Source organism: Aulonocara stuartgranti, assembly GCF_965226115.1.
Source record: "Aulonocara stuartgranti genome assembly, chromosome: 15".
Classification (NCBI taxonomy): Eukaryota; Metazoa; Chordata; class Actinopteri; order Cichliformes; family Cichlidae; genus Aulonocara; species Aulonocara stuartgranti.
This window is the reverse complement of record NC_138951.1, coordinates 31,826,014-31,898,102: the sequence shown is the minus strand read 5'-3', so window position 1 is coordinate 31,898,102 and position 72,089 is coordinate 31,826,014. Positions and strand designations below refer to the sequence as shown.

The 72,089-nt window shown below is 41.8% G+C and overlaps 2 protein-coding genes and 1 long non-coding RNA gene across 3 annotated transcripts in view; 2 read left to right on the top strand and 1 right to left on the bottom strand.

The window, feature by feature from the left end:
• Positions 1–4,043, bottom strand: part of LOC309689657 — an 11,841-nt gene extending 7,798 nt beyond the window's left edge. Inside the window, exons 1-2 of the long non-coding RNA XR_014271490.1 lie at positions 4,001–4,043; positions 3,168–3,280 (exon numbers count right to left, since the gene is read on the bottom strand). This is a non-coding gene — a long non-coding RNA (uncharacterized lncRNA). The remainder of the gene's footprint in view (positions 1–3,167; positions 3,281–4,000) is intronic.
• Positions 4,044–30,532: 26,489 nt separating this feature from the next.
• On the top strand, positions 30,533–38,774 carry LOC309690168 (uncharacterized protein). Its single transcript, XM_082507089.1, has 2 exons — positions 30,533–32,659; positions 37,917–38,774. Exon 1 carries the CDS (start codon positions 30,887–30,889, stop codon positions 32,345–32,347), a length of 1,461 nt encoding a protein of 486 aa, XP_082363215.1. The 5' UTR covers positions 30,533–30,886; the 3' UTR covers positions 32,348–32,659; positions 37,917–38,774.
• A 24,261-nt stretch (positions 38,775–63,035) lies between these two features.
• The window catches only part of ufl1 (UFM1-specific ligase 1), a 16,855-nt gene continuing 7,801 nt past the window's right edge, over positions 63,036–72,089 (top strand). Inside the window, exons 1-8 of the mRNA XM_082505310.1 lie at positions 63,036–63,297; positions 63,483–63,628; positions 63,740–63,768; positions 63,882–63,979; positions 68,292–68,406; positions 68,585–68,715; positions 70,493–70,551; positions 70,783–70,929. Of these exons, the coding sequence (XP_082361436.1) occupies positions 63,221–63,297; positions 63,483–63,628; positions 63,740–63,768; positions 63,882–63,979; positions 68,292–68,406; positions 68,585–68,715; positions 70,493–70,551; positions 70,783–70,929 (802 nt within the window). The 5' untranslated portion in view covers positions 63,036–63,220. The remainder of the gene's footprint in view (positions 63,298–63,482; positions 63,629–63,739; positions 63,769–63,881; positions 63,980–68,291; positions 68,407–68,584; positions 68,716–70,492; positions 70,552–70,782; positions 70,930–72,089) is intronic.

Sequence of the window (72,089 nt, the reverse complement as noted above, 5' to 3'; positions counted from 1 at the left end):
AAACTCTGTCTCTCCTTCATAGTGTGACTTGTCTCCCTCTCCCCTCACCCCTGATCAGTCGTGGCAGATGGCTGCCCCTGCCTGAGCCTGCTGGATTTTTTCCTTCCCACTGTTGGCAAGTGCTTATTCAGAGTAATAACAATAATAATAACTTAGATTTGTATAGTGCCTTTCAAGAAACGTGGGAACGCTTTACAAAAGGCTATTGTTTGATTGGTGGGTCTCATATCATGAGGTCTTTACATTACAATATAAAGCATCTTGAGGCGACTGTTGTTGTGAATTAGTCCTATATAAATCAACTGAACTAAACTGAACTGAATTAAATGAATTCATAAATGCAAACAGATATGATGTGGCAGTATGTTGATGAGTGTGTACTGCTGAGAGCAACAAATAGCAGATGGACTACATCATATTACTGCTGTCTCGCCGTGGCTAGAGGGCTACTGAGTGTGAGTGGTCTCTTGCCTCGTCCCTGTCTTTAAAGCAGCCATTTCAAAAGTAACACGACTGCAAGTTTAATAAAAAATATAATTTCTTCTGTTAAAGAAAGTTTCTTCCATCTGAGGGCCGTTGAGAAGATTAAGAACGTGCTCTCAACTGCTGACTTTGAGAAAGTAATTCATGTCTTCACTTCATCCATACTTGATCATAACTAGCTTTTAATTTGGAATCAGCAAAACTCTGCTTTTTCATCTACAAGACTCCAGCAGCTCGACTCCTGACAGGCTTGCTTTTTTATACTGGTTTCCACTACATTTTGGAATAGATTTTAAGATTTTATTGATTGTTTTTAAGTCACTAAATGGATCTTGGTTTGACTTGACAGGTTCGTTGCACACAATCACAATAATGTTGGTTGTGTCACAGTGTTTTGTCTGGTGTCACTGTAGCATTATGGGAAAGATTTGTACTTTCAGAAAGAAGACATTGTTTACTTTGACTTCACTTTTTCCTCATATTTCCATTTCTTCTGTTAGAAGATTTAAGGTGTTTTTTGTATGTCATGTGGGTGAAAATTCAATATAAAGGTATATGTGAATCAGATTGTAACCCTATACATGGTTCATCCTGCTGCATCAGTGTGGACAGACATAAACTCTTCTGATACAGACAGCTGTCACATTCTTCTAGTTCCCCTCTCACAGATTGGTAGTGTCACTTTCACTTGCTGCTGGCGCTGCCTCTCTGTCTGAGTTGCAGATTGAAATACTGTTAAATTAGGTAGGCGTGAAGTAAAATAGCTGTGTTTATATATGCTGTGACCTTAGCACACCTTTTTATATTGCAATCAGTGAAATCAGCCAAAGGGTAAAAGTACTCTGAAGCTTCTTTTAAATTAAAAAAAAAAAAAAAAAAAAAAAAAAAAAAAAAAAAACCTGACCTAACTAAGGCTCTTAGCTCTGGGGTATCAAACATTTTGCACTGCTGTCTTTTGAAGTGGGCATGAAAGGACTGAACTTTAACTTGACTAACAACTAAGCCTTTCATGAAAACACTTTGAAATGAACACTTAAAATTATTTGTTTTTTCTACTTGTTTCTTTCTGCATCTTTAAAACACAAATGAAAGCAGTTTGAACCTGTTCTGCAACAGATTCACTTTTTGGCCTGAATAAATAAGACTCCCCTGCATGTGGCCACCACAACCAATTGCTATAATCACTGTCGACACCACCCACATCCTTGAGGAATTAGAGAGTCAGACGAGGAGTGAGGTGTCAACGCCACTGGGAGGCAGGGAGAAGTCAGAGAAGGCACCTGGAGCTGTTCGTGTCAGTACCAGACCTCATGCTGGCGTTGCTTCTGTATCTGCTGTATTTTTAGTCTGAAAAGACTGGGCGCAACAGTGAGTCATATTTGGGTTGGCTGAACTTTCAGAACTTGGCTGAACAACAACATTAAATATGTGCATTTAGGTGCACTTTCTAGTTGAGTGTGTAGGATTTAGCGGGCTCTATTAACAGAAATGGAATATAATAGCCAAAATTATGTTTTCATTCGTGTATGAAAACATGATTCGTGTTTTTGTTGCAATGAGCAATTTATATCAAATCCTGCCATCTATAGAAGACATTTTCTTACTAAACTGAAAGGAAAGTCCAAATATCTAAAGTCTAAAGGCTCATACTCTGCACTAAAATTGGTCCTTTGCAACATTAACCACATTAAATAATGAGGTAGTTTCCACATTTGAAAAGAGGTATTCTTTCCTATGGCTAGCTCTACTTATTGGGGAAAAACAAAGAAAAGCATACTTATTTTGTAAATTATGGACTGGAGTCAAAAAGGAAAATACAAAAGTGTATAATTTACTGTATGATTAACAAGTCAGTAGCAAATTAGAATGCAGTGTTGATTTATTCTTCAGTCCAATCCACCCCTTGCTCATTATATTGTTTAAAACACTTGAGGCTTCATATTTTGACTTCACTGAGTAATGACTTAAATAGTAATAGTATTGAGTCATGTTGTGAGCTTCTGGTGTGCCTTCCTTGTGATTGATAAGTCACTACCATGCCTTGTTCTCGTTGTAAGACGCTCTTGTCTAGTTTTAAAGCACCAATAGGCCATGAGTGGAAATGTTCAGCTCAAGGCTTCACAATGGGACAAATCACTGGGAGATTCTAAGGATGCTATGTCTGCCTTTCATAGAAGGTCAGAGCTTTTTCTGCAATACTTGGGTGCCCAATCTAAAGGATTACAATCTCTACATGATTAGTTGCCTGAAAAGCCAAACACAAGCTCTACAGAAGGTTTTTGTGTTGTTTCTTCTATACATTTGTAATAGGATGGTGAGATGGGGCATATTCATCTGGTTGCAATCTGCAAATTATTGCAAGTTGCCACTAACTATCCCATATGGCTTCTTGAAAGAGAAACTATGGTTTATTTAGTGTTGGATAACAACTTGGTTATTATCTTTATGGTTTCTGGCTGAAAAGCAGCCTTTTGTTACCCTCAGTGTCAACATGAAAGCAGCTTCACCCTAAATACCTAGAGTATGGGGACTGATCACTTACCAATATATCCTAATGTAACCACCAAAAAATATGAGGGGAAGTTCTTGAATAGCCAAACCGTATGTGGCTGTGGTTCAGGAGGTAGAACACGCAATCTCACAATTCAGACGCCATCTATAGAAAATAGCAGAGCAGGCTGTACCTGCTGCAGAGACTCAGGTTTATTGGAGTGAAGGGCCACTCCTGAAGGCCTTCTATGACTCGTGGTGGCTTCAGACATCTTTTACGGTGTGGTCTGCTGGGACGGCAGCATGTCTGCTGGGGACAGGAAGAGACTGAATAGGCTGATCCGCAGGGCCAGCTCTGTTCTAGGGTGCACTCTGGACCCAGTGGAGGTGGTGAGTGACAGGAGAATGATGGCTAAGCTGTCATCCCTGTTGGACAACATCTCCCACCCCATGCAGGAGACTCTGACAGCACTGAGCAGCTCCTTCAGTGGAAGGCTGCGGCACCCACAATGAGGGACTGAGAGATTTGCAGGTCTTTCCTCCCCACTGCTGTCAGACTCCACAACATGGTCTCTGCAGATGACCACACACATGCAGACAGAAACACGCACACACATCGCATACACAATTGTAACTTTCGCCCTGATGTGCAGTAGTACCAAGTGCAATTTTTCCTACTATAACAAAGCATTTTATCCTATTTTATCTTATCCTATTCTATTGTGTTTTTCTTAATTTTTTCTGCTCTTAACTTGTACTCACGTGTACAAGTTATAAATGTTTATCTTATCTTATCTTATCTTACCAATCAAAAGGCTGTGGTTTGATCCTGTGTCTTCACAAGTAGAAGGTTGATTTTGTTAATGGACCTGTGTGTAAGGTGTGTAACCCCAACTAATCAAAAACCTCTCAAAGTTAGAAGACCGACAGATGAAAAAGGAAAGGAAAAACCTGAAGCCTTGTGAAGTGTTTGCAGTGGCTCTGTTATGCTGCGGGCAGCACTTTGATAGCATTAATTTGGACCTACTTGTTTCTTTTGAGTGAAGGGTCACTGCACCTGAAATGCACCTGAAATAAGAGAAAGATGACTTTATTTAATGTGATGACTGGGTAGTGTAGTCACCTGGTTATTTTAGCATATGAGATCTTGTCCATGTGGTGAAAAAACTATTTAATATAACACTCACAACTGCATAAGAAGACAAAGAGCGTTAGCGTTAACCAAACATCTCACTTTCCTTCAGGAACATCTTCAAAGCAAATTTTCCACACAATCAGCTGTAGAGTATCTTAAGTTCACCTGTTTAAAGACATAGGAAAGAAATGTTTGCTGCTGTGAGGAAAAGCGTGATTACTCATAGACCCCGGCTTGATTACAATTCAAAGAGGCAGTCTGTGGAAATTTGACCTACATTTTGTCAGGGAAACTCTGCTTTGAAGTTTGAAATGAGATTGGGGAAGCTTCAGTCATTCTTTTAGAAAAAGGCATCGTATACAACGTGTTTTGTTGTTTGTTTGTTTTTTTTATTCTTAATATCAAAGCTTTTGAAGACTCAATTAGCCACATCTCTGGTCTTGTCATAAAGCTGCTTCAGTCTTAGTTTAATAGATAGTCACAGAGAGTAGAAGCGTAGATGGGGCTGTGATATAAGCAGGCTCTTCGAATCTTTTCACACAGCAGCATATTTCAGGTATATGACATGTTTGTAAAGCATTACAGTTCTGTGAGTGAGATCATTCAGAACCCCAGTGCCATTTCACAGCAACACAAACCATGCAGCATCTGGTTACTGGGTGCATGCATAATTTCAGTCTTTTACAGAGAACGCTCCGGTTTCCCTGCTGTATATCAGACAGATACATTTCACAGGATAGCAGAAAGAAAGATTTGTCCAATCAACTGATAAATCTTCAAACTTCAAAGTAAATCAAAAACTCCAATAGATGTGAATCCACATCCACAGACCTAGAAAGGGCCTATTGTGAAATTATAACAGCCAATATTTTCAGAAAAAGCACAACAAGTCTCTACAGTGAAGTCAGTGCTCAACAGGCAAACTCTGAAAAAAGCATTTTAAACTAGGGAAGTTGTTAGTTAATGTTTTTCCAGTTTACATTTGTATTAATGCAAATTGCATTATGTTTAGATACATTTAAATATGACAAAAACAGAGTACCAGTCAAACACTGTAGCTCAGGAGGTCATTTGCTAATTGGAAGGTTGTGGTCCGATCTCTGACTGCTCCAGTCTGTATATCAAAGTATCCTCTGCAAGATATTGTCCATTTAAGTAAATAATGCATTCATCGGAGTGTGAATGTTAGGTGTAGAAAGTGCAGTTTTTTTGGGAAACTGCACAAACTAGTAAAGCAGATTTTATTTGCTTGTGTTAATTTTCATTCAATTCAATTCAATAAAACTTTATTGATACTGAAGGTTGACCCCGAAGGGTTAAGGCAACTGACCTTTTACCAGCGCCATCTTACTCTTCCAACCATACATACATTACAAAACATCACATGGGGAAGACAGGTCAGAGAGGTATAACAATAGAAAATGCACAACATGAGGAAAGACGAGGAGAAAAAAGAACTCCCCCCAGACAGAGCTCCAACAAGGAGATCAGTTTGAGAACAGAAAAAAAACACCTCAGCTCATAGCACATGAATCATCACATCTCACAACATAGAACACATAAGCTTCGAAGGCATTTGGAGGGGCTGGGGGGTGAGTGTGGGTCTGTGTCAGTGTACATGCGTATGTGTGGGTGTGAGTGTGTGTTTGTGTTCCGTGTTCAGCCGAGAGAAAGTGTTCCTTCACTCGGTTAGGCAAAAGTCAACAATCTTCGGTCGACTTTGAGGAGGGAGAAAGTCACAACACAGTCTTGTTATCTAAGGGAGAATTGTTATTCTCGTCAGCTTTTGCCTTGAGCAACCAGCTGGCACCAGGGGGCCGTATGAGATGAAGATGGTAGTTGTTTTGGTTAGTGCAAACAAACTGCATCCAATTTTACAGTAGGTCTAATGTCCGTCACTGGTCACCAGGTCTCTCAATTCCCATTGTTCTTCTTCAAGATGTCATCCATATAGCAGAGCCATGAGCTTCTCCAAGATCTTATCCATATTGCGTTAAAAAAAAAAAACACAGTCTGAGTACTCACAGTCCTGCCCATCATCTATCATATCGGCCAGCCTTGTGGGATTTTGAACAGCTGTAGCCGCTTCTTGTACTTTGATAAGCCAGGTCTGAACCAGCTCCAATCAACCAGAACTCTGTTATCATGGTTCTGAATCGGTAGATCTCATTCAATGCCCTCCATTGAGAGTGTAGCCAGACGCACGATGCAGCCGACCATCGATTGTCCAGCAGCCAACGTCTCTGCATGACAATCAGGCTCTCCCAAGCCCAGGAGTTGTCAGTTTCGTTAAGGGACCAGTTGATCAAATCCATAATTCAAATTTTTAGAGAACAAGTCTGGGAGACTCTCTTAGGGTTAGAGAATAAGTGAGACTATACAAAAGCAGGAAAAATAAAGGAGAGGGAGAAGGAGAAAGTGCGACCGCCTCAAGAGCCAAGAGAGTTTGATAGTTCAAAGGGAACTTATGAGATAATTTCAGTTACAAAATTCTCACTTTGTAGGACTGCTTGTATAAAAGACTCACAAGTTTTATTCATTATTTGCTTCTCACCTGTGTTTTTCTCCCAAGGTTGTACCACCCAGAAGAGTCCCACTCTCTGAGGTTCCAGCTAGCAGCAAGTAATTGAAGAAGGGGTTAAATAGCCATATGAGACTTTACTATTTATTTGAGGTGGTATGCCAAATTGGAAAACATTTTATTTTATAGTTGTAATAATTTCTGCTGTATTGATTTAATGTTAATAAAAATTATTAGATAAGCTGTGTGTTTAGTTAATTAGTTCAGTGTAGCATGAAACCTAAGACTAGCATCAGTCTATAAAAGGCTTCCAGTTAACGTTTGAGGCTATTGCTGGAACCACGTCCCATTGATGTTGGTCAGGGGTGTCCAACTCCAGTCCTCAGGAGTACTGTCCTGCAGTTTTTAGATGCATCCCTACTCCAACACAGCTGAATCAAATGATTGGATTACCTCTTCAGCATGCCATCAAGTTTGGCAAATGCCTACTAACAAGCCATTCATTTGATTCAGGTGTGTCTGAACAAGCATCCATCGAAAAGCTGCAGGACAATAGCTCTAAAGGTGTGGAGTTAGACACCCCTGATTTTGGTGAATATACATATGGTTGCTCTGCACCTCAAACCTCCTGTTGTAAATCAGCCACTATGGGCCATCCTAACGTACACAGTATTAGCAGCAGTCACTGCAGTGTAGCTTGTTTTTTCCTGTGTATTATTGTGAATTTTTCATGTTTTCCACTTTTCCCACTCCAAGGTAAGACATTAATGTCAGATTATAGACTTAACTCAGTTTTTGTAATACTGAAAGTTGGGTTTTGTCTAATTTGGTTACTTTTAGTAAACAGCTTAATAGTTTAATATTAAGCTTTTCTTTGAAATAAGTGTAGAAAAAATTGAGATGCTGGTTGGTTAAAAGTACATTTTTTATTCCACACCACAAGAAAAGTAGGTAAATTTAATTAACTTTCAGTTTCTGACTGCAAGCACCAACTGGTTTTACCTCAGCTTTTTACTTGTTTGTCATTTTTTTAATTTCAGCTTTCATGGCAATATTTTTCATTTATTAATGAATTTAAGTTAGTTGAGGATTTCTGAACAAATGCACAGTCACTACATATTAGAAGGTAAAACAAGCATGATTTCCCTAAGACAATAAGCTATTGTTGCTTAATTAAGCTACAGTATGCAGTGATGCATAATCATGGCACATTTGTTTAGAGATTTCTCACATTTTTAAAGAAGCCCAAACTGCTTGGCAGGAGTTACACTAAATCTCCCACACTCCCGTCAGATGAAAGATGCTGGCCAACGAATTAACGCCAAGAATACATCCACAAACTCATAATGTAAAAATAAGCTTTGTGCCCCCGAGCATCTTTTTTTCCTGTTGCTTTTATTGTAATTATCTGAACACATTCATCTTTTCTGTGTTAGGTCTGCTGCCTCGCTAAAAGACCAGGCCTTTATATGTTTGGAGATTCTTAATCATTTCCTGTGCACGCTCGGTGAAACACACTCACACATATTTGGAATGTACCATTTAAAGGCCCAAACTGAGAAGACTTTAACAAATGCTCTTTGCAAATAATTAAACATTCAGATGGTTCAGGCAAGGACGCTTCTAAGCTGCATTTTATCCATTTCCAAGGAAATGTATCCCCACCCACACACTCCTCTGAATCCTGCTGAAAAAAGATCTAATTTTTCTTTTACTATGACTGGTCATTTAAATCAAAGCTTGAAGGCAGAATTATATGACAGAGGGATCGTATAATATGTCCTAAAGTTTGAACAAATCTAGTTACAACTTTTCTCCTGATTCTAAAACTTAGCTCAAGGCTACTGATGAGTTTCTTCTTTACTCACTTACAAAGTGTGAGTTTCAGCAAACTGGCAGGACCAGACTGTAGTCGCATGGAAGCATTAGAGTTATGAAGAGGGTATTTGAAGTAGTTCTTTGTGGCAGCAGCCTATTAGAGAGCATGTGGCTGTAAGACATAGTTCACTTTTGCCAGACACAAAGGGACAGTTTTCTCATTGAGATTGTGCTTTTTTAATATTAAACTTCCGATTAATTACATATAAGCCTGCAGTGAATATGTGCATGACATATAATTATAGTGCTTCAGTTCTGCCAGGTATTTGCCAGCATGATGGAGTGGTTCATACAATCCAGTACCATCTGTTATGTGCCCAAGAAAGTGTTTAATGGATTGTAGTGTGCTGCTCCCCAGAGGTTACACATCTACACTGCAACTTGTATCTCCCATTACCTTTGATATATTGATAACGGTAGCTTCAATTGATCGAGGTTCAATTAAAAATGCTGAGCATAGATGGTGTATTTCCAGATATACAGATGGGTGACGTATTAAAGTATAATTGTATGGTAAGACTCATTAATTATACTGGCATATCTACAACCAGCAGATTTATCAGATAACTTAAGACTTTCCCTAATAAGTCATCTGTACAAATTCACAATATAATTTCTTATCCTTCTGTCAGTGTGTGTGTGTGTGTGTGTGTGTTGACTTGGACAACATAATTTTCATTGTATATGTTTTTGTTATCATGCCTTCCATCCACTTCCCACACACAGAGAGACTTCCTATTAAGTCCTGTGATATTAAAACTAAGTCAGTCAAATTTAACAGAATACTCAAAATAATCCAGAAAAAAAAAAGTTGTTTTTTGTCTTTTGTTACATAGAGGAAGCAGGTCCAGGCCCGTGACTTGGCTCTCTCCTTCACTTTCTTCGCGTTGCTTCAACGGCACACGACTCCTACCTTGACACTTCAGCAGCGGACGCCACCTGTGGACTCCATGCTGCCTGCGCCTGTACCAGAGGGTTCTCTGTCGCCAGTTCCTGCGTCTAACTTGGTGGTTTACCTCCTCCTTTATCACCAGCACCCTGCTAGACCACCCATTGTCTTCACCCACCTGAATCCCATCATTGTACATCACTGCCGGCCTCTTGCCCATTCATCAGCAGAACTACACCTCACCCGAAACAACCATTCATCCTGCCACATCACCATGGTCCTCCTTTTCATCGTTCTGAGGGGCCCTGTCATTATTACTACAGCTAGTGCCCTGTTCAGCCTCCAGCCAACCAGGGCTGGTTTTGGCCCGAGCCCTGGCAGACCCCCTGAACTGTTGGCCTCCCCCTCATCAGCTGCCTGACCTCAGAACTACTTCACACCATGCTGGAGGCTGCTCTGTAGCCAGGTCAACCTGCTGACTGTATGTCTGTGTGTGTGTGTGTGTGTGTGTGTGTACATACATATTTTTATATGTGTATATCCTAACTGTAAGAAAACACTGGTTTCTAAAATCAGTGCTGTCAAATGTTAGAAACAGAATTTAGTGAAGTATCTTCTTATTCTGTCTTTCTATCATCTTTTTATCATCCCCGTCGCTCTATCCACTCATTCTTTCTGCCATCCCTCTGTCTCTCAGTTATTCATCTCAATGATCCATCCCCTCATTCTGTCTCTCTGTCACACCTGTGTATCTATTATTTCTCTTTCTCTTTATTTTTCTGTGTACCAGATTTCTGGCTGCGGAGGTGGAAGAGCTGTTTATTTGTTCGTTTTGTTTTGTTTTTTCGAAAATACATTTTTATGTCAAACAACTTATCTTTGATATCACTATTATCAAAAGTTCACCTCTTGTGATATGCTGCCCACATGGATCTGCTGCATTTTTTCTGACTTTCAACACTTTTTACCTCCTACTATTAAATTAGGTCAGATTATCATAGTCAGGAACTTCCTCAGAATCCATCAAAAACTCCTGCTCATCAATATTATTATTATTATCATTTTGTTAAACATGTATCTGACCCTACTCACTGCAGAACATACTTCTTCATTTAAGATGTTAACTTTGACCATTTTATATAAAGTCCCCTACAGTAAGCATGAATCTTTCTCCTTTAATGTTTGTTTTAACTCAGTCTTCCTCTCACACTTGTATAAGGCAGAGGCTCTGTTATCTCAGCGTTTTCTTCCTTCTTTGATTTTTTTACCTCTTCTAATATAACAATGATCTCCTTTTTAATTCCCGTTCACCCATTCACACCTACACATAAAAGCACTTTTTTCTGCACCTAGGAGCTTCCTCTCTAACAGAGTTCAAGCCACCCTGAAGACTGATGCATATTATGATGTATTTTTAATGTCTGGATTATTTTGATGTGGGTATTTTTACAGATGACTGAAATAAATAGTTCAATGAAAAATGGTAAATAGTGGGATGGGGCATCTGAGACACTATAACATGATTGAACCTTAAAGGCTGGAGAGCCAGATACCACCGGACAAACTGGGTGTTGGCATCCATTATGCAATAGTTCCACCACAGCAGGCCATGATGTGAACTGAGGATGAAAGGGCAGCCCAGGGGGTAATACAAAAAGAGAGTTGACCACCCATCGGATAACCAGGCAGTCTTTTTCTTTTGTGCTGTACCTGACCCCCTGCTTCAGTAGTTTCGTGCTGATATAAACGATCGGGCATTCAACCCTCCTTACATGCTGGACAGCCCTCTGTTCAAGGCGTCAGTCTCTAAAAGGGAGGAAAACGTTTGGCGTGTAGAGCAGGGGCTCCCCAATGAGAGCTTTCTTCATCTACACGAACACCACCTGGCACTGCTCCATCCACTGGACTAGATCTGGGGCACCCTTTCAGGTGAGATCAGTCAAGGGGCTGGTCAGCTCAAAGTTGCTACTTGCTGCTGCGGGCAAACTTAGAACAGCTGCCTGGGCTCTGCCAGTACATGCCTCTGCCATGATATGAAATACCTACAGGAAGCTCTGAAGGTTATTGCCCTCACCCATGCAGTAGAGGGACCCCACTGGGGCAGGTGAGAGCGGCAACAGTGCGTGGGAGTCTGGGACTTGAAGAAACTTTGTTTTTCATGCTGCAATTGTCTCTCAATGCTGTGGAGCCAGAGGATGAGCTGTTCCCTAGATGTTGTATCCCATGATTTTAACACTGAATCACCATTTTACATGTGAGTTTTGGCTAGCTTTTGTGACCTCTACCTCATCTGCATGATTTTTTTTTTTCCCCAAACATGGTACCAATTAAAACTCATATATGCAAATGCATTTAACTTTTTATTTTTTTTATATATATATATATATATATATATAATATATATATATATATATATATATATATATATATATATATAAATAAAAATAAATAAATAAATGATTTCCTGGTACAAGCTTAAGAATTATTCAAGTGTATTTTTAGTTTCAGAATTCATTTGACTGCATAAGTTTTTAGGTAAAAGAATATATAAACTACTGGTAAAGATCTTAAATAAAGGTAAACTGAATGGTGGTGTTGACACTCCACGGAGACACGCAAGATCTGCACAGGGAGCATTTTACAAACCAAGTTAATGAAAAAGGTTGCAAATCTACAAGGTGGGCTTTACATGGTACAGTAAATGCCACCTGTAAATGCGTTTATTTCTGCTTTGTTGATGAAAAATGTTCATTCTGTTCTCTGAGGGATATTGTTCCAATGTTTCCTGGACTACAGCAGGCTAAAGTCAGTGTTTGGGCTCCTGCTCCATCTTTTTGGGAAGTTTTTTTTTTTTCCCAGCAAAACTTCATCCTGGGGTTTTAGGTACAGGCAGAAAAGCACAGTCAAAAACGTTTTGCTGAATTGCATTCTGGGAAAGGCTAAGTTGGCTGTTTTCATAAAACAAAACACATGCATTCATTTGATTGTCATGTTAAAGCTATTTTGATTAAAATGCTTCAGACTCATCTAAATATTGATTATCAATATCATCATATGATGAATGATAAAAATTGAGAATATATGGTATCACAAACATATCCTGCGTTCCATTATTTTTAAGCGCTTCTCAGCAGGTTAGTGCAGGATAAACAAGTTTGTTTCAGGGATGAGTTCCTCCCCCAAGTGGAGGCCACTGGGAGGCAAACCCAGGACATTCTGGAGAGATTATATCTCTTGGCTGGGCTGGAAATACTTCAGTGTTTCCCCAGATAAGCTGGAAGAGGAGGGAGGTCTGGGCTTTTCTGTTTAGGTTGTTATCCCCACAACCTGACCCCAGATGAGCAGAAGAAAATGTATGTATGTATGGATGCATGGAATATTATTTTAATTAAAGAATCCGCAATACGAACTTATAGCTCTCTAAGATAAAGTGTACAACATCACCTTGATTTTTTCCAAATACAATACCCTCATTACTTTGATCAAGCATTAGAAACTTTGTGTGTATGTGTGTTTATGCAGTCCCTTTTAGCTTCATTTTAAATGTGGAGGTCTGACTGACAGTTAGAAGGTAAACTATATATGGTGCTCTACTACAATTCTTTATCACTCAAGGTGCTTTTTATACAATATGTCTCATTCACACACTCAGGGTTCAGCCCAAGGATACTTTGACATGCAGACTAGAGCAGCCAGGGATCAAACCACAACCCTAGGTTAGAAGATAACCTAACTCTTGCACCACAGCTACTGTACCTCAAAAGGCATCTTCTTCAAGCCAGATTTGAACCAGCAATTAAGGAGAGGTGTTGCATTCCTCTACAGTTTTCCACTCCAACTGAGCTATTGAAGGGGCTTCGAGGAGCCGATGTCTTTCAGCAAGGGTAGAGAACCAGCTTTTTGAGTTGTAGCACTTAGTTGAACGTACTTTTAAATATGCGTACTTGCTCTCAAATTGAAATATCTACAGATAAAACTGGTCCAAAATGCTCTGGGTAATAATTAATGGTGTTTTGGCCTCAGAGGAAGATCAGGAAAGAGTTTCCTTTTTTTTTTTTTTTTTTTTTTTTTTTTTAAATACAAGCCGTCCTCTTTCATTATTTTTTAAAAGGTAACCTGTCCAAAACAAATGACAAGTGCCTAAATGAACTACACAATCTGTCTCAGCTGACAGGGATCATTGTCAGTTGAATTCTTTATCTTGTCTCTAATCACTCTGGTGGGAATCGTAGGAAACACCAGGTGTGAACAGCATGCCCTCCAGGTTTATCACTTCTAGGACTTCTCATATGGATTGTGAGGTACATATTTGCCATGGTACCCTAGCTAATTTATTCTTCTCTTGAGCTCCACATAAGTAACTGTTTCTCAACTTTGACCAGATGGTTTATTCATAAAACTAATTCAAAGGACAACACTATCAAAAAAAGATCACACCTAATGCGTGGATACATCCACTTTATCATTGTTTTAACACCCTTTTACATCTGTCTCAGGAATGCCAAGTAATGCCAAATTTTCAGTCAGTTTACTGATGTCATCTTTCAGGGCAAATCTCTGTATGTTCCACTGCCATTTGAGCCTCAGAAGGAAGGAATTGCCTTCTTCCTTGGCATATACCTGCTCCCTGAACTATTAGTTTCTAATAGTTTTAGTCTTTATGAGTGCTGTATAAATGTGAAGTGAATGTTTGACATGTCTTTTTGCACTGTTTGAAGTTACTGCTGTGCTATCTTTCAAATTCTTTTCCAGATGTGAACAGAAGTCAGTGGTCTGACAACACTGGACCCCTTGCATACTTGTTGGTCTACTTCAGCTATGTCAGTGAGCGCTATCAACATCAAAATTATTTCAAGTCATTTCAAAAGCAAATAAGTTTGGACACTTATTTAAAGTTTTAGGAAATAATATAAATATTAATGACAATAAGTATACACATGAGAGTCACCAACAATAGCTTTAAGGACAAAAATAGACATTAATCTTTCTCTTTATTTTAGTGAGATGTAACCAGTTAGCGCAAATATTAGAGCAAATATCTGTTTCATTGTTGCTGTTTTTTTTAATAGCACTGCACTCTATGATAGTCGTCTCCAGACTTTTGGCAGTAGTAGTCAAGCTTCTGACAGACCGTTGGTGTAGAGATGGGGGGAGGAGCACTGCAATCCTGATAACAATCTACTGCTAATATACACTCACATTTATTCTGACATAAAATTAAACAATATAGATAGCGGTGACTAATATTAACATGGAATATTAATAACTTTACAGTATGTAAAATATGACTATGGATATGCTCATTTGTCAGGGACTCCACATTTTGTATGAATAAAGTAGAGGTGGAAAAAAATATGCACGACATCATTCATATCATTGCACTGGAAGAATAAGCTTTAAAAGACAGCGATATCCTTCTAGGACCAAGTCAGCAGGCAATCATTTTGAAGCATTTCTTAAAATTAACATTGATTCAAATGTTCATGACAAACAACGATAATAAAATAAAAACTGTATTTGAATGAAGTCAGTAGTAAAATCTGAGGGAAAATCCTTAAAAGATTTGTAGATTTTAAACTCCAATAAATTGTTAAAAAGCTGTTTTACTCCTTGAAGTTACAGTCATTTGATAACTAATCTTATGGCACTGCTCTCAACCCTCCAGCTTTCTGCCAGACATAGCTGAGATGAAAATGATTCCTGACAATCATGCATAGAAAAGAGGCTGCTTCCTCAAAGCAATTTAGACTCAGCAGGGATAATGTGAAATGAGGAAATACAATTACATGTTAGTATCTACAGGACATTAAATACTTTAAATACCTTAGCCTTCGTGCAAATCTGTGTTTCTTTTCCAACATGAATGCACAAAAGGCACCAATTGCTCCATAAAGTTTAACCACAATTCAACACTCTGCTTGATGGAATTATATTTATGCCAAAAGTCACATGTGAGAAAAAACCTGCACACAGAACTCCAAACCCATCACATATGCAAGTGTTTGCTTTGTGAGTCCGTCAACAGATTCATGTTCTTGCAGGTAAAAGCACCAGTATACCCTGCACATTGGTCACTCTGTGCACTGCCAAAACATCAGCACACAGTCCCCTCTATTTATGCTCAAAATTAAGACACAGGGAGCCACTGCAGTATTCAGTAGCACACACACAGATTCTAGGTCTGACCAACAGTTTCAGCCATGGGCAAAAGATGGCAGTCAATAAATCCTTAAATATAATTTATTAGTGAAGTTGCTGGGATCAATAGGAAACAATCTCAGCTACATAAGACATCAAATGAAGAAGGAGGGATAAACCAGTCCAGTATCATACTTGCAAAAAGGGTAAAACACGTTCAAGGTCGGGGCCACAAATCAGTCACACTTCACACACTGACAGCTTTGGCAGGAAACAGCAGTCGTCCTCCCAGACCCACCAACCTGCACATAGTAGGCTGGCAATCACCCCGCCTGGATGCAGTATTTAGTTGTTACGTAAGGCCCAAAATGGCCTCCGTACAAGAAAGTAGTAGCTCTAATATTGACCAGTAACGAACCACCACACTCACACTGTAATGGGTTACACAAGATTTATTTGTTCTTTCTCTGGGTAAAACTAGACAACTCTAGCCAGGAATCCAAGGCCCAAAGCCACCGCGGTCAGGGTTGTTAGCCTGGTTACAAACAGGGGAAAGGTGGTCACTTGGAAGAACAAGCAGCCAAAACGTATCAATCCTGCATCTTCCTCAAAAAGGCTTGCCACCCACCTTTTCAGGCCTGACTTCGTTCGAGGCTGGGTCTCCACATCACATCCTGGGAGCTGGAACTTCCCCAAAACTGGTCCAGTTTCCTTGTCAGGGGCACAGAGAGTCTCCAGTCCAGTGTTTGTTTTCCTGCCTTCCAGCACATCCACTCGCATCCCAATAAGAATGAGTCCTCCCTCCAACATCCTCAGTTTATTTTAAAAGCAAAACCAGGCCAGGTTAAAAATCTTTTCCGTTAAAATGTGCACACTTCATCCTGGATCTTCGAGGCTTCCCTGCTACACCAGTGTCCTACTAAAAAAAAAACAACGACAACCCCTACTTCCTGTTTCCTCTCCCCTTTATAGAGAAGGGCTCCAATCCTCCCCAATCAGCTGCTCCCTGTATTCAACTCCAAATAGCTGGCAGCTGGACTAGAGTAGAATCTCCACTCCCACATGGGTGTGGCCCACACCTCACATCAAACACAAAGAAACACCAAAGCATGCAATTAATACAAAACAAAATCTAAAGTAATGCCAACCCAAAAGCTTAGTGGGGGATTCTCTCCATCCTTTTCCACCATGCTATACTCTGTAACATAGTAGGCCCTGGCCTGTAGAGAGAAACAGAAAATATCACATATTCAACTGCATCTTAATTATACAATCTTAATTATAATATGCCAAGACTTAATTATCTTAAGTCTTGGCATATTACACACTGTACTGAGACAAAAAAAAACCCATCACAGCAGTGTACCAGTACCAGTCTTTAATGTTAAAATTCTCATTCAGACAATACCACCATGTCAGTCCTGAAAGAGGAAGACAAAAAGGCAAAGCTGAAAGCAAAGACATTGCTAAGTTTTTTCCCCCATAAAGTTTCATCTTTTCAAACTGTTGCAACATCTAACTCTGTATAATCTGTGAATCTCTGAGTTTCTGTACTGATATATCATTAAAATGGCAATGAAAAGTGGTACACTCATCTTTAACCCACTGTGGCAGCTGTGGCACGGCCGATAACAAAACAGGGCTCACTGCAGTAGATGTGACATCAATTTCATTACACATCTTTGTGTGACAGAAAATAAGGGGTGAGTATAAAAGCTGCTCTCAAAGCTGGAAGCAGAGCTGTTTGCTTGAATCAACTGCCTTCTGACAGTCTGGTGAGCTGCTGATGGCTTTGCAGATAAGGCGGAGGCTGAAAATGTCCATGAGGGAGAGCAGGATGAACACCAATGAACATCTTGTGTTGTGGTAACCTCTTTACCACACAATGATGCCCCCATCTGCACATGATGGGATGGGGGAATCGTACTCTCCTCAATATACAGATGCAGATTTTGCAATGCGGTATTATCAGACTATCAGAGGGAGAGGTCCTCAGAGATGTGTACCTCCAGGAACTTGGTGCTACTCATTCTCTCCACAGCAGCACGGTTGACGGTCAGCTACCAAAATCTCTTTAATTTTCTTCATATTCAGGAAGAAATTGTTTTTTTCACCTCTGACCAGATGGCTCACCTTGTTCTTGGAGTTGGCTTCATGATTGTTAGCATTGGCCTATCACAGTCATCTCATTTGCATACTTAACAATGTGGTTGGTGCTATAGGTTGGTACACAGCTGTGGGTCAGCCGATCAAAGAGATGTGAGCTGACCTGCTCTTCACACTATTGTGGGGCCCCAGTGCTCAGTATGATGACCTTGCAGGTTACTTCCAACCAGCACATTTGTGGACCTCCCGTGAGAAAGTCCAGTGCCCGGGTAAGGAGAGGTTTTGAGAACAAAGTGTCCAAGTTTTTGTATTAGCTGCTGGCTGGAGCTTGTCTGGGAGTGAGGGAGTAGTCTTCTGTGCTGGTGTGTTGTATTGTGTTTCAAAGTGGTCAAAAGAAGTCAAGAAGTTAAGTAATGTGATGTCACTCTCACAGGTCTGTGGTAGAGTCGCTGGTGTTACTGAAGTGTCTAGATATTTTCTTACTCTACTGTTGTTTTGCTTTCCTGATACCACAGGACAGGTTGGCTCTGGTTATTACTAGTCCTGCAGTGTCTTTGGGGTGTGAACCTCCCCTGTCGACCATGACTTCTAGACAGTGATAGTTTTGCAGTGAGTGACATCATCAGTGCATTTTGTGACATACGCTCAGTGTATTCCTCTGTGTCTGTGTAGGTGGCTGCTTGTTTGAGATGCTGAAGCAGTTCTTCAGGGAACAGGAGACACACATGCCTGCTTTTGCGTGTGCCTGATGGCTCTCACTCTAGGTCTGTATGAAGGTCTCAACATGATGGTGGTGTGATCAGAGAGTCCAAAAGTGGTGGAGGTAGGAGGCCTTGTCTGCACCCTTACAGGTTGTGTACACGAAATCATGTCAACTCATGTTATTACAAAGTCCACATGTCAGTGCAGTTTAAGTTATAAAACTTTAAATTTGTGTGACTAAAGTGATGAGGAATCCATTTGGCTGTGATGTCCTGCCACATTTCATTGAGTGCCTCACTCCTATCTTTGACGCTGGACGGTTGGGAGGATGTAAACAGCGATGAGCATAATGGACATAAATTCCCTCAGGAGGGTTGGCACTTACTGGTAATAAACTCAGCATATTCTCTGTGCATAACAGTAGACTTTCATAGGATGTGGTTGGACAGTATAGTCACAACATGCATGTGCAGCTTACAAATCTGCAGCTACAGTGTGATGTTATCATGTCAATAAGGATCAAAATCACTAAGGAAAGTTTCCATGTTTCTTTTTGAATCTATGTCACATTTTTTGTTAATATTTGTTACAATAATATGTTTTAGTTTTTATAAAGTGGTCCTAATGAGAACTGTTCAAATTCTCAAATGCTTATGAAAGGAGCTTCAGTGCTTCCTCTATGGCCTCCTTTAGCAAAGGATACATTGGACCATCTTTTATGAATGGAGAACAGTAAATGCTATTGCATAATTCACAGTGACACCCCACCTGACTATTCACAGCAATAATCATCATAATTGACAAAGAGGTGTAGATCATGTAAATGTTAAGTATAAGTAAATTTTGCATTTCATGCCATATAATATTCATATATTTTGAGGTTTTTAACAGCCTTTTAAACACACAGATGAACTATGAACATCGCACTGCTATAATAAAATCAGATTCTTGTCAATTATTGCCTTGCATGAGGAACATATATTTATATAACTAAATCAAGATCATGGGCTATAAATTAATTTTTACTTCAGTTCAGCTGAAATAAATGATGTATAGAGGGAATTTTACCTGAGTCAGAGCATTCAACAGTTCTGATAAATGAAGGACAATCAAAATATATTTAATATAAGGGATAAATCTTCCGATAGAAATAGCTGGGGAATTCACTTACAAAGTATCAGCAGTCAGGATAAGCAGCCACACAAAGCTGGTTATCAGTTCATTAAGTTAACCTCTTTTTTTCTCCTGTGCATTCATATGAAAGTGGTGTCACAGGTAGACTCTGACCAACCACAAACTAGTTGTGTGCGATATTGTGAAATCTGGTATCGATCTAATACCAAGTAAAAGCAGGGGCAGTATTGCTAATACCAGGAAGTGATGTTTTTAATTTTTAAATGCAGCTTATGTGCGGGAGATCATTGTGTCATGATTTATGAATAATAGTATAATTCAGTAGCAGATATAATTTTTTCTAAGTCTATTGTTATGTACATTACAATCAATTGATAACAGATCAAAGCTGATGCACAAAACCATCACGTAAGCAAACAACAGGAGTATTTTATGTCTTTATGATTCAAACAGTGTGTCTGGCAGCCCTGCTCTAAAACCTGCTATCATGGGTGATAGCAGGTTTTAGATACTCCCACAGCCACCATCACTGTCCTGATTTGGAAATTCAAGAAACAATCTAAAGGATGTTTAGCAACTTTTATTGTACTGCAGATTGTTTGAGGAGGCCATGTCCTTGGAATTTTAAGTACTTAAAGTACAAACGTCTGCAGTGAAAGTCCTAGATTGTGTTCATCATTCCAGGTTTCTTGCTGCTAGGTTGATTTTGTAAAAATCTAAGAGTGACTTTAACAGTGGATTAATAAAGAACTAACAAAATGAGGGAGTTAAGAAGCCAGACAAGTAAGACAGATAGTAAGATAGTAAGTTAAAGTTATTAAACCTGTGTGACTTCCATTAATAACGTTTCCTTTATTTCTATCTATGTGGCTTCTGTCTTTTCTTCATTTCTTCTTGCTCTTTGTTCCTCTTTCTTTTCATTTTGTATAAATAACATTTTTAAATGTTAAGTGTGCTGAAAAACAGTCCAAACCTGTGGGACAGGTCCTCCATACTCAGGCATCAAACTATGAAGAGTATCTGGAGAACACGCTGCAGTTACCCTCGACGAGCTGATTGTGAAAACTGTCTTCTTCTCAGGTTCTTGTTTTAAAACTATCAAGCTGCTTGATCATTGCAGAACTTAGAGTTAGCTTAGTTAGTATTATTACTACATGTAGCACAATTTGGACAGTACTGCTTATGTTATTAAGTAGAATTGCATAATATCTATAAGTAATAGAGTATATTCTCTTAGGAGAAGGACTTTACAAACAAATTTTGATTCCAGGTCTGCGGTCAGCATGAATTCCGTGAGACTGAATTTCTCAGTTTTCTGCAGTTCTTGTAGAAGAGGGTGTTATGCTAGCATGAAGCAGTACAATTTAAAGTCTGTCTGGGTCTTTGGTTAATTAATAAGCTGGTGTGTGCTACTGTTGAGCCAACCATTCCTTTAATGTTAACTAGTAATGATTTCATGAACTTCTTCACAAATAAAATTTTTAACCATTAGAGAAAAAAAAATATTCATAATCATCTCACAGAGGAAACATTATCTAAAGCTACTTTCAGTAGCACTGATATCTATTTAGAGTTTTTTTCTCCAATTCATCTTTCTGAGTTAACTTAAATAATTACTTCCTCCAAACTTCAACATGTCTTTTAGACCCCAATCCTACAAAAGTGCTCAAAGAAGTCCTGCCATTGATTAATGCTTCAATCTTTAATATGATCAACCTATCTCTAATAATCAGTACCACTTGTACCATAGGCCTTCAAGCTGGCAGTAGTTAAACCTTTACTTAAATAGCCATCTCTTAACCCAGCGGTCTTAGCTAATTATAAACCAATCTCTAACCTTCATTTCATATCAAAAATTCTTGAAAGAGTAGTTGTCAAACAGCTAACAGATCACCTGCAGAGCAATGGCTTATTTTAAGAGTTTCAGTCAGGTTTCAGAGCTCATCACAGCACAGAAACAGCTTTAGTGAAGGTTACAAATGATCTTCTTATGGCTTCTGACAGTGGACTCATCTCTGTGCTTGTTCTGCTAGACCTCAGTGCAGCGTTTGATACTGTCGACCATACCCACATAGCAGACAGGTCTGGCCCGGATCTGGTGTCAAGCACTGCTGGCTGACTTCTGGCATGGTAAGTGTTATGTCATCCACATAGGGGCCAGGCCTGGCATAGATGGCACTGTTTATGTGATGGCATGCCACATTTGGCCCGATTGTGGTTTGGTTTATGTGGCCCAGGCTCATAGAAAACAGGTCTGGCCCAGATCCGGCATCAAGCTGGCACTTCTGACTGACTGGTGTCATGGCAGGGTGTATGTCAACCAGATGGGGACCAGGTCTGGCAATGATGACACTGTTTAGAATCAGAATCAGAATCAGAATCAGAATGGGGTTTATTGCCAAATGTTGAGCAGGTTTACAACATTAGGAAATTGCTGCGGTGCTTCAGTGCAAACATAGTGTCATAAATAGCACTTAAATAGACATGGAAAAAAATAAAAGTAGGGATAAGAATTAAAAGTGCTACGTGGGAAGATATGTGCATGAGATATACATGAGATATATACATGAGAATAAGAATTAAGAGTGCTACGTTGAAAGATATATACATGTGTTAGAAAGCCCACTGTTTACACATTATTTGCTTGGTTGAAGTGTAGTGGTTTGTTTATAGATAGTGTTTGCACTGTGGAAATTGATATGTCCTACGTCATTGAACTCACCATGTCTATGCTGACGTTCCTTGAATGCACCACTCTGTGCCGTGTGCTGCTAGTCTGCCTTGTAGCTGCTGATAGCCAGCATTGCTCCTTGTGTCCTCTCATCAGCATTTCGTGGGTTTTGGTTTATTGCTGTGTGTGAATGCCAGAAGGTGGGTTCTGTTTACATGATGTTGTGTATGCCAGATGCTATTGTGTGTATTTGTTCCCTCTTGACTATGCTAATGTTATTTTATGCTAATACGCTAACATGCTATGTAAGCTACTAAGCTAGTTAATGCTAATCATAAATCCGGTGTGATTATTGAAGTTGTTATAGATGTGAGTGTTTAATACAGTTCCTTGTGCTATCTCTGTGCTAGAATAATGTCTGGGCATATTGAATGTTTTATGTGTGCTGTACTGATAGTTGCTTTATGTATCGTTACTACAGACCACAGCTGAATAAATCTCCTAAACTTGGAAGCTGCCTCCGTGTTCTTTAACCGGAACACACCCACCATACCTTGCCGCTCTAAATCAAATCAGCTAAACTCCCGGAGACAACATTCTCTCCATTTTATGGTCCTTCGAGCCGGAGTAGAGTACTGATTAAGGTATGGAACAGACAGATGTCCAGGCTGACTCAGCACCCCCACGTGTTTCGCAGAGAGAGCGACGGCCACCTGCTTACCTGACCGATTATGAGGTTTCAACACTCCCTCCTGAGGGACAAACTCAAACCAAGCAACCGGCTACTGCTTCCCAGTGTTCACATAGTGGTAAAACACGCTCATCCCAGAGGAGCTCCAGCTCCAGATCCACAAGGGCATCACGCTCGTCGATAGGCAGATTCCCTTCCCACGCCTTATCAGACCTGGAAACAGCCCAGCTCGAAGAGCGAGTGAAGCAGATGGAACTTGAGGAATTCCAACAGCACCTAGAAGAGGATCAACAAGTCGAATATGAGTGTCAACGACTTCAAGCTCAAGCCAGAGAGGCCCAGCAGCTACAGGAAGAAGCCATTAGAACCCAAGAGTCATTGAGCAGACAGCTGGAGAGGCGACGACAGCTAAAGAAGAGGGTAAACGAGTTGGAGATTGCCAAGATGGTTACTTCTCTCCTTAAAGAGAAGGCACAAGAACCCAGTGGTTCCAGAGTCTCATCATGCCCATCGGAGAATAGTAATTCTTTTTTTTTTTTTTTCTTCTCTTCTTTCTTTTTTTTCTTATGTTAATGAAATAAAGAAGAGATTTTAAACATGGAAGAATTCCCCTTTAAAAGTTAAAAAGAGCAAAAAAAAAACCTCACAAAAACTCAAACCTTTCTAAATTTTTTATGCAATATTAAACCTCACGTCAGAGTGTATTTTTTTTTTTAAAACAGATTGATAGACACCTTTACTTTTAAATGAATCACACAATGAAAATTAAACGTGGTGATATTCCACCCACGGCTCCACTTTACTGTATGTCAAACCAAGTGTTAGCCCTAAAATGAGGGAATATAGATGGTGTTACTCGTGTGTTTAGAAATGAGTCTATAGAGTTTGTAGATTAGCTCAACAGATGCAAATGCACAACTGTGCAGTGCTAAACGTTAGATGAGATATTCCATAATTTTAATTATATGTCTAGTGTCTCGGTTTAAAAATCCAACATAAATCAAAGGTACATTTTCACATATGATGGAAAACATTAGTTTCTGTGTGCTTCTTAAGTGATTAAATCAAAACAAAGGCTTATTTAACTCAATTGTTTTCGTATAATAATAATAATAGTTTTGTATTTCTTATCGTTGTGTCTGTTTTTCGGTGGTGGATTAACGGTTTTGACTCCGCTTGAATGACAGATTGTGTGCAGGCGTGACCACTGCTTTAGATCAGTGTAAATTTGGGGGTGAAATATGTGGCTGCTATGGTTAAAAATTAGTGAAAGGCACAAATGTCCTCATAAGTATGGTAGCACAGACTTGTTTATGCAGAAGTGCCCGCTTGGCGTGTCTTCGTGCGTATCTGAGAGATGGGTGTGTGGGTGGTGGTGTCGGTGGTGGGGGGGATCGGGTGGGGTTTACAGTCGCCAGACTTCCTGACTCTCCCACTGTCGGACACTTGTGAGCGCAGTGTTGGCTCTTTGTGTCTCAGCACTCTGCTCTGCAACCACAAGGTTCAAATGACCCCACCGGCTGCACGCAGTCTGCCCTGAGCCCTGAGACGAAACCCCACAGCCTTGCCTGTCAGAAGTGAAAAAAAACCCCATTCAAATCTCAAAGTGATCACAAAGAATGACAAAGTTAAGACTCCATATGCACACACTTAAGAGCTATCAATGACTGGCGAGCATTGGCGGGTACTCTAATACATGCGATTGACTAACTGCCAACAGTGGCAACAAAGACTGTTTTTCGATAAAGAAGCAGAGCTGCGAGTTTGGTAGAGTTACCCAGGGCTGATGTGCACCTCAAGGCCTTCTTGAGCTGTCAGCACATTTCTCCAGTGTGACCATCAGTAACCCGCACAGCACATGGTTTCAATTCTGTGCTAAATCTATGAATGCCGAGTGCTATTGTTTGAAATCCTTGATCGTGAATTGCAAGTGATCATGTGGTTCCAGAGGATGATTGTGGTGGGAGTTTCTCTCATGCCATCTAGCATGCAAATCTGGAGATGTGACCCGACTGCTATGGCTTCATTTTACCGTCAGCGCTGTTTTTAAACAAGCCTGTTACATTTGTTAGAGTCATTTTAAATCACATCCAAAGCACAGAAAGAGTAGATGACGACCAAAGTTTGTACAGACTGTGATCATATTAGCACTATCCTTTTCTTCAGTGTGTGTTAGCTGAATGATCATCATCTTTTTCCGCTCTCAGAGAGGATGGCGTGTCGTATCTGGTTTCATCTTTTTTACACAGAGTGGCAACTTTGATTGAAATTTCCATTTCAAACATTTAACATTGTCCTTGTTTGTAACTGGACCCGAATGCCCCAAATAGTTGTTTGATACTGTAGGCCTGGTATTGAGCCATCAGTGGCCTCACTGTGTTGAAAAACAGGCCTCTTGCAGTCAGCATTCTTTGTGCATTCTCAGATGGGGTTTATAATGACTACTAATTATGTTAAAGCTGCCTTAAGATAAACTAGATCTGATGAAACCACTAACTGTGATAGCTGAGTTTAATTTGTAAAATAAATAAATAAATACCATTAGAATCAGCAGAATTCGAGCAACAAGTTCACACAACTGTAGTTCCCCTGAATGCCGACTTTAGGCTGACAGTTACAGCTTCCTTTAATGGCAACTCTACAGAGGTGAATATATAACAAACCTGTTTCAATTTTAAGGGCATAACCACTTATGATTGTTGGGTGAGAGGCTTCTCATCTTGTGCCGCAATCAGTTGTACTAAAATACTCACTGGGGCTCAGTTTCTTAGATATTGCTTTAAGCCTCCTGACCAATGTCAGCATCCACGTTTCACAGTCAATCAAAGCTGGAGGCAGTGATGATCAGGCACAACTTTGTGCACTTCAACATGTGCGTACATGTGTTGTTCGTGACACATGGAGCAAATGAAGATGGAAAAAGTAACATTGCATTTGCAGAGGGGATAGTGAATCTGAAAATCCAAAAGAGTTGAGATTGATAATAAATGTTTTTCAAAAACATAATTATGTATGTGTGTATGTGCAAAAAGACTGGCCAACCTGTTAAGGAGGACACAGGGCACATACACATGTATACATGTATAAATATACAAAGGCTATGATCAGTGTAGTAAGATAAGATATAAATAGGTGCAGTGATATACTGTAACATGGAAATACAGTATATAAGGCAAAAACAGACTTTTGCACAATTCTAATAAGCTTGAAAGTCAATATTTGGTATGAGCAGAGATGGGCAGTAATGTGTTAAAAGTAACGATTTACTGTAATCCCATTACTTTTTTCAAGTAATGAGCGAAATAAGGGATTACTATTGAAAAAAATGTAATTAGATTACTGTTACTTTCCCGTAAGCATGCTGCGTTGATGCGTTTCTAAACCATTACTAAACAATGACGTATGAGCATTCTTTGTTTTCTTTGTTTCAGGTTTGACTTCTCCTCTATACCAGTACCTGTCTATCCAGGAGAGTACTTCACCGAGTACTTCCACTCTCAGTGCTTTGATAAATGGTATAGAGCTGTGGTGATGTTACTGTGCACAACATGTACAATGTGATCGTATAATATGCCTCTTAATGTGCTATTGAAGAAATTGTTACCAGTACTTATATTTATCTATCAAATTAAATCAATCAAATCTTTATTTTGAAAACTTGAGTAACAAATGTTAAAACACACACAAAAAAATAAGCACCAGATCATTGAAAGCCATCATATTTACATGTAAAAGGAACAAAAATGGATATGATCCATTTTTATATATCAGTTATAATCTAATAAAGAGAGGATTTTTTTTTTTTTTATCAAGTTCACCAGCTTCTCATGGAAACTTGGCCAGGACCTTTTGATGTATAATTGAATGCACCAGGTCAGTTTTAAATATGCAATGTAAAAACTGTAAAATTTACAGTTAACAAAGCAGTTTTGGCTTACAGCTTGTTCACGCAAGGGCAAGAACAACAATTATAAAGTGCACGTATGATCTTCCTCAGAGAGTGGTTTGTTCAAAGGACTCAGTGACGTTGCACTTTACAACATAAACAACATCCCATTCATTATGACTTGTAATTTGATAGCGACCTGTGGGATCTGGATCCTCCTCCAGGCTTTCAGAGGGCTTATTGATCCATTAATTTCGTCGACTTTAGTGGTCTGCAGTGACAGAGTGCCTCTGTAAATTGAATGGGGGCTGAGGGATTACAATGACCGTATCTGATGAAAAGGTCTCGCGCGAGTGCCAACGACATAAATAAAGCCAAAGGTCATATCTCTCTCTCTCTCAGGAACTGCTATACTGTGTCAAAGAGCATCTTAAGATCCCCTCTGGTGGCAAATATGTCACAGCAGTGGAGAGCAGCCAGCAAGTGTTGGCATATGCTCTTCACACTTTGGAAATGCTGGACGCACAGTGGGGGGGGGTAGTGGAGTGGAGGTCAAGGCGTTGTAGAGCAAGCTACATTTCTATTTACGTTTGTTGCTTTGATTTAAGATCAATGTCCCGAAACATCTGTTGCTACACGTGAAACTACTGATAGTGTCATTTGTTTTAAATGATTCTGAACATCTTACTCTGCGTCATATTTGGCACGGTTGATGTTACCAGTGAGTCATCTGCACATATTTTTTCTAAGGAATTATTTTTTCTGTAACTTCAGGATTTTAAATAGCTTCTGCAGAGCTGTTCTAGAGCTTTTTATTGTACCTCACAGTCTTCATTGGTAAAAGTTGCCTTTTTCTCCTGAGTACTTAAAAGACAATAAAGACTGTTGATACAAGTAACCCAAGATAGTTTTGTAAACTATTGTTAGATATTGGATGTGCTTATCTGTTTGGGAACTGCTTAAAGAAACTGCTAAAATCTCACAGATTTCTGAGAGATTTCAGAAGATTGGTAAGATTTAAAATGTATCATACTGAATGCAAAATCTTAACCTGAAAGAACGGTAGGTTATTTTATTTTGAAACTCAGAGAAGTATTTAAAAAAGCAAAACCCCAAGTCAAAATTTTAATCAAGTATTGTTCCTGGAAGAGGGAAAAAAGACACATTTTCCACTGTTTTACTGTGTAAAAACTGGTAAAAACGGAATAACAGTTTTTTATTCCTTAATGGTTGTAAAGAAACACGAGTCTGATGCTTGCTCCACCGTGCTTTATAATTGGGATAAATGGGGATATTTTGAGCATCCAGGTGGTCTTTTGCATGCTTGCCATGTGCTGCAATGAAGTACTGCTGATCGTGAAATGCATTTCTGTTACCTGCGTAACTTTACGTATCTCTACAGCTCATTTTCTTTTTTTTTTCTTTTTTTTTTTTTTGGAAGTGACATCAGAAACAGCAGCATGTGACATCACGTGATGGCGGAGCTTCAGTTCATCCTTTGTCATCCTTTTTTTTTTTTTTTTTTTAATAGGACAGGGGGAAAGAATGAAAGAAAACCAAAGGGGAGAAGAGACGGTGAGAAGGGGGGGAAGAGAGAAAAAAAAAAAAAAAAACTCCTGGGACACCTGTATGGAGAGAAAGAAAAACAAAAAAAACAGGGGAGACAGCAAACAACAAAGAGCAACATAATAATAATAAAAAAAAAAAGCACCATCACAATAAACTAGCTAGTCATAGATATCAATAGTTACTAAATAATAAACGATATTGTGCAGCACGCAAGATAGACAGCGCACAGTGTGCTTTGAGGCAGCAGCCAAGAAAGCTGTAGTCCGCATCTGTGAATACCCATGTGTACACCTGTGTGCATACCTGTGTGGATCAGCATGCTTGCATTCCAAAGGTTTCTCCATGTAATGATCTGCTAGAGAGTGTGGGGAGCCACAGCCCTGTCCTCTATGGTATCAAGCAGGTATGGAGGAGATCAAAACTCCAGACATCCAGAGGCACCCAGAACACAAGAGACCAAGGAAGACCCACAGAGGGGCAGCCGCGCCACTGTCCCAGTAAGAGCTAAGGAGAGTCCCAGATGAGAGCTCATTCAGCAGCCGCGGAGCAGAAGCCAGGGGGAGTTGCAGTGACGCGCCCGTGAGCTCCGCCGGCAGCCAGCTGTGCCTGAGTGACCGAGCACCCCACCTCCAAAGTGGCCCGAGCGAGCCCCAATAAGTGGCCGCCAAGGAGTGAGCCGGTGTGTACCCGGACACCCACCCCCAGATACAAAGAACCACCAACGCACCGATACCTGAGGGAGTCCGCCACCGGCAGGGGAAGTGGTGGTGGGTGGAGATAGGCCTCCAAACCTTGGAGGGCCCGAGATGTCCCCAGAGAGGTGGCGTCTGATACCCAACCTGACATATAGACACAGACATACAGGCACACACAGACACAAACATCCATTCCCACCCTCATGCTCTCATATGTACTTCACACTCAACCGACGTGGAGACAGACATAAAGGGACGCTGTATACACGATCACACTCCCCAAGCGTACTCTACTAACCGGGTCTAGGTACCCTTGCCCCTGGAGGGGGGAACTGCACCCAGACCCAGGTGGTGTTACCCTTTTCCCTGCGGTGGGGAGAGGCAGACCGCCCCGACTCCGCAGCAGCAGGGAGGCCCCAGACCGCAGTCGGATGGCCCACTCCTCCTAGCCCCCCCGCTCCAGTAGGCCGCAGAGAATGGGGGTGAGAGAAGACTCTTGGCTAGGAGTTGTTCTTCGGTTTCGACAGTATCCAGTTGCTGTGAGTGGCGACATCAAAGGTATGTTCCACCAGATACGCCTGTTGCCAGCAGACAAACCAGTGCTGCGCTTCCTCTGGCGGGACATGAAGAGGAATGAAGAGCCGAAGATCTATGAATGGCAAGTGCTACCATTTGGCACTACATGCAGTCCTTGCTGCGCCATCTATGCACTGCAGCAGCACGTCCGGGACACTTGTGGGTCCAATCATGACCTCGTCCATTGTGTAGAGCAGTCGTTCTACGTGGATAACTGTCTCCGCAGCACCCTCTCCCAAGAGGAGGCTAAGGCCCTAGTCGACAGTCTGCGCCAGCTGCTCCACACCGGGGGCTTTGAGATACGTCAATGGGCCAGCAACATCCCTGCTGTCATTGAACATCTTCCATCCAATGTCAGATCTGAGAGTAGTGACCTATGGCTCTCTCAGTCTAGCACGGACCTTTGGGAGCCAACTCTGGGATTGACATGGGATTGCCTTTGTGACTCCTTCAAATACAGACATCGACTGGGGGAGAGAACTGAACCCATACTGAGGAACGTCTACAAAAAACTTGCGTGTCAGTATGATCCGCTAGGTTATATAGTACCGTTCACCACACGGGCCAAGATTCTGGTACAGGATCTTTGGAAGGACCAGCTCGGCTGGGACGACCCGATCCAGCCACCTAGCCTTCGTGACAGATGGCTTGCCTGGGAAAAGGAGATTCCTGATCTTATCCAAATGGAAATCCCCAGATGTTATGCACCAGCGTCTGCTGATTCATCTGCCTCGAGCAGAGATCTCCACATCTTTTGCGACGCTTCCGAGAGAGCGTATGGGTCTGTCGCTTACCTACGGACAGAAACTGCTCAGAAGGAAGTCTATGTTGCCTTTGTAACGGCTAGATCCCGAGTGGCCCCAAAGAAACAGTTGTCCATGCCACGGTTGGAGCTAAGTGCCGCTCTCACTGGTGCACAACCAGCTGGTCTCCTTCAAGCTGAGCTCAGGCTGCCCATTCGGAAGGTTGTTCTCTGGTCGGACTCTACTACCGTCCTCCACTGGATCAAGTCAGAATCTTGCAGCTATAAAGTTTTTGTGGGCACGCGGGTGGCAGAGATCCAGAGTCTTACAGATGGGAGTACCTGGAGATATGTGGATAGCGCGAATAACCCTGCCGATGACATTACCCGGGGCAAGACCTTAAAGGAGCTGTCACGACCACACCGGTGGCACCAAGGCCCTGAGTTTTTACGTCAATCCGAGGAACATTGGCCGACCAGCCCACCAGTATATCCAGAGCCAGAGAATGGTGAGCTGAAGAAATCATATTTCTGTGGACAGGTTAGGGTTAACTCCTGCCCTCAACTTCCTGAAATCAGCATGTTCTCTACCTGGAAGGATCTCATGAAGACAACAGCGCGGTCCCTACATGGGGCGGCTGACCCAAATTCAAGCTCGCACAGTGAAGCAGATGATTACATCAAAGCTGAGAAACTCCTCCTGATGAAGGCCCAGTCAGAGTCATTCCCAGATGAGGCCAATGCACTCAGGTCTGGCAGACCATTGCCAACCAACAGCCGTTTGAACTCCTTATCACCCGAATATGATAAGGATACGGAACTCATCAGAGTTGGTGGAAGGTTACGAAGAGTTGAGCAGCTGGAGCTAGACACGATCCACCCGATCATACTGGACCCAAAACATCCTCTGACTAAGCTCATCATCCAAGATTTTGATGAGACCCTCCTTCATCCTGGACCAGAAAGAGTGTTGGCTGAACTACGTCGCCGGTTCTGGATCCTCCGGGGGAGGGAAGCAGTCAGACGGTATCAGAGGGACTGCAGGCAGTGTCAGGCTTGGCGTGCCAATCCATCCATCCCAAAGATGGCAGATCTGCCACCAGCTCGTCTGCGTCTGTATAAACCACCCTTTTACTCGACTGGAGTCGATTGTTTTGGACCCTTTACCGTGAAAATTGGACGTCGAACAGAGAAGCGTTGGGGCATAGTCTTCAAATGTATGACGACCCGCTGTGTGCATCTAGACCTCCTCGAGAGCCTTGACACTGACTCCTTTCTGATGTCGTTAAGGCGCTTTATTGCCAGAAGAGGCAAACCCTTTGAGCTCCTGTGTGACAATGGGACAAATTTTGTCGGTGGAGCCCGAGAGCTCCATGAGGCCTTTGAGACCATGGCGCCTCAGTTGAAGGAGCGTTTGGCAGAGCAGCAGATTGCTTTCCGTTTCAACCCTCCCAGTGCTCCTCACTTCGGTGGTGCCTGGGAGAGAGAGGTCAGGTCCGTAAAAACCGCTCTTAAGGTCGTACTCAAGGAGCAGACGGTCCCTGAAACTGTGCTTCGTACGGTCTTTGTGGAAGTGGAAGGCATCGTAAATGCTAAGCCTCTCGGCTACGTCTCATCAGACATAGCAGATCCAGACCCCATCACACCTAACATCCTGCTGATGGGACGCTATGATGCATCACTCCCTCAAGTGGTTTACGATCCCAGTAACCTTATTGGGAGTCGGAGATGGAGACATAGTCAAGTTCTTGTCGACCATTTCTGGTCCCGATTCATCCGTCACTACCTGCCTAACTTGCAAGAGAGACAGAAGTGGCAGAAGGATTCGGAGTGCCTCAAACCGGACCAAGTGGTGCTCATAGTTGATCCTCAGCTCCCAAGAGCTTTATGGCCTGTTGGTAAGGTAGCGACTACTTACCCTGGAGCTGATGGACGCATCCGGACTGCTGCCGTTAAGGTCGAAGATCGAACGTATATTCGACCGGTAGCCCGCTTGGTCTCACTCCCTATGCTTGAAGATGATAAGGATCCACGTACCTGAGTGGCTTTCTACCTTGGATTCGACTGTCTGTGCAGACAGTCGGGGGCGGCTGTGTTAGAAAGCCCACTGTTTACACATTATTTGCTTGGTTGAAGTGTAGTGGTTTGTTTATAGATAGTGTTTGCACTGTGGAAATTGATATGTCCTACGTCATTGAACTCACCATGTCTATGCTGACGTTCCTTGAATGCACCACTCTGTGCCGTGTGCTGCTAGTCTGCCTTGTAGCTGCTGATAGCCAGCATTGCTCCTTGTGTCCTCTCATCAGCATTTCGTGGGTTTTGGTTTATTGCTGTGTGTGAATGCCAGAAGGTGGGTTCTGTTTACATGATGTTGTGTATGCCAGATGCTATTGTGTGTATTTGTTCCCTCTTGACTATGCTAATGTTATTTTATGCTAATACGCTAACATGCTATGTAAGCTACTAAGCTAGTTAATGCTAATCATAAATCCGGTGTGATTATTGAAGTTGTTATAGATGTGAGTGTTTAATACAGTTCCTTGTGCTATCTCTGTGCTAGAATAATGTCTGGGCATGTTGAATGTTTTATGTGTGCTGTACTGATAGTTGCTTTATGTATCGTTACTACAGACCACAGCTGAATAAATCTCCTAAACTTGGAAGCTGCCTCCGTGTTCTTTAACCGGAACACACCCATTATACCTTGCCGCTCTAAATCAAATCAGCTAAACTCCCGGAGACAACATTCTCTCCATTTTAACATGAGTGCAGGTGGTGATCAGTGCCAAACATGGAATGATGCAGTGAACACAGCGTAGGGTCATGTGTTAGTGGTGGGAACAGTCATATGGTTATTGTTCATGTGTCCAACAGCAGAGGGGAAGAAACTGTTCTTATGGCGAGAGGTTCTGGTGCGAATGGACCGGAGCCTCCTGCCTGAGGGGAGCAGGTCAAACAGACTGTGTCCAGGGTGAGAAGGGTCAGCTGAGATCCGAGCTGCACGCCGCAATGTCCTGGAGGTGTACAGGTCCTGCAAAGATGGGAGTCTGCAGCCAATCACCTTCTCAGCAGAGCGCACAACACGCTGCAGTCTCTGTTTGTCCCTGATAGTGGCTCCAGCGTACCACACGGTGATGGAGGAGGTGAGGATGGACTCGATGATTGCAGTGTAGAACTGCATCATCGTCCGTGTTGGCAGGTTGAATTTCTTCAGCTGCCTCAGGAAGTACATCCTCTGCTGGGCTTTCTTGATGACGGAGGTGATGGTGGGCTCCCACTTCAGGTCCTGGGTGATGGTGGTACCCAGGAAGCGGAATGAGTCCACAGAGGTGATGGGGGTGTCAGTCAGGATGATGGGGGGGGAGTGGGGCTGTGTGCTTCCTGAAGTCCACAATAATCTCCACTGTCTTCTGGGCATTCAGCACCAGGACACCAGACGTTCAACCTCCCTCCTGTAGGCAGACTCGTCCCCGTCCGAGATGAGTCCAATAACGGTGGTGTCATCTGCAAACTTGATTAGCTTGACAGACTGGTGGGTGGAGGTGCAGCAGTTGGTGTACAGGGAGAAGAGCAGAGGAGAAAGAACACAGCCCTGAGGGGAGCCGGTGCTGATGGTCCGGGAGTCCGAGACATTTTTTCCCAGCCTCACATGCTGCTTCCTGTCCGTCAGGAAGTCAGTGATCCACCGGCAGATGGGATCAGGCACATTCATCTGGGAAAGCTTGTCTCGGAGATGGTCTGGAAGGATGGTGTTGAAGGCAGAGCTGAAGTCCACAAACAGGATCCTGGCGTAGGTTCCTGGGGAGTCCAGATGCTGCAGGATGAAGTGTAGGGCCATGTTGATGGCGTCGTCTATAGACCTGTTGGCTCTATATGCAAACTGCAGGGGGTCCAGGAGGGGGGCTGTGAGGGTCCTGAGATGGGAGAGAACTAGGCGCTCAAAAGACTTCATGACCACAGATGTCAGAGCCACGGGTCTGTAGTCATTTAGTCCAGTGATCCTAGGTTTCTTGGGGACAGGGATTATGGTGGAGGACTTGAAGCAGGCAGGCACATGACATGCCTGCAGTGAGGAGTTGAAAATGCCAGAAAACACTGGGGCCAGCTCGTTTGCACAGTGTCTGAGGGTGGCAGGAGACACACCGTCTGGGCCGGGAGCTTTTCGAGCATTCAGACTCTTAAACTGCCTCCTCACATCTGCTTCATGAATATGAAGAGTTGTGGTGGAAGGAGGTGGTGTGAAATCCTCTTTTGTGTGGGGTGAGGAGGGGGGTGTTGTAGGTGAACGGTTTGAAGGTGGTGATGGCTCTATGGAGGGGGGAGAGGTGGGGGAATTAGTGTCCAAAGTGTCTCTATTGTTGGGGCCGTTGGAGGTGTGAAGGCTGCCTGATGGCTCGTCAAAACGGCAGTAGAAGTCGTTTAGGGTGTTGGCTAAGAGCAAGTCATCAGTGGAGTGGGGGGTTTTAGGCTTGTAGTTTGTGATATTCCTAAAACCTTTCCACACAGAGGCCGAGTCATTCTCTGAGATCTGCTGCTGCATCTTCTCAGAGTGCTGATGTTTAGCAATGTCCACTTCTTTAGTGAACCTGTACTTGGCCTCTATGTTTATGTTCCTATTTTCCTGTTTTAGTTAGAAGACCCAATTGCCATGTTGCAATACTATACTGCTATGGTAGCCAATGTTTCAAATGCAGGTTTGACAGGTTTGTGAGTGTACACTTTATTATGTTTGCCACTTGGTTGCTGTAGCTCAGGAGGTAGAGCAGGTCACCTATTGATCGGAAGGTTAGTGGTTCAATCCCTGGCTCCTCCAGTCTCTGTGTCAAGAGTGTGAATGTGTATGAATGTAGTTAGGAAGCACTTGGTTTAGAGAAACTGACTGGGTGAATGTGGCATGTTTAGAGTAATCTGCGAGAGTAGAAAAGCGCTATATACAAATCTGTCCATTCACTGTCCGAACAGAGTTTTGTCATGTTACTTTTGCACTGTTATGTTCCGGCACATGTTGTCATTACATGGCTTGATTATGGTACACATTAGGCTGACATCTGGGGCCAGAGTTGAAACTGTTCTGGGCCAGCACAGGACCAGCAGTGTGTCTGCAACTGGCCTTGTGCTGGCAGACCAGCTACGAGCCACCAAAGGGCCGTCATTCTTTGCGGTATGTGGGCCATGTGTAAGCACATTGTGTGGGCCAGATCCAGGCCATACCAAGTTTGTTATGTCGGATAATATCCTAATAGAGCGATTAGAGCACGCTGTAGGTAATACAGGTACTGCACTGCAGTGGTTTGTATCATATCTGACTAATAAACTCCAATGTGTTCATGGAAATGGAGAGTCCTCTTTACACACTAAGGTTAATTATGGAGTTCCACAGGATTCAGTGCTAGGACCAATTCTGTTTACATGAAACATGCTTCCCTTAGGCATTATCATCAGAAGGCATTGCATACATTTTCACGGTTATGCAGATGACACCCAACTCTATCTATCCATGAAGCCATATAACACACACCAATAAGTTAACTAAAGGAATATCTTAAAGACATAATGTTAATGGAAAATTGTACTTAGTAGTCAGTATAAGCTTTTAGTGATATAGGTTTGCATATGGTAGAATACTGCATGTTGATCTTTTGATGACTTAGGCTGTTGTTCACTACAAGACTTTGTGTGCATTCCAGAGTGCTCTGGCATTCACACCCACATCCTTGGAGCATGGGAGAGGTTGTACCTTCTCTTATTGTTTTGTGGTAGGATAAATGTATCTATGTCTGTTTTAAGCCAAGTGCCTTTTTGTTTAGATGAACTGCTGGACTTCCAGACCAGCAGGTTTAGGGAAGTCTTTATGGGGTCACACTCTGACCCCACACACGCGCACACACATATGAACATCCACATTCCAATATGAGGAACAAACAACGACTGATGTCTATAAATAAAGACCAGGGCAGTGGCAGAGCGCAAGTCTCTGAGCTCTCACTCTCATGCGGGTGCTCTGTGACTGCCCTTACAGCAAGTAAAAATGTGTGTTTCTCCTCTCTGATTCTCAGCTGAAGAAGTGTCTTAGAATACATCTCTTGACACATAAAGACCTTGATGACCTCTAACTTTCTGCTTCTTAATTCAGATAAAACTGAGGTTATTGTACTCGGCCCTGAAAATCTTAGAAATATGGTATCTAACCAGATTCTTACTCTGCATGGCATTACCTTGGCCCCCAGTAACACTGTGAGGAACCTTGGAGTCATTTTTGACCAGGATATGTCCTTCAATGCACATATTAAACAAATATGTAGAACTGCTTTCTTCAATTTGCACAATATCTCTAAAATTAGAAATATCCTGTCTCAGAGTGATGCTGAAAAACTAGTTCATGCATTTATTACTTCTAGGCTGGACGACTGCAATGTGTTATTATCAGGATGTCCTAAAAACTCCCTGAACAGTCTTTAGTTAATCCAAAATGCTGCAGCAAGAGTACTGACAGGGACTGGAAAGAAAGAGCATATTTCTCCTGTTTTGGCTTCCCTTCATTGGCTCCCTGTTAAATCCAGAATTGAATTCAAAATCCTGCCCCTCACATAAAAGGTCTTAAATAATCAGGCCCCATCTTATCTTAATGACCTTATAGTACCATATCACCCCATTAGAACACTTCACTCTTGCACTGCAGGCTTATTTGTTGTTTCTAGAATATTTAAAAGTAGAATTGGAGGCAGAGTCTTTAGTTTTCATGCTCCTCTTCTATGGAACCAGCTTCCAGTTTGGATTTGGGAGACAGACACTATCTCTACTTTTAAAATTAGGCTTCAAACTTTCCTTTGTGCTAAAGCATATAGTTAGGGCTGGATCAGGTGACCCTGAATCCTCCCTTAGTTATGCTGCAGTAGGTGTAGCCTGCTGGGTGATTCCCATGATGCATTGAGTGTTTCTTCACTCACTATGTGTTAATAGACCTCTCTGCATTGAATCATTACTTATTATTCATCTCTGGCTCTCTTCCACAGCATGTCTTTTGTCCCGTGTTCCTTCTCTCACCCAAAGCCGGTCGCAGTAGATGGCCAGTGCTCATAGGGGGTCATATGATTGTTGGGTTTTTCTTTGTATGTATTATTGTAGGATCTAAAGCGCCTGTAACTAACAGTGAAGTGTTCCAATGTTTTTCTTGTGTTTATATTTGTAAGTTTCCTTTAATTGTGGAACTTTGTTTTGTAATTGGTGGTAGCGGAAGTAACGTGCAGCACGGACTGAGTTTGTGGTGACACTAGAGCAGAGAAGCATGGCGCTCTGTGAGTTCAGCTGCATCGTCCTACTGCTTTAAACTGGACTTAAGTTTTAAAGAACACATAAGTTAAGTTAAGTTAAATTAAACCCAATTGTGGACTCACCGTTGAGAGGAGTAGCGGCTCGCGCGAAGAACGGACTTTCTCCCGTTTGGCTACAGCAGGCAATGAGGTGTGTTCAGGGTGCCTCTGTTAATTTCAGTTTCAATGAAAGTGCCATAAAAGGGCATTTATGTGTCTATACCTTTATTGTTTGGATTTACTGTGATAAGAGTTATTGTAAACATGTTGCTTATTGCAATTGTTTTCTTTGGGTAGTTCTCACGATGATGATGATGATGATGATGATGACGACGCTGAGTGATCTTGTCGCCGAACATTGAATAAATCATCTGTAAACAAGAACTTGTCCGCGTGGTGGCTAACGGGAGCTACAGTGAGAACTCATCTGCTCCTTGTGAGTGGGCGAGAAAGAAAGGAACATAAGTCATCTCTAGCGTGTCTACAAGGGTCCCCAAGCTCCTGCCAGAAGCCAAGAACGGGTTTGCTCATCCTAACAATTCAAAGAAAGGACATATTGATCTTCTCAAGTGTGCTGCAGAAAATTAACCTGAAGACCATTTGCAAGTTTGGATGCTTTAAAGTGTTAATAAGGGTGTCCTGAAGTGGCTTCATTGTAGCTGCAAGCAAGAAGGTTCAAGTTTACAATTGATCATGAGTTTGAAAAATATGTGTCTTTAAGGGTTGTTAGTGATTTCAGACATGTGTTTAAGGGTTATAAGAATAAGCTACTAAAGCAGTCCTGGATTTTATGCAAGGTTTTATTCAAAGGAAGTAACCAAGTTTGTTACAAGCTATAAGCAGTGTTATTTTATGTTATCAGACTCCTTTACTTAGCCTAACATGTCAGTCACAAATCTCTCTAAACTGAGTGACAATCCTGAGGCAGAGACTGTGACCAGGCCTCAGCAAAACCCTCCACTGTGCAGTTCTCCTCTGCAAAATACAGATGGTCCACAAGAAGTTCGAGTAACATCAGATGTTCATCCATCAACAAGTAAGTGTGCGCAACAAAAAATTCAAAACCCACCTCGTAAAAGCCAGAGGTCAAGAACCTTAACTGAAAAGGGAAGAGGAATGTTAAACCAAAGGATTAAGGAGTTGGAGCAAAGTTTTAAGATCAAGTACAAAAAGTGGAAGGTTCTAGCAAAGGATGCTAACCATTCAATTTCTGACAATTGTTCAGATGAAGAGCTGCAAGCAATAATAAACAACATTAATACTGCTTCCAGCGAACTAAACACAGCATATGAAAACTGGCGTCAGGTGGACATTCCTGATAACAATGCACGCCGCAGAATTGATACTTGCGAGGAGGTAACAAGAACTGTTATTAAGACTGCACAAAGACGTTTGAGAGGAAAGGCACCAGTCAAACCACAGTTTAATGTAGATGAATCTTTTTTAATGTCTGAGAAATCATATGGCGTCAGTAAGCACTCACAGGTTTCCAGTCAATACAAACAGTCACACGTTGCATCAAGAGTCGCTTCTAAGTCCTCCAGTGCGTCATCCATGAGCAGACAAGAAGCTGCTGCTAAAATGGCTGCAGCCCAAGCAACACTGGAAATCCTTCATGAACAACAGTGTCAGCAAGCAGAGCTTCTGCAGCTGGAGGCTGAAGATAAAAGACAGATTGCAGAACAAACAGCTGAAGCCTGCAGACGACGTTTAAGAATGGAGGAAGAAGAAGCACAGTTACAAGCAAAACTTGAGGTTGAAAATGCTGCCAGGCGAAAGCTTTTGGAAGACAAACGCAAGGAACTGGAACGATTGGAAGCACTCAAACAGTTAAGGGTGGCTAAGGCAACCATGCAAGTGTATGAGCAAGAGCAAGATGAAGATTCAGAAGAAGAAATTAAGCAGTTACTGCATGGATGTAAAACTGAAAGCCAAAGGGAAGGGGACCGATTTCAGCACACAAGTCACATACATAACTCACCAGAGTTACACTTACCACAACAAGCTGTTATACATCCACAGCATGATGGTGGCATCGCAGCACTTGCCATGTTATTAGCAGATTCTATTAGTGCCAGTCGTCTTCCTATGCCAGAGCCGACAACATTCAGTGGTGACCCGCTAAAATATAAGAACTGGAAGGCTGCCTTTCAAACTTTAATCGAAAGAAAAAACATACCAGCCTCTGAGAAAATCTACTATTTGTGCAAGTACGTTAGTGGACCAGCTAAGAAGGCTGTTGAAAACTATTTCCTGTTAGGCACTGAGGCTGCTTATAAGGCAGCATGGGAAGTATTAGATGAGAGATTTGGAAACTCCTTCCTTATTGCCAAAGCCTTCAGAGACAAACTCAGTGCATGGCCCAGAATTGGCTCCAAGGACACTCTGGAACTTCAGGAATTTGTGGACTTTCTACGGAGCTGTGAAGCTGCGGAAAGCCAGATTAAAGGTCTAGAGGTTCTTAATGATTGCAATGAGAATCAAAAAATCCTCTCCAAGCTCCCCGATTGGTTGACATCAAGGTGGAATAGGAAAGTGTTGACGATAGAGGAGGAGACTGGCAGATTTCCAAGCTTTAGCCAGTTTGTGCAGTTTCTCATAAGGGAAGCCAGGATCGCATGCAATCCTGTGACTTCACTCCATGCCTTGAAACAGTGCGATGGAGAAAAGGTCAAGCCACAACGAAACCAGACTCCTGCAGCTAAAGTTCTAACAACAAACACTGATGAGAAGATTGCTGCCAGCAGTTATCTGTTTTGTGAAAGACCAGGCCACAGTCTGTACAAATGTAGAAAATTTTTGGAACGACCAATATTGGAACGACACAGGTTTGTTCAAGATAATAAGCTATGCTTTGGTTGCTTAAAGCCTGGACATCACTCGAGAGACTGTAAGTACAGAAGCACTTGCAGTACATGCCAGAAAAGGCATCCAACTTGCTTACACGATGATCAAAGAGAACAAAAGACACGAAAGACTGAAGGAATAAGGCAGGAAGCTAGACACAGAGAACAAAGCAATGAACAGCTAGAAGAAAGAGAAGCTATAGCAATAAGTGAAGCAACATCCAACAGAGTTCAGCATGACAACACCAACATTCAGACATCTACAATCATTCCTGTGTGGGTTTCAATGATGAAAGAGCCTGACAGAGAAACACTTGTGTATGCTCTCCTTGATACGCAAAGTGACACAACTTTCATTCTTGAGGAGGCAGCAGATTCTCTAAATGCAAAGGGGGAACAGGTCAAGCTAAAGTTATCTACTATGGCCTCTACAAACAAAGTTGTAGCTTGCCAAAGGATCTCTGGGTTGCAAGTTAGAGGATTCAACTCAGAGAAGAAAATAACTCTTCCTACAACCTACACAAGAAAGTTCATTCCGGCGAACAGAGACCACATACCCACACCAGAGACAGCAATGGCATGGCCCCATCTTGAGCAGATTGCAGATAGGATTGCTCCTCGTCAAGGGTGTGATGTTGGTCTACTAATTGGCTACAACTGTTCTCAGGCACTTCTTCCTAGAGAGGTGGTGTGCGGTGAAGAAAATCAACCATTTGCACAGAGAACAGACTTGGGATGGAGCATTATTGGACATGGCAGCCCATACGTAGACTGTGGAGACACTATTGGAGTGAGTCATCAAGTCATCACAAGGCAAGTGACACCGGAACTTCAGCTTCCATCAAGTCCCAAACAGGAAGTTCACTATGTATGCAGAACACAGATCAAGGAAGTCATCTCATCTGACATAATTAAAGCGCTTGAATGTGACTTTAATGAGAGAGTTGCTGAGGACAATCACTTCTCTCAAGATGACCTCCAGTTTTTGTCGAAATTGAAACAAGGAATCAAACACAAAGAAGATGGTCATATTGAGATGCCTCTTCCATTTAAACGAGAAAGGCCGAGCTTGCCAGACAATATGGTGTGTGCTATCCATCGCCTTAAGCACCTAGAAAGGAAATTAAGGGGAAACAGCAGATATTACCAGGACTACAAAACCTTCATGGAAGAGACCATAGCGCGTGGAGATGCTGAGAAGATCCCCAAGGCTGATCTCCACAAACACCCAGTGTGGTACATCCCACACCATGGTGTTTATCACCCGCAAAAGCCTGGGAAAATCCGCATTGTTTTTGACTGTTCAGCCCGGTTTCAGGGGACATCTTTAAATGATCATCTATTGACTGGTCCAGAGCTGACAAATTCCCTTGTTGGTGTCTTGTGTCGGTTTCGCAAGGAAAAGGTTGCAATCATGTGTGACATAGAACGTATGTTCCACCAATTTCACGTGAGGGCAGAAGATTACCTCCGCTTTCTCTGGTGGGAGAATGGAGATTTAGAAGCACAGCCAGCAGTCTATCGCATGAGAGTCCATTTGTTTGGAGCTGCTTCGTCTCCAGGCTGTGCTAATTATGGCCTCAAACATCTTGCTGCAATGGCAAGGGGGAATTTCAGCGAAGCATCCGTCCGCTTCATAGAAAGAAACTTTTATGTTGATGACGGTTTGACTAGTGTATCCACCGAAGCAAAGGGAATCCAGCTAGTGAATGAAGCAAGGGAGCTTTGCAACACTGGCAACTTAAGGTTGCATAAGTTCATTTCCAACAGTAAGCAGGTGTTGTCATCAATCCCAAAGGAAGAGTGTGCTGGAGGAGCCAACAACTTGGATATGGCTCTTCATGAACCACACATGGAGAGAGCCCTTGGTGTACAATGGTGTGTCACATCAGATGATTTCCAGTTTAGAGTGGTGGTGAAAGAAAAACCCATGAGCAGAAGAGGGGTATTGTCCACCGTGGCCTCGGTGTTTGATCCGCTTGGCTTTGTCGCACCTTTCATCCTTTTAGGAAAGAAAATCCTCCAGCAAATGTGTCTCGAGAGAGTTAGTTGGGATGATCCTCTTCCAGACCATCTGCTGCCCCAGTGGGAATCCTGGTTGAGAGGACTGCAAGATCTAGCAACCATAAAGGTACAACGATGCTACCTACCAGGAAGCTTTGGCAAAGTTGTGAAATACGAGCTGCATCATTTTTCAGATGCCAGTGCCTCAGGTTATGGAGAGTGCTCATACCTGAGAGTAATAAGCGCATCGGGAGAAGTGCACTGTTCCCTCGTGATGGGGAAAGCAAGGGTAGCTCCTTCAAAGGTAACAACTATACCAAGACTTGAGCTCTCTGCAGCAGTGGTGGCAGTGCGCACAAGTGACATGCTCCAGAGAGAGCTTGAAATGGAAGGCCTGCAGGAATACTTTTGGACTGATTCAAGGGTTGTCCTTGGCTACATCAACAATGATGCAAGGAGATTTCATGTTTTTGTAGCAAACCGTGTCCAACGTATCAAGCAGAGCACACATCCTGACCAATGGAACTACATTGCTTCAGAAGACAACCCCGCTGACCACTCTTCTAGGGGACAGACAGCAGAACAGCTCAAGGCATCTAACTGGTTTAGAGGTCCAAATTTTCTGTGGCAGCTAAACCTCCCAAGTAGTGTGTTCACAGTGGGAGAAATATCAGAAGATGACCCAGAGTTACGAAAGACTCATGTCCACAAAATTCACTCAAGGGAAGAGAGGTCACTGCTAGATCGTCTTGAAAGGTTTTCAGATTGGGCAAGAGCAGTACAAGCTGTAGCCATACTGAAACGCAGAGCAAGGGCAGCTAAAGGCCACAAACCGAGGTTTAGTGAACCCACCACTTTGCAGGAGCGTAAGGAGGCAGAAGTTTTTCTCATCAAACTGGTTCAAGCAACACACCTTGCTGAAACCATGAAGAGTCTCAAGCTTAATGGGCAAATCAAGGCAATTGACAAGGCAAATAAATTGCACAAATTAAACCCATTCCTTGATGAGCAGGGTGTACTCAGGGTTGGAGGGCGCTTAACAATGTCCAGTCTTCACCCCCATGTGAAACACCCAGCTATCCTTCCTAAAGGAAGCCATTTGGCAACACTGCTCATCAAGCATCATCATGAAAAGGTGCAGCACCAAGGTCGAGGTATGACTGTTAACGAGCTGCGAGCCAATGGTGTTTGGATTCTTGGATGCAGTAAGGCAGTCTCCTCTCATATTTACAACTGCACAAAATGCAGGAAGTTTAGACGGAACACTGAAGGACAAAGGATGGCGAACCTCCCACAAGAACGCACGGAGTTGTCTCCACCCTTCACATATTGTGGGATGGACTGCTTCGGGCCTATCTATGTCAAGGATGGCAGAAAGGAGCTTAAGCGTTATGGGCTTTTACTCACATGCATGTGCTCAAGAGCCATACATATTGAGATGCTTGAGGACTTAACAACTGATGCATTCATCAATGCCTTGCGTTCATTTATTGCATTGCGTGGAAGTGTCAGGCAAATTCGATGTGATCAAGGCAGCAATTTCATTGGTGCAAGGCACGAGTTCGCTGAAGCCATGAAGGAGATGGATGGAGAGAACCTCAAGAAAATTGGATGTGAGTTTGTTATGAACACACCATCTGCAAGTCATAAAGGTGGGGTTTGGGAACGCCAAATACGCACCGCGCGTAATGTTCTGGCATCCGTTCTCGACCAAGCAGTTAAAAGGCTCGACAGCAGTTCGTTAAGAACCTTCCTCTACGAAGTTATGGCAATTGTGAATAGCAGGCCATTAACATCAGAGCATTTGCACAATCCATCTGGTCCAGAACCCTTGACACCTAACCACATTCTGACAATGAAGTCAAGCATTATTCCCCCACCTCCTGGAAAGTTTATCAAGGAAGATGTGTACCTGCAAAAACGATGGCGCAGAGTACAGTTCTTAGCCAACAGCTTCTGGGAACGGTGGAAAAGGGAATATCTGTTGAATCTTCAGAGCAGACAAAAATGGAACAGAGCAAGACGAAATGCGAAAGTCAATGATATTGTGCTTCTCAAGGATGATTCTGCTCCACGTAGTCAATGGAAGATGGGAAGGATCATAGATGTCTATCTGGGACAGGATGGAAAGGTGAGAAGTGTGAGGTTGTTGATCAGTGACTCAACTCTAGATGCTAGAGGAAGGCGCACCACAAAACCAACCTATCTGGAGAGACCTATTCAAAAGACTGTAACTCTACTGGAGGCTAATTGAAGAGTCACTTTGCCAATCCACAAGTTCAATTAATGTTAAATGTGATTTCTTGTTATATCCATACATGTTACGTTTTATGGGAAAATCACAGGTGATTTGGTGGGAGTGTAACTAACAGTGAAGTGTTCCAATGTTTTTCTTGTGTTTATATTTGTAAGTTTCCTTTAATTGTGGAACTTTGTTTTGTAATTGGTGGTAGCGGAAGTAATGTGCAGCACGGACTGAGTTTGTGGTGACACTAGAGCAGAGAAGCATGGCGCTCTGTGAGTTCAGCTGCATCGTCCTACTGCTTTAAACTGGACTTAAGTTTTAAAGAACACATAAGTTAAGTTAAGTTAAATTAAACCCAATTGTGGACTCACCGTTGAGAGGAGTAGCGGCTCGCGCGAAGAACGGACTTTCTCCCGTTTGGCTACAGCAGGCAATGAGGTGTGTTCAGGGTGCCTCTGTTAATTTCAGTTTCAATGAAAGTGCCATAAAAGGGCATTTATGTGTCTATACCTTTATTGTTTGGATTTACTGTGATAAGAGTTATTGTAAACATGTTGCTTATTGCAATTGTTTTCTTTGGGTAGTTCTCACGATGATGATGATGATGACGACGCTGAGTGATCTTGTCGCCGAACATTGAATAAATCATCTGTAAACAAGAACTTGTCCGCGTGGTGGCTAACGGGAGCTACAGCGCCTTGAGGCAAATGTTGTTGTGATTTGACACTGTATAAATAAAATTGAATTGAATTGAATTACAATACCTTGAATGTACTCTAAAATGTGCTTTAAAATTGTATTTCTGTCTGAATCAATGGCTTATTTAACATGACGGTGGGCCCCTGAAAATAAAGTTTTCATTATTTTCTCTCACCATTTGTTTTCGGGATTCCATAAATCACTTGTGATTTAGTGCTGTGGCACTAAAGGTGATGTTCACAGTATAAATTTTGGCTTGGCACAGTAGGATACTTATGAATAAATAAAAGATTGTGACATCGCTCTGGCTTCTAGTTAGATACCATATACTCCAGTAACTCTCACACAGTGAGTTTTTTGGCTACCTGCTTCAGGTAACTCCTTTCTACCAGTGGATGGAAGCTGTAAGGTGAGCAATAAGCTGAGCAATCACAGCTGTTTCCAGTCACAGATAACATTTTATTTTTTACACAGCTCCAATATGAGCCACTTATGACAGCTACTGAAAAAAACATGAACATGTACTTGCAGCAAACATATGGTAAATCCATTGTGGTATGTCCATCTGAGCCTGCCTTGGGGACAACCACCACTACCAGCTGACAAATGTCATGCTTAAAGACTGAGTAATATGCTCCCAGATTGTGAGCTAGAGAGGCGATGTGAGCCTGTGAGCCTGAGCTCAGCATTAATGAACCCCTGACTTACAGAGAGCTGCTTCACAGATCTGCCATAGTAGAAGTGCAGGAAAAGTAACATTTAAAAAGACAGCCAATTGAAAAGCTGGTGACTTGTAACTGATCACTTGTCTGTATTTCAATTCAATTCAGTTCAATTTTATTTATACAGTGCCAAATCAAAACTTGCATTTTATATATAACCCCTTTGTAATACCTGTTCACCAAAGTCTATTTAGCAACATACGTAATGATATTACACATTAAAAAAAATGCACACAAACATTGGAAATCACTTTTTGGCACAACACCGGCCTCAAGCTCAGCCGCCCGGCCTCAAGCTCAGTCTCCAACTCCACCATCATTTCATTTCAACCTTTTGTAACCCAGTAGAGAAAACTACCTTTTGTTATTTTTTTCTTGTTTTCGTTTTGATTGTATAAATGTATTTTCATTATTTTATTTTGAAAAGAAACATTTATTTTGAAAAAAGGAAGTGTGATCCTCTAGCAAACTTTATTTTCTGTTGCTGGATCACAAGGGATAAATGCCTTTTTCATTGGTTGAAGGTGGTTTTAGCCCCGTCTTCCGAAACACCAGACCATCATTTCACATGAGCTAGATATTTTCGCACGTGGAAATAGATGAGACAGGTCACGGATAGCTCGTGCGGAATTTTCTAACATTTTGGTGAGTTTAGCCCATGGGTTTGAAAAGTTAATAATGTGTTAGTCTGTTGCTAAAAGTTGTTTCTTCTGTTCATACCGATTCGCGAGTGGTAATTTGCTGTTTAAAAACGGTTGAAATGCTGTTGTGGTAGGATTTGTTTAGCATACTCGAAGGATGATTGGAAAAATGTATTATCTTGCTGGTTATACCTATTAATCATAATTTCATGGTTAAAAAGAGAACAAGAAATTCATTTGTTGTTTACATGGTTAAAATAATTTCATGTATAACGAGAGATATATTCAAAGCATGCATGTAATGTATTACTGTGGTAATGTGAAAGAAATGTGAAAAGAGATAAAGAACTAAAGCTATAGCTGTGATACAAGAGAAGAAACGGAGCTGGCTGTGTACAATAATGTTAATATTGTTGTGCAGGCTAGGTTTTTTTCCCTTGTCCGTGTGGAAGGAACTAAGATTTTGGATTCCAATGGATTCTCTCCGGATGGAGATGGCGAGCCTGAGCCCAGACTGAACTTTGCAGAGGAACTTACTCTTCTTCCTCGACGGAGACTCCCAAGTGGTAACACACAAACCACAAACGAAAGAGAACAAGAACTAGACTAAGAATTTTTGACTTGACAAATGACCAAAGACAAAAAGACAATTGAATATTGAGCTCAAACGACTATTTTGGGGGTTATTTTTGTTTTGCCGGCTTCTTCTTCTTATTGTTATGGTTATTATCACTACTACTGTCAATGTGGAATTTGTGTCTTGTTTATTTCATTTTTGTGCAAAATAATAACTGTTGCTGCTCAAATTCCTGTCTCCAGCCATTTCATTCTGCATTCGCCTCGCTTTCTATTGTAGCCCTGCTGAACCTAGCAACTGGTCCGTAGTTTGGCTGTCCTAAACTATTTAAAATGAGTCAGTGGTTACAGTAAGTCTTGGCGAGCCAGCCAGGAGGCTTTTTCTCATGTGATTACAAGTATATAACGCACCCCAAATGGACCGTCTTGTTGAACGTGAATCTGTTAAAGTCCCAAATTCGGTGATCGTGAGCGAAATAGCTGGAGATGAGCAAATTGATGAGGTGACTGAATTCCTAAAACAGTATGGGTCAATCTCAAGAGTCTTAAAGGTAGATGAGGGTAAATCTGAGTTTATCTCGAGTGTTGTTGTTGAGTACAATTCAGGTACTGCTGTTGATGCTCTTGAGCCGTTACCTTACAACCACATATCCGATAGCGGGGTTAAGTATAGAATACAGTCTCTTGCAAGCGTATACACGCGATGTGTGGGGAATGATACAACCAAGTCATATCTCACTGAGTTAAAAAACCTAGCCAAAATGAGCGGCCGAGGGTTTGCAGATGTTCTGAAAGACATGATGTCACAGATAGCTGAATCAATCAAAGAGCCTGAACATGATCAATCAGAGCAAATTGACTTACCTGAATCTCCCTTGGCTGAGTTTCAGCCTTCAGCTGTTGAACCCAGTGTTGATGGTGCACAGCAATCGAACCAGTCAAATCACACTGCAAGAAACCCAGCTCATAGTGTACCCACCATACCTGCACCTGATTTAAACCCTCCTGAGGTGCAGCGTGTAGTAGTTGAGCACATTGTGAGAAGAGATGATCATTCAGTGCAACATTTTTCACAAAAACTCAGAGCTTTTTCTGGCAAGGACCCCCGGCCAACCTATGAGCCAGATTATGATACTTGGCGTTCCAGTGCTGAACTAATCTTGAGTGACACTTCCATGTCGCAACTGCAACAATCGCGAAAGATTCTTGAGTCTCTCTTACCCCCGGCAGCTGACGTAGTTAAGCACTTGAACCCAGACAGCTCACCTGCAGACTACCTTCAAATGTTGGATTCTGCCTATGGGACAGTTCAAGATGGTGGAGAGCTTTACGCCAAATTTCTTGACACCTTCCAAAATCCAGGTGAGAAACCGTCGTCATACGTACAACGCCTTCAGGTAGCTTTAACTCACACTGTAAAACGGGGTGGTGCTTTAAGCAATGATGTTGACAGACTCCTTGTCACGCAGTTCTGACGTGGTTGCTGGGATGATTCCCTTTTAAACGCACTTCAACTAAAACAAAAACGGATAAACCCCCCATCTTTTCCTGAGTTGCTTCTCTTATTACGCACAGAAGAAGACCAAAATGCTACCAAAACAATGCGAATGAAGCAACATTTGAACATCACGAAACAAAAAGCGACATACCACCTCCAAACAGTCAAAGGCTGCTTAGACGAAAATGAAGACACAACCACCTTAAGCTCAATTAAAGAACTCTCAAAGCAAGTTGCAGAGCTCCAGGCCCAACTGGTGCAGCTGACCGCGAAATCAAAAGCGCAGAATTCCAGATATGCCTCCCATACCAAGTCTAAAGAAAACCGAAAGCCAGACAAAGTGAGCAAGGAGCCCTCAGAACGAACAGTTAAAACTCAAAGTACCCCACCCAAACCGTGGTACTGTTTCCAATGTGGAGAAGATGGCCACATCAAGCCAAACTGCGAAAATGAACCAAACCCAGCCCTAGTTGCTGAAAAGCGCAAACTGTTTAAAGAGAAACAGAGGAAATGGGAGGTTGAGAACCCTCCAGCCACTAAGGAACAGTTAAACTGAAAACAGTCTCTATTGCGGGGCAAATGGAGACTGCAGCCAGGCGATCATGTCCCACTAAGTACATGCAACATGCTAACTGTAAGCAATCTGTCACTAAGCCACAGAAGTATAGTCTGCCAAAAGGGTTGGTTGGCTCTAAATGCACAGCAGTAGTTAGCATTTCTGGCGTTAATGTAAATTGTCTCCTGGACTCAGGGTCACAAGTGACCACAGTCGCTGAGTCGTTCTACAAACAGAACTTTCCAGATCAAAATCTTAACCCACTCTATGATCTTTTGGAAGTGGAGGGTGCTGCAGGTCAGCCCGTCCCCTATTTGGGTTATATAGAGACATGCATTACTTTTCCAAAAGACTTCTTAGATGCAGAGATGGACATACCAACCTTAGCTCTTGTTGTTCCAGACACTCATCCAAACAGTCAGACCCCAGTGTTGGTGGGAACAAACACGCTTGATGTCCTTTATGAAAAATTTTTGGACCTTAAGACTTCTGACTACTTACCTAGTCCTTGCGGGTTTAGAGCCCTGTTGAAAACTCTAGAACTAAGACATACACAGAACAAAGATGGGAGCATTGGGTTAGTTACCCTGTCAGGCAAGGCTACAGTTGTAGTTCCAGCAGGCCAAACAGTAGTTTTAGAGGGATCTGCTAACGTTCATTGTACTGCAGCAGACACGTGTGCCATAGTTGAACACCCCTCTCAGTCTTCCTTGCCTGGTGGCCTTTGTGTTAAAACTTGCTTGATAACACTTCCTTCCCTAGCTCCACACAAAGTGCCTGTTATGATTACAAATGAAACAGAACAAGATGTTACTATCCCGTCTACTTGTGTCATTGCAGAGCTGGGAGCTTTCCATTGTATCATGTCCCAGCATAATGTCACCAGTGTTAATGAGTCAGCCACAAGTAAGACACCGCTGAATTTCAATTTTGGTGACTCTCCGATTCCACGTGAATGGAAAGAGAGGATAACCAAGCAACTCAGTGACATTCCGGAAGTATTCGCTTTTCATGATCTTGACTTTGGGTGTACGAACAAGGTGAAACATTCCATCAAGCTTAATGATCCGACTCCCTTCAAGCACCGTGCACGCCCTATACACCCTCAAGATCTTGAGGCTGTCTGGAAACACCTGCAGGAGCTGCTTGCTGCAGGTGTGATAAGAGAGTCTCAATCACCTTTCTCGTCTCCCATTGTTGTGGTGAGAAAGCGGAACAATGATGTGCGTCTATGTATAGACTTTCGCAAGCTGAACTTGCAAACAATAAAAGACTCTTACGCACTTCCAAATCTGGAAGAGACATTCTCTGCCCTTTCAGGATCCAGGTGGTTCACGGTCCTCGATCTGAAATCTGGGTATTACCAGATAGAAGTTGAGGAGGCAGACAAAGAAAAGACCGCGTTTGTGACACCGCTTGGGTTCTGGGAGTTTAACCGCATGCCGCAGGGCATAACCAACGCCCCAAGCACCTTCCAGCGGCTGATGGAGCGCTGTTGGTGATATGAACTTACATGAAGTGCTAGTCTTTTTAGATGATCTCATCATCTTCTCAGATAGTTTGGAAGAACACGAACGCCGACTTATGCGGGTACTCCATCGCTTTAAAGAGTATGGCCTGAAGTTATCGCTGGAAAAATGTAAATTTTTCCAAACCACAGTTCGGTATCTTGGGCATGTAATCTCTGAAAGCGGAGTTGAGACGGATCCCGAAAAGATTCAGGCCCTAAAGACCTGGCCACGGCCCAAGAATCTCAAAGAACTAAGATCTTTCCTGGGGTTCTCGGGGTACTACAGACGTTTTGTAAAAGGGTACTCGTCCATAGTACGCCCACTCAATGACCTCACTCGTGGTTACCCACCACTACGTAAGAAATCAAAGTCCAAAGAACCCAACCAGACCTACTTTGATCCCAAACTGCCATTTGAGGACCGATGGACCGCAGAGTGTCAAAAAGCTTTTGACTCCATCATTGAAAAGCTAACGTCAGCCCCCGTCTTAGGCTTTGCAGACTCGAAGCTGCCTTATGTGCTCCATACCGATGCCAGTACTACTGGCTTAGGTGCAGCACTCTACCAGGAGCAGGAGGGTCAGCTCAGAGCCATAGCTTTTGCCAGTCGTGGGTTATCAAGAAGTGAAGCACGATATCCAGCCCACAAGTTGGAATTTTTAGCACTCAAATGGGCAGTGACTGAAAAGTTTCACGATTATTTGTATGGTGGTCAGTTCACTGTGGTTACAGATAGTAACCCACTCACATACATATTGACCTCTGCTAAGTTAGATGCCACTGGCTATAGGTGGCTTGCCGCTTTATCTAACTACAACTTTAAGTTACAGTATAGAGCGGGCAAGCACAACCTAGACGCAGATGGGTTGTCTAGACGTCCTCATGGAGAACTCGTAAATGATGTCCAGTCCAGGAAAGAGCAGGAGCGTGTAAGCCAATTTGTAGAGCGTCACCTAGCTGACACTGACACCACTGACACCATAAAGCTTGTAGATAGTGATGTTGTCCAAGCAATCTGTCAAAATCACCTTGTAAAAGTCAGTGATGATTGTCAGGATAGTGGTGTTACACTTGTAGAATCGCTTACCCTCTCAGCTGACGCGATTCCAGACATCTATGTTTCAGAAGAACATCATGGCTTACCAACCATCCCTGCCTTGTCCCAATCAGAAATTAAGGATAAGCAGAGAGCAGACTCGACAATCAGCCAAGTTATCAAACAAATCGAACATGGTCAGACACCTCCACCGACTGTTAGAAAAGAACTCCCAGATCTCCCTCTTTTGCTTAGGGAACTCAATCGGTTGGAAATGCACAATGAGGTGTTATACAGAAAAAGACAAGATGGAGACCAGGTGACCCACCAGCTTGTTCTTCCTGAGGAGCTCAGAGCTTCAGTGCTCCAAAGTTTGCATGATGACATGGGCCACTTAGGTATCGACAGAACCCTTGATCTGGTCAGAACCCGATTCTATTGGCCACGCATGGCGACACAGGTTGAGCAGAAAGTGAAAACATGTGATCGTTGTATACGGAGAAAGAGTCCCCCTGAAAAAGCAGCTAGACTGGTCAACATAACAACAACCAGACCTTTAGAACTCGTCTGTATGGATTTTCTCAGTCTAGAACCAGACAGTAGCAACACACGGGATATCCTTGTGATAACCGATCATTTCACTAAGTTTGCCCTCGCGTTGCCCACCTCTAATCAAAAGTCACGAACGGTCGCCAGGTGCCTGTGGGACCAGTTCATTGTCCACTACGGCATACCTGAGCGCCTGCACAGCGATCAGGGTCCTGATTTCGAGGCAAAACTGATAAAAGATCTGTGTGAGATCTCTGGGATAAAGAAAATAAGAACTACCCCGTACCACCCACGTGGTAACCCTACTGAACGATTTAATAGAACACTACTTAGTATGTTAGGAACACTGGAATCCAAACAAAAGTCTCACTGGAAAGACTATGTTATGCCATTAGTACATGCGTACAATTGCACCCGTAGTGATGCAACAGGGTTTACACCCTACGAGTTGATGTTTGGCAGAAAACCCAGATTAGCTGTTGATCTTGCATATGGACTTCCTCTCAGCAAAGATCAAAAAGTGACACATTCGCAATATGCTGAAAGTCTCAAGAAACGGCTAGAGGAAAGCTATAGGTTAGCTTCTCAAACCGCACAAAAAGTGGCAGACAAGAATAAGGCCAGATTTGATCGCAAAATAACTGTTTCAGAACTTGAACCTGGGGACCGGGTTTTAGTTAGAAACGTGCGGCTGCGTGGCAAGCATAAACTTGCTGATAAATGGGAGGCAGACATCCATGTGGTAGTCAAACGTGCAGGCGACCTACCCGTTTATACTGTTAAACCCGAGTCCAAGCAAGGTCCCTCCCGAACTTTACACAGAGACCTGTTGCTTCCCTGCAGTTTCCTCCCGGTTGCCACCGCAGACACATCTGAGCCACAGCAGGTTCACCGTCCTAAAACGCGTCAAACTGTTGTCACAGAAAGCAATGAGGATGAAGAATCAATGGAACTTGACAATGAACTTTTCATTCAATGGGTTGATGATTCCCCATGTGAAGAAATAACCAGATTTACTACTGTACATGAATATCCAAAACCTTCTCATGAACCAGACATTACAAACTTACCTGATTGTGACCTTTCTGAAATTGCTAGCAACAAGGAGCTGAATATGGATAAAGATGCAAGCAAAGACGAACTTACCAATCATGTGCTTGTTGAAAACTTACCAGATGGAGATGAGATTGGAATTGACGATCCTGTGGACAATGGAACGGGAACCGTATTGGATGAATCACCTGAGGATTTGGTTAAAGAACCAGGAAACCAGCCTGTTAACTCACCTGATGAGATGGACAGTTGTGATCCCATTACAACTCAACCAGTAAGACAGTCAACAAGAATCAGACATCCACCTAAAAGACTTGATTATCCTGATTTAGGAAACCCTCTAGTTACTGTTGTGAAATCACTTTTCCAGGGTTTGAGCATAGCCTTTTCTGAGTCCCTAAACAGTACAGAGGGACAGTACTGGCTACACATGCAACGAGACGTGCATGACATTTAGCTGGGGAGAGTGTAACCCAGTAGAGAAAACTACCTTTTGTTATTTTTTTCTTGTTTTCGTTTTGATTGTATAAATGTATTTTCATTATTTTATTTTGAAAAGAAACATTTATTTTGAAAAAAGGAAGTGTGATCCTCTAGCAAACTTTATTTTCTGTTGCTGGATCACAAGGGATAAATGCCTTTTTCATTGGTTGAAGGTGGTTTTAGCCCCGTCTTCCGAAACACCAGACCATCATTTCACATGAGCTAGATATTTTCGCACGTGGAAATAGATGAGACAGGTCACGGATAGCTCGTGCGGAATTTTCTAACATTTTGGTGAGTTTAGCCCATGGGTTTGAAAAGTTAATAATGTGTTAGTCTGTTGCTAAAAGTTGTTTCTTCTGTTCATACCGATTCGCGAGTGGTAATTTGCTGTTTAAAAACGGTTGAAATGCTGTTGTGGTAGGATTTGTTTAGCATACTCGAAGGATGATTGGAAAAATGTATTATCTTGCTGGTTATACCTATTAATCATAATTTCATGGTTAAAAAGAGAACAAGAAATTCATTTGTTGTTTACATGGTTAAAATAATTTCATGTATAACGAGAGATATATTCAAAGCATGCATGTAATGTATTACTGTGGTAATGTGAAAGAAATGTGAAAAGAGATAAAGAACTAAAGCTATAGCTGTGATACAAGAGAAGAAACGGAGCTGGCTGTGTACAATAATGTTAATATTGTTGTGCAGGCTAGGTTTTTTTCCCTTGTCCGTGTGGAAGGAACTAAGATTTTGGATTCCAATGGATTCTCTCCGGATGGAGATGGCGAGCCTGAGCCCAGACTGAACTTTGCAGAGGAACTTACTCTTCTTCCTCGACGGAGACTCCCAAGTGGTAACACACAAACCACAAACGAAAGAGAACAAGAACTAGACTAAGAATTTTTGACTTGACAAATGACCAAAGACAAAAAGACAATTGAATATTGAGCTCAAACGACTATTTTGGGGGTTATTTTTGTTTTGCCGGCTTCTTCTTCTTATTGTTATGGTTATTATCACTACTACTGTCAATGTGGAATTTGTGTCTTGTTTATTTCATTTTTGTGCAAAATAATAACTGTTGCTGCTCAAATTCCTGTCTCCAGCCATTTCATTCTGCATTCGCCTCGCTTTCTATTGTAGCCCTGCCGAACCTAGCAACTGGTCCGTAGTTTGGCTGTCCTAAACTATTTAAAATGAGTCAGTGGTTACACTTTACTTCACTTCATTTGCCCTCAGTTCAGCCCCCTGTTCAGCAGCCACTCACCCTGTGCCCCAAGGCTGGACTGGGACAAAAAATCGGCCCGGGCATTTTGACTAGAGACCGGCCCACCAGGATAAAGATTGAAAATGTGACGTCATTCAGGGGTAAAACCGCAAAGGATTCTGGGAACTTGTGGCAAGAGGTACTAGCGCACGCAGGCTTTCAATTGAACTCAGTCACACAGCGATAAAAAGAAACACAAAAAATGGCAAGAAGCTGTTGTATTATTAACTGCAATAGCCGGTCGCATGACAGCCACGGGAAGCCGATCATTTTTTTTAAAAATCGGATTACGTCCTTGAAGAGAAATGTTTTAAGCCATGTTTCCGAAGTAAGAGCCGACGGATGGTCTGGATATACCAAATATAACGTCCCAGAACACTCCAGCTCACATGTTAGTCTGCTCCAAGCATTCCCACAAAGGTCAGAGTTTTTTAGTCGTTAATACGTCATTTTTCTTAACATAATTGGTGATATAGGTTACAAGCAAGTCTGGCGCTGAACAGAAATTGTCGCGCTATGCTCCTTTATTTATTGTGCATAAATAGTGAATTGTCCTGACACAATATTGCGTTTCGCTTCTGTTATTACCATGGTACATTGACAAAAACATATACTTTTATTCACAGGATAAAACAGTTGTTTTGTATCACTAATTGTCCAGTGCGATTACAGCATACAATATTATTGTCACTGCTACATTTCTGTAATTCTACCAGAAATTATTTCCACTACTAATTAATTACCGTTGAGCTCAAAGGTTATATTAATAAACGGTTAACGAATGTGTATTTATGACGACGATTTGTGAGACTGGTAAACTTACCTTTGTTCGTACGATGGTCTTTCGTTCTACACGGTGCGTTTCAAGGTCCTGTACACATCCGTCGGTAAACTGTAAAGAAAAAACAAGAAGGTATTGGAACCGGAGAATGAACATTTTGCGGTGCTGCAAATGTTTGCATTTGATGCGGTACTTGGATTGTTTTGCCACGAGTTCCCGGCATGCAATGCGCGAAAATCACGTGATTGCTAAACAAGGGGGCGGGTGCATTCGGCCTCCTCGGCTGTAATTGGTCCAGCCCAGAGTCGATCATGACCAATTGGCCAATCCAACACCTTTCATTATATATACCCTTCCTAAAAAAAAAAATCCATCGGCCCATAAAAACAAAAAATCGCCAGCGGCCCACCGGGCAAATGCCCGCTATGCCCGATGGCCAGTCCAGCTATGCTGTGCCCTATTTCACCTGCTCCTCCAGTACAACAAGCTAAATCAATTCTATCCAAAGGGAATTGTTTTTCATCCATCCATTGTAAGCACAGAGACAATCCAATAAATAATGTAATCGTTCCTCAAAAGCTGGCCCGTTTAGAGACCGTAACTCTCTCCAGGGCCTCCCCAGAGTCGCCTGGAGGCTAAGAAGTCAGCCGGGAACTGCACCCTACACCCATGATCTCATTACCCGACCCGAACCTATGTGCTCCTCAACTCCAGTCAGCATCAACCCTGCCAGAGGTCTGCGCACCTGCTGGTTCTGTTTTGTCCCTGCCAGAGGTGTTCGCGCTTGCTGGTTCCGTTCTGTGTCTACCAGAGGCCACCGTGCCTGCTGGTTCTGCCCTGTGTGTTCCAGGGGCCCCTGTGCCCACTGGTTCTGTGACTGCCCCTGCTGGAGGGTCCGAGGAGCCCGTCCAGCCATTACCATCGCCTGCAGCGCCATCGCCTGCAGCGCCACCGCCTGCGCTTCTACGCCATCGCCTGCAGTGCCACCACCTGCGGCTTCCACGCTGTTGCCTACAGTGTCTTCATCTTCATCTGGTACAGCCTCCGTGTCTTCATCCGCGCCTGCAGCAGCAGCAGCCTCTTCTGCCTCGCCTGGCCCAGCCCGCGGCCTCACCATCGTCGGTCATCTGCCAGGCCGCTTGTTGGGCATCGTCACCACTGTGGACGACCTGCTGAACGCCGCCGCTGCCTTCTGCGTGGCCGGCCTCCGGATCTGCTCTGTCGCCGCCACTGCCTTCCGTGCGATCGGCCTCCGGAGATAAACTGTTCTGGACTGCTGTGCCGCCGTCCTCCGGGTCGGCCTCCCGAATTGTTTTGGATCTGCTCTCTGTGCTTCGGGTTTTTTTTTTTTTTTTGGTTGTTTTTGGACTCGGTCCCTCCTTCCTGGACCAGCACTGCCAGACCTGGTCGGGTTGTTTTCTGTTTTTTGAACGTTTTTTGTGTTTCTGTTGGGCTGTCATGGGGGTACCGTCATGGTCCTGAGTCTGCCGACTCAGTTTTTTGTGTTTCTTTATGCTTTTGTTTATTCTGAGTATGTATTCTGTTATGATTTGCCATTTGTTAGGTTTCTGTTCTGTGCCTGCCCTGGTCCCACTTCTGTGTCCTGTCTGTCCATGGTGTCATACTGTCTGTTTGTGAATCTGTCTGTTTAGTTCAGTGTCTTGTCTGGGTCTCTGTGTCTGAGTTTCCTGTTTTATTCTGAAGGTCCCCGTCTCATGTGAGTGTGTTCAGTTTACGTTTCCCCTGTCCCGTCAGCTCTGATTTCTCCCAGGTGTGGGATTTCTCCCACACCTGTGCCCTCCTGTTTCTCATCCCCTGATTACTGCTGTGTGTATTTAAGCCCTGTGTGTTCTGTTGCCGGTTTGTCTGTGTTCCACGGTGTCCTGTTCCTTGTCTGCGTCTCTCTGTCTCTCACCCCATTTGGTATCATCTCAGGTTTGTTATTTAGTTTTCCCAGTTTAGGTTTCTTTAGTTATATGTCATCTCTCATTGCCCGTTTTGCCACTACGCCACTTTGTAAATAAACATCACTAGCATTATCATCCACCGCCTGCATTTTGGGTCCTTTCTCCCTCCAACACCACACTGCTCGCCTCGGCAGACGTGACAACTTCAACCTTTACTGGATTTTTGTTTTTACACTAGTATCTCTACATCTCTACTTCTACTTAAGTACAGAATGTGTGTACTTTTGCCACCTCTGCCTGTGGTACACAGCCCATTAATAGAGATTAATCATATTCATGATTGAAGTATCTATTAATGGTAGGACTTCTTTGGGCAGTCTTGGAATGAGGTATTGAATAAGATGGATGGATCAATAGGATAGAAAGTCTCTAAATATCAATCATACTGAAAGTAACTGTACATAATTATATATCTGTGAGATTGTTATGAGTAATTATTTTTTTAATTGTAATGTTATTTTATTTATAAAGAAATTCATGGAGTCATTACTAGTTAATGTTGAAGGAATATTCGACTCAGCAGAGCTTTGATTCTTTGTCAGCCTAGCTGTAGTGCTGAAGAGAAACCCTGGGTTGTTATTTTCCCCAATAATTGAGAAATAATAACATTTCCTAGCTTTTTAATCAATTATTACATAATTTACTAACAGGACATAAGACTTTTTTGTGGGTTTTTTTATGTTTAAATCACATTTTGCTGACATAGTCTGTATGGGAATAACAAGCAGGGCTTTGGGTAAACTTTAAGACGTTCCATAAATTAATATGAATGCACACTTACATTTATTTATACATTTAGAAATCTTACACACACATTCGGAATACACATTTGCACATTCTTGTACTCTTTTACAAATCTATGTAGAGATTACCAAACCAGATTAAACAAACACGGATCTGAAGATGCACACATAAATTTCAATATGCACACAGGAAACTCCAAACAGATTAAAAAAACCAAAGTGCAGCTTGGGATACACACACTAATGGTTTTGCTACAATAATAGCCTCATATATTTGCCCTTGCCTCTCTGGAAGGACTGGGCCTGGGTCTGTCTGAAGGATTTCCCTCCTACTCGCTCAGTTTTTTTTAGCTTCTTGTTCCATGAGAAAAGTTCTCGTTTCCTGTTTTTTCGAGTGTTTATATAATTTGTTGCCAAAGTAGAGAATTTTCTTCCAAGACACCTTGCTGTTTGTGAGGTTTTTAATTTACAGCCATATAATACCTCCACATGATGTCCCTCTTTACAGCAACCTACGTGCATCTGCTCAGTGCAGCTGAGTTCATAACTGCACAACAACAAAGCCCAGCAGAACAGAAGTGAGGGGGCAGAGAAAAGTGTGGTTGGATGAGATGAGCAGCATTTGCACAGATATATCTACTTTCTGATGAAATTCCAAAGTGTGTGTAAGTTAACAGATTTATCAGTATTACAGCTCTATCACTAAGACACAAGAATCTGATGACACTATAATCTACTCCACTCTATCAGATTTTGTCTTTTAAATTAATGTTTAAAAGACAGTTTTAGTCTTTATTCTTTCAGCTGTGGCCTCGGTGGGGTTTAAGGGTCTGAGAACAACTAAAGAATAAATCTAAATACAAAATTCAAAAGTAGGGTTAGTCCACGTGCAAATTTGACATACAGAGCAAATAGGTGCCCTACTTTCATGTGCTATATTAATGCTTACTGAAAAATAAAATAGCTGTAAAACTGTTAAAAACAGCCACCAGGAAAATAATTAAAGACTAAATTTGTGTCTAAGAATCCTTATTTGTTGCAAATGCATATCATAGAAATACAAATACTCTATATCAAAAAAGGCATTGCTTTCCAGAGAACTGATTGTTCAGTATGTGTTGATTTCACACCTGTTCATCACTAATCTGGAATCTGACCTGAGCAGGTTATATTGACTGTGCAAGTTACCACGGCAACATACTCCAGTGAGAAGTAAACCATGTTTGTAGTACAGAAAACCCACGGTTGACCCTGAAGTTATCCAGATAAGAAATAAATCCTCCCTCATAGTACAGGCCTCTGATGAGGCAGGATGTGTGTGTTTTCATGTGTTTATTATTAATCACATGATCTCATTTCTGTGGTGCACAGATTGTATAACGTATGCAGCAGCTGCTGTGATCCATCTGATGAAAGTTGTAGAAACCAAAGTCTTGAAAATATACATATCCCAAGTGCTCCTGTGTGTGTGTGTGATTTTTCACTTTGGCTTCTAATGGTCACAGAAAAAGGAAAACACACACACCAACAACACTTCCTGAACTTAACACCTAATACCTATTAGAGAGGTTTCTAAACATCTGGATACTTCTATAATTCAAATTAATCTCTTTTCAAGAAAAAAAAACCACAAATTGATTTACAATAAAAATCAAATAAACACAAGTAAGACAACAGGAAACACAAAATGCTGCCCAAACATGTATCAAAGCTCATGAATTTTAAGCTGTTTTTTTAAAGTGTTAATAGAGAGTGGTTATCTGTTCCAGCATTTTGGACTGAAGGTTTGGAATGCAGAATTCCCCTTTGTTACGCCCCAGTCTAGGGGTACAGGAACGCAACATAAGTTTGAAAAGACTGCCCCGCCCTGGTCCCCAAAACCATACACAGAGGGAAAACCAATTTCTTAATGAATTGTGATTTATTCTCTACACTGCAAAAATGAAGCTCCAGGGTGAACAAAGGCCAAAATAACAAACAAAACAAGCTAAGTCAGGAGGAGGTGCTATCTAGAACCCTATGTGAAATCAAACATCAAACAAAAGACAAGCGCTACACCTAACTCCCTAACTGAAATAAACAGGAGAAAACAGTGCAAGGAAAAACAATACGGCAGCTCACCCCTTCTGTTGCAGTGCTATTTACAATGAAAACTAATGTACACACTATATACAAAACTCAGAAAGGCCGCAAAAATCACAGGCACAAAAGTCTCAGGTTTTGGAGGCCAGGGTCAGGTCTGCTGCTGCTGTCAGTGGCTGCCCCAGGACAACTGCTGGTGAGGGATTTGAAGAAGATCACATGGCCAGGGGACCAATCAGCAGCCGTCAGCTCATCCACTCCGGGACCTGCAAAGACTTAAAGGCACAGACAACAACAGCCACCAAAACAGATTATGGACAGGGCCATAACACCCTTTGCTTTCAGATCAGTTCATGGCATCACAAGAAAACTTCCATCTGCGGACCTAAGAATCAAGTTTTGAGAATAGGGGTGGAATATGTAATATAAGTCACCTTATCGCCTAAGGCCATAAAAGTAAAAACCAAGCTTTTAAACCGAAATCTAAGGCCATAGAATTAATGTGAGCATCAAGTCCAAAGAATGACCAAAATTTAGCCTAAGATTCCACACCTTAGTTTTTACAGTGGATAAGAAAGAAACTCGGGAAATATGTTCTAGTTGTAGAAGGCAGAAAGATTATTTCCAACCTAATGGTGGTTATAATAAGTTACAGAAGTTTGCTAAGAAACTTCAGGCTCATCCCAGTGGTCTAGAAAATAGATTAATCTCACCAGTCTTCATGATATGTATCTGAAAGGAGTTAAAAGTAGTATTCACTAGCTGAAAGTACCAGCTGGAAGTACAGCCAGCTCATCTCCACATCTAAAGGTCACGGTGAGATCAGAAAGGCACTGTCTACGTACGGGGCAAAGTTTAATAAAGGGAAAGCATTCCATAATTAGCTGCCATGTTTCAGTTAAAAACAAAATCCAGATTTTTCCTGAAGAACACGACATATAAAACAAATGAGTAGAATAGAGTTGTATTAATCAGCAAGTATTCCAGTTAATAAAGGAGGAGTGTAAGGGAGCAGTCCCCGAGACTCCTCAGGCAATGGGGTGATAATATCATTCGTATTCGTTTCTAAGGAAAGCCTTTCTTATTTGACTGCATGGAAAAATGACCTCCAAATTGAGCTTCCTGTAGAAGATTGGAGATAGACCTGTCTTGTGGCTCAAACCCAAACCATTGACACAAGGTTCAGGATTTTAAAGTACAAATGGCTGTTTTAATCCCAGTATTCGCAATGACTGTATTAAGTGTAGTAAATAGAAGGAAACCTTATTTCATTGTATGTGGGACTATAAAGTATTGCAACCCTTATGGAAAGGAATTCTTGACTTAATTTCCAGGTTAATAGAACATGTTATCCCAGTTGACGCAAAATTGTGCATTTTCCACATTCTCTCTGGACAGTTCCAACTACATGGAAAGAAATGAAAGCCAAATTTCTTTAAGATGGAAGGACATACATGGACCCACCCCTAATTAATGGATCAAAGAAATGACAGGCTTGCAATGAGAAAGTTGACGTTCTTAGCTAAAGAAAAGACTTCTACCGGATCTGGACACACTTTTTACAATTTATAACGGGATTGTTTGTACAGAGAACTATGGTGTAACTGATATACATATGTGCTGAGAATACGATGCTGTTGGGTGGGTTGGGGTTTTCGGGGTGGGAGGGGTGACTCTATACATGTTGATGTATTACAACTTAAAAATCTAATACAACCTTCTGTAGGAGGTAGTTCTGGACTATGCGAGAGGTCCCGATAGGGCCAGTGCACACAACCCGTGATTTCTGGGAGATTCTCCAGGATCTGTAAAAATGTCACAAATATCTTTAAACATTTATACGCACAGGAAGCTCTATGTGGGCGTAAGCTCTTTGAAAGTGAAAAATATCATTCTGTTGACTTTAAATATAAAAATGTCTGTTAAACGATCACGGGGTTTTTTTTGTTGCTGTTGTTGTTGTTATTTTGAAGTATAGCTTTTATAAAATGCTTTTATAAGTCTTTGTATGTTCTAATCTATTTGTATTTGTGTGTGAATTGGAAAAAATTTGTCTGTATAATTAGACACAAATTATTGTACACATTTCTAAATCTTAGTTTGAATCATATCGACGGTTTTCTCTCAACATAAAGCAGACGCTCTGCTTGTTCTTGCTCTACGTGACTTGTGGGCGAAAAGTCGGAGGAGAAGCTTTGTCCCTTCTGGCTCGCTGTAGCGGGTTATTGTATGTTGACGTGTGTCTGAGCTGTTCCGTTAGCTAACAAACAGCTAGCAGACACTGAACACTGAAAGTAGCTGTTTTACAGGCTGGTTTTGCGAACTCAAAAACTCACAGTAATGGCGGATGACTGGGAAGAGATTCGCCGGCTTGCCGCAGACTTCCAGAGAGCGCAGTTTGCTGACACAGTGCAAAGGTAAACGCAACTAAACGGGTGATAGCATCAAAGCTAATCACAGCTGTCATTAAAGTTGATTTAAAAGTAACGCTATTAGATGAAGATTGTGGCTTCTCTTGTAACAACTGTTGTGACTAAAACAAACACAATAATAAATGTATACTACACTGTCCTTTACGGCACTTGTGTAAACTTTTCCGCAGGCTGTCGGAAAGAAATTGCATTGAAATAATTGCAAAACTAGTCCAAGACAAGAAGCTGGATGTGGTGCACACACTGGATGGTAAAGAGTATGTCACCCCAGCTCAGATCAGCAGGGAGATCCGAGATGAACTCTACGTGCACGGAGGTGTGATACAGAAGTTTAAGAAATGAGATGCAGCATTGTCACATTGTCCCTGTGACATTTTCAGAATTGTAGATTGTGACAGAAACTAAGTGCTTTCATTCTGTATTACAGGGAGAATCAACATTGTGGACCTCCAGCAGGTGTGTGTTAACACTGTGTTTCGTCCTGCGTCCTCTAGATGAGATATACAGTTTGTTCATTCAAATTTGGGTCAGATGTTTTATGAATGTTTTCATGATGTTGTTCCTTTCAGATTATCAATGTGGACTGGGTCCATGTTGAAAACAGAGCAAATGAAATTGCAAAGTCTGATAAAGGGGTTCAGCTTGTACTGGGACAGCTGATTGATGAGTGAGTATTAGGTCTATACTGTATAAAAATGGCTACCATAAAGTCACACTATGGACAGCACTATAATGGGTTTTGTGAGCCAAGTTGCATATTTGCATGAAAGAGCAAAATACTAAGTTATCAGCCAACACTTTAGACTCTATGGGCTCATTTCACACATGCCCAGTGTTTCTCGATATATGCTACAAGATATTTAGGTCTATAGGATCCAGAGAAAAAGCTATAACACTTAAGTTAGCTAATTATAATAGTTAAGCTCCATCTCATTAGCCTATTGCACTTGTTAACTCTTTTTACAAAACTGAAGCTTTTGAGGTAAAATTAATGATAATTCTAAAGGCCAACAGTGCAGCTACAGACATAAACGATGCAAACTTTATTTTGATAAACTTTAGACTTTTGTCATTTCAGTGTAGGATGATCTTGATTTAGAGAGCTTTAGTGAGCTTTAGAGAGCCAGTTTTTCTATAACAAATTAATGTTCATAATTTGACTGTGGGTTTAACTTAGGCTGTTGCTGAAGGTTCAAAACACATCAGCAGGGTATGGCACGGAAAACAAACGTATAATTAATATTGACACAATCTGTGTCACTCGTCTATTATGTTGATCGTTTTCGTGATTGCCCAGATGGTGCTTCGCTGTGAATTGTGGGATGGCATTATGTCCTTTCCTTTCATAAAGAATGCTCCAGTTTGTCTTCTGCTGAAGGAGGCAATAAAGGAAGCTTTAACTGTTATTGGGCTGTCTGCAAATAAGTTGATGCTGACCTGTGTTTACTTGTGCACATCAGTTTTGTGCTAGCTAAAGGTTCACAATTAATTTGATTAAGAACCAAAAGACTTTAAAACAGTTCAGTTATTTTTATAATTCGGATTCGGATAATTCGGATTAGCACACTTCAAATCCTGTCTCCCCCCCACCCTGGACCCCCACCAATTCGCATACCGCCAGAACAGGAGCACAGAGGATGCAGTCTCCATCGCACTGCACTCTGTCCTCTCACACCTGGACAACAACAACACCTATGCCAGAATGCTGTTTATAGACTTCAGTTCAGCATTCAATACAATCATCAGGAAACTGACAGACCTGGGCATCAGTTCCCTCATCTGCAAATGGTTACTGGACTTCCTGACCAACCGCCCCCAACATGTCCGGCTGGATAACCGCTGCTCATCTACCATCACAATGAACACCGGTGTACCACAAGGCTGTGTGATGAGCCCTTTCCTCTACTCCCTCTTCACCCACGACTGCAGACCTGCTGATGGTTCCAACACCATCATTAAGTTTGCAGATGACACCACGGTGATTGGCCTCATCAGTGACAACGATGAGGCCGCCTACAGGGAGGAGGTGGATCGTCTGGCTGAGTGGTGCGACACAAACAACCTGCTGCTTAACACCGAGAAGACCAAGGAGCTCATCGTGGACTACAGGAGGAATGCTGACCCACATCCACCCATCCACATTAAGGGGACGGCTGTGGAGCGTGTGAGCAGCTTCAAGTTCCTGGGAGTCCACATCTCGGAGGATCTCACCTGGACGACCAACTGCTCCAAGCTGGTCAAGAAGGCTCACCAGCGCCTCTTCTTCTTGAGGACTCTGAGGAAGAACCACCTGTCCTCAGACATCCTGGTGAACTTCTATCGCTGCACCATCGAGAGCATCCTGACCAACTGTATAACAGTCTGGTATGGGAACTGCTCTGCCTCGGACCGGAAGGCGTTGCAGAGGGTCGTGAAAACTGCCCAGCGCATCGCCGGAGCACCACTTCCTGCCATAAAAGACATCTACAGGAAGCGGTGTCTGAAAAGGGCTGGGAAAATCATCAGAGACCCCAGTCACCCATCACATGGACTCTTCACCCTCCTGCCCTCTGGGAGGCGCTACAGGAGCCTCCGGACTAAGACCACCAGGTACCGGAACAGCTTCTTCCCCACAGCTGTCAGACTCCTGAACTCTGCCTCCTGACATCTGACCCACGTTAACTCATGGACTGAACATACATACACACACACACACACACACACAATGGACAACTGTACCCTCAAACACACAATAATAACATGGACTGAACCACCACTCACAACCACTAGCACTTTATATAGCCTCTGTAGAAATTATCCACACCCTCACTTACCTTAACTGCACTACTGTATAGCCCTGTGTAAACAATCATTCTGTACATACGATAATTTTTAACCCTACAACTGTTTACAACTTGCATAGTTCCCATTTCTGTATAGCTGTATATCTCAGATTCCTGTAAAGTTATTTATTTCATATTCTGTATAGTTTTTCATATTTATATCCTGTCCATATCCTGTACATAGCTTGTACTCACTACAGCCTGTACATACTTATAGTTATAGAATATTCACAACATACTTCATACCGTGTACATTATAACATAATAGACCCATTTCTGTAATATACTCACATATCTATATTATTGCTAATATATATTGTAATATATCTATATCACTAATAGAGCTGGGCGATATGAGATTTTTTCATATCACGATATGTTTTTTTCATTTCAGGCGATAACGATATCTATCACGATATAAGCCAAATAACTATATTTGTAAGATTTAAATGTGCCGTTGCTCACAAGTAAAATGTGAAATAATCAGCAGCTTGTTTTTATTTAAATATTTATTTCCCATAATAAGTTCAACAGGGTAGATGTACTTAAGGAACATGAGACTTTTTCAGATAAATAAAGGCAAATATTGCAAACTACACAAAAGGCAGCCGCTAAAGCGTTTAAGTTTCAAAACAGAACAAACGAAACAGACTAAATTGTCAATTCCACTTAGAAACAAAATATTAATTCTAAAAATAAATCTTAGTTTGTTTTACAGAAGAACAGACAAAACTGACTAACTTTTGTCAATATCAAATAAACTGAGAACTAAAAGGAAATTCTCAATCTCTCCTTGTTGTATAGCTGAGCTTTTCAAACAGTTTTAACAGTTACTTTAGTCTGACAAAAGCCGAATGACGAATTAGCGCTTCCAGTCAGAGACTGAGGCTACGTCCACACGTACACGGGTATTTTTGAAAACGGAGATTTTCCGTTTTCGTTTTAAAAAATAATCCCGTCCACACATAAAGGCAGAAATGAAGGAAAACGCTGCTATGAACATGCCAAAGCAGCAGGTGGCGCTAGATTCCTAACCGTGCAGAAATGTTGGCCAATCAGAAGTCTAGAAGCCTCGGTGGGAAAAAGTAAACAAAGCTGGGGCATAGAAGCAGAACCGAGTCGTATGTGTGGACGGACAGTAACTGTGTGTATATGTAAGCATTTAAACACTGCAGAGAGTAGAATTAACAGTAACAGTATTGTAGAAATTCATTTCACCGAAACAATAACGTGGCGCACAGTGTGACGCATGCACCAGTTTATTGTATTTCCAGACTTGCTTTCGGCACAATTTACAGTGCACGCTACTCTGTTTTTTGTCAGACTTGAAATAGCCGAAATACCGTCACACTACGGAACTTCTTTGGCTCTTCCGTTCGACAATCTCTCCGGCATTGGAACCATCATCTGTTTTCTCTTCGGTCATGCTCGGTTGATTTTTCTAGTCGGCACACTCATTTCCTCCATTACCCGCTGGCTGCTTCGCAAACAAACACACGTGCGGCTTGGCACTTGTGCTGTACGTAACAAGTCACGCGACGTGACGCTGCGGCTGTGATTGGTTCGGCTCTGCGCTAATTAGTTTGGATTGGCTGACCTTTTTTTTTTTTTTTAAGAGGACAAGAGCGGCGAGGTCTATCGCGATAGCTTAATTTCTCTATCGAGTAAAAGTTATATCGCGATACATATCGTTATCGTTCTATCGCCCAGCTCTAATCACTAAGCACTTCTGGATGGATGCAAACTGCATTTCGTTGCCCTGTACCTGTGCATGTGCAATGACAATAAAGTTGAATTCTATTCTATTCTAATTCATTTGTATCCCTGTAGGAACATAGGGCCCATAAATAATGAAATATTGCCTGTCACCAAATTTCATTCTTAGTTCATTTCTACATAAAAGCAAATCAATCAGATTTGAAGGGAAACTCCTTATATGACTTCAAAGAGGGTAAAATTTTTATCTTATTAAATTTTATATTCTATTCAAAGTCTTATTCAATAAATTAAATATTTTTTTTTCACATTAAAGGTTTAGTTAAGTCTCATTTCTGCACAGAAGTATTTACAAAAGTATAGTATATAAGGGTCAAGTCTGAACAGGTTAAATGAGAGTGAGGTGTTGTGATTATACTGCTCATGTTTTGTCATCTGCAGCACATACCTGGACCATTTGGCCGAGGAGGTGAATGACAAACTGCAGGAGGCTGGTATGATCAGTATTGCAGAGCTGTGTAAAAGCTATGACCTCCCAGGAGATTTCTTAACTGAGGTGAGCCAGTTTTTACGTGCCTTTTAATCCAATAAGAAATCTGGTCATTAAATTAAGCAATGTGTTGTGCCGTCTGTGTTTTTAAATGGTTTAGTCTTCTTTGTGGTCTCAGCTTGTTTTGACACGTTGTTTCTTTGTTAGTAAAAAAAAACCCGTGGGTTTCTGATCCATATTTTAGGAGTTGTCGAAGCGTCTTGGGAAGATTATCCAAGGAGAAATGGACCAGTACAACAGAGGTGTCATATTTACCCCGGCTTTTGTTGCTCGCCACAAAGCTAGAATACAAGGGCTCTTCAGTGCAGTCACAAGGTAAATATTGCAAAAAGGCTAAATATTTATTATGGCTTGTTTTTTGTTTTTCTTCTGCAGATGTACAGATTTTGATATGTCCATACCTGTCTCAACATTTCTTGTGTGTACCGAAAAGCAAGTCAGTTAAAAAATGTAACTAAATGAAACAAGGTTATTAAAGAAACTATAGAAACAGTTCTTTGATGCTAAGCAAGGTTAAGCTGTTTGTGTGGGATAGCTCAAGATGCTATGAAGGATTTCTGTCTGCAGGACATTATTTTGAGCTGTGTTTGTGTTGCAGCATCCCAGCAGGTTGACAGATGGTAGCTAAAATGTTTTGCATGTTCTGTCATATTGAGTTTTTTTACATTATGGTTCCCCTGTGTATACTTAGTGAAGCTTTGACACCAAAAAATGCAGTGAGTGGGTAGCTGCTTTAAAGATCATTCCAGTGTTGGTGATAGTGAGTGAATTCATAGTAATGTTCAGTTTGTTGTTAAAGTAAGACTTTACATGAATAGTATTAAGAAAATGGTATCTGTTTCTCTTTCACTGCTTGGTTCTTAAACGAAGCCCTTCGGTTAAATTTAAAGATTAATGGGCAATCCAGAGAACAGGGTACCGAGGCAAAATATCCCATGAACATTTGAGAAGTTCATAAAATCAAATATACATACATTTAACCTTGTTAGAGACTCCTCACTGTGCAATAGTGCAAATATTTTATGCACACTATGATTATTTTTCTCATTTAAATTACTGTGTAACCTATTGGTCACAAGCAGCATCTACAACAGTTGTGTTTCTAATGATGATATATAATCAGGCAGATATGAAACCCATAAGGCTGCACCAGTGCAATATAGCTGAGAAATTAAAACGCGTGAAGTTTTCCTAATTTTACTACATTCGCTAATCTAAAGCTAATAAAGACTAAAGGCATGGTGCTGAATGTTGTCAGTGCATCCCCACAGGTTGGGCATCAGATAGAAAAGGGAGAGGAATTCTTGATTGGGTTGGATGAAGTGATAGAGAATGTCCCCATAGACATGTAGGTGAAGGAAACAGAGGTGATGAGGTGTAGGCTACTTGTGTTGCTATGGAGAGAAACGAGGACAGATAACAGCAGATTGTGTGAGAAGGATGAACATGTACTTTAAAAGAGCAAGGAACACAAAGTGAACACCCTGACTCTGTAATACCACATTGGCTTTAACAATCTCCATGACTTTCATGGAACTGTGAAAGCCATCTGTGATTTAGTAAAAACACTTTCACTGTTCAGTGTTTTGTTCTCTGCTACAGGTTTTTAGCATTTTTGGAAGCTAGTGTTTGCCACAGAGAGAGCCATAAAGCTAGCCTATATGGCTGTTTAAGGATATAAGTGCTACCATATAACTATATTCAGTGTAAATTACAAGTACTGTCACCTCAGTACTGGTGCTTTATATTGTAAAGTAAATACCCTATGTTAATAGAGAGAAAACGCCATCAATTAGACCACCTGCTAAGCACCTGACGACAGTGGGAATGAAAAACTCCCATTTAACAGGAAGAAACCTCCACCAGAATCAGGCTCAGGGAGGGGCAGCTATCTGCTGTGACCGGTTGGAGGTAAGGTGTAGGGAGACGTGATAAAAGACATACATAAGAGAAAGTCAAAGATTAATAATAACTGATCTTCACGTCTAACAGATGTGAAAAAATAAATGTTCTCACATGAGACCCCGCTGTCTTCAACAGCTGCATTCGTTGGCACTTTCTTATAATTCCTGCTGTTTTGCTTTTTCTATAGGCCAACACCTGTCAGCAGTATGATTGGAGCATTTGGATTTCAGGAACACCTTCTGTACTGTAAGGACCAGCTGCTACATCATTTAAGTTAACCTGTTAAGCTCTTTGGTTTCATGTGTGTACTAGTCTTCTTTTTTTTTTCTTCTTTTTTTTTAAACTTGTATGATATTTATGTTTGTTTTTAATCGTTTTCAACTTTGTCTAATGTTAAACATTAGACAAACAGTCCTCTATTGTCATTGTTTAATACTTTAGAGGGCGTATTATGATATTGTATTTTTTGTGGTTCAGCTGTCTTGGAGGAGTTGGTGAATATCGGGCGCCTGAAAGGAAGCGTGGTTGGGGGGCGGCAGGACAAGGCTGTGTATATCCCTGATATCTACACCAAAACACAAAATGCCTGGGTGGATTCTTTTCTCCAGCAAAATGGATATTTAGGTAGGTGTTGTTAAACTTGATGTCGGTGATCAAAAATACCCTAAGGCTTTTTCTAGTTAGCTAGCTGTCTCATTCAGAATGTTTGAGCTTTTTTATCTTCTGATCCACAAGAAAGAAAAGAAGAAAAAAAAAAAGTGGCTGTTTTGCCGTCTAATTTCAAAGTCCTGTCAGCCATACTTGGAGTAGAGGTATACCCACAAGACTACTTTGATCACTCATGAGAAGATGACTAGAAAAATGATTTTTTTTTTTAAATTCCTAAAACCTCAGATCAACTCCAGTTTCGGTTTCAGTGTTACTGGCATCCATTCACAATAACAATTACCTCGAAGCACATTCTGCGGTAAGGTTTAGACTCTACAATGTTAGAGAGAGAACTCAAAGAATCAGGCAGTCCCTGCGAGCAAACACTTGGTGATGGATTGGCAGGAGTGCCCTTTAACAGGTAGATCATTCAGCAGACCCAGGCTCAGAGAGTAGTAGCCGTCTATGCAGATGGTTGGGGATTGAGGGGAAAGACAGTATTTCCTATGTTTGTTAAAAATGACAAGAGATTCAGTGTAAGACTGAGTTTTTGAGGCTCTTTGACAGCAGGGCTGAAATATTTGAAACTCTTTCAGTTTAAAAATTTTAGGGAGTTGTTGGTTATTTGGTCGTTGCACAGTTATTACCCTAAAAACAGTGAGATGTGTTTTGTGTTTGTTTTTAAATTTTCTTTATTACTGTTGTTAGTTTCTCCTACTTCCTACTTTGGGGACTTGAGATAAGCAGTTATACTGAGCTGTGACTGTCTCAAAAATATTTTCTTTTATCTTGGGCACAGAAGTTATTATCTTGTGTGTACTAGATGAAAAATGACAATGATTAAAAACTCAATTTTTCCTCTGAGGCAAGAGCCATTGTAGAGGCAGGTGATCAATGTGTTTGTCGGTTCTGTCATTTTGTAAGCAAGGTTACATTTCTAAAAACAAGGAGGAAAAAAAACAATGAATTTCAAAGAACTCAGTGCCTCAGTGGACCATGGGTAAAGGAAGACGCAGTCGTGTTTTGGTGCAGATCCGCATCATGCAAAACTGTGAAATAGGACACTGAGGTTCCCATTTGTGCCCTCAGTAATCATGAAAAGGTAGTAACATTTGCTTTTCAGCGACACCTGGCAC

Coding starts and splice junctions, on each gene's coding strand:
- LOC309690168 (XM_082507089.1), top strand. CDS start 30,887: ATGTTCTCTACCTGGAAGGATCTCATGAAGACAACAGCGCGGTCCCTA.